This window comes from Giraffa tippelskirchi, chromosome 9 (assembly GCF_054371585.1).
Source record: "Giraffa tippelskirchi isolate mGirTip1 chromosome 9, T2T-mGirTip1v1.2.pri, whole genome shotgun sequence".
Classification (NCBI taxonomy): Eukaryota; Metazoa; Chordata; class Mammalia; order Artiodactyla; family Giraffidae; genus Giraffa; species Giraffa tippelskirchi.
In genome coordinates this window covers 166572754-166642423 of record NC_137283.1, presented here as the reverse complement: position 1 = coordinate 166642423, position 69670 = coordinate 166572754, and the positions used below count along the sequence as shown (strand labels likewise).

General features: G+C 46.5%; 1 protein-coding gene and 1 long non-coding RNA gene across 2 annotated transcripts; one reads left to right on the top strand and one right to left on the bottom strand.

The window, feature by feature from the left end:
* Positions 1-22102: 22102 nt before the first annotated feature.
* Positions 22103-35786, top strand: LOC145521948 (histone-lysine N-methyltransferase PRDM9-like). Its single transcript, XM_081530893.1, has 6 exons — positions 22103-22187; positions 23011-23063; positions 28166-28372; positions 31787-31854; positions 33298-33491; positions 35170-35786. The coding sequence occupies exons 1-6, from the start codon at positions 22103-22105 to the stop codon at positions 35784-35786; spliced, it is 1224 nt and encodes a 407-aa protein (XP_081387019.1).
* Positions 35787-45160: 9374 nt separating this feature from the next.
* On the bottom strand, positions 45161-46590 carry LOC145521348 (uncharacterized). The gene is made up of 2 exons (XR_014065331.1): positions 45584-46590; positions 45161-45258 (listed from the first exon to the last, which is right to left on the bottom strand). It is a non-coding gene; the product is annotated as an uncharacterized LOC145521348 (long non-coding RNA).
* Positions 46591-69670: the final 23080 nt, after the last annotated feature.

Below are 69670 nucleotides of genomic sequence, written 5' to 3'. Positions count from 1 at the left end.
CTAACCCTAACCCTAACCCTAACCCTAACCCTAACCCTAACCCTAACCCTAACCCTAACCCTAACCCTAACCCTAACCCTAACCCTAACCCTAACCCTAACCCTAACCCTAACCCTAACCCTAACCCTAACCCTAACCCTAACCCTAACCCTAACCCTAACCCTAACCCTAACCCTAACCCTAACCCTAACCCTAACCCTAACCCTAACCCTAACCCTAACCCTAACCCTAACCCTAACCCTAACCCTAACCCTAACCCTAACCCTAACCCTAACCCTAACCCTAACCCTAACCCTAACCCTAACCCTAACCCTAACCCTAACCCTAACCCTAACCCTAACCCTAACCCTAACCCTAACCCTAACCCTAACCCTAACCCTAACCCTAACCCTAACCCTAACCCTAACCCTAACCCTAACCCTAACCCTAACCCTAACCCTAACCCTAACCCTAACCCTAACCCTAACCCTAACCCTAACCCTAACCCTAACCCTAACCCTAACCCTAACCCTAACCCTAACCCTAACCCTAACCCTAACCCTAACCCTAACCCTAACCCTAACCCTAACCCTAACCCTAACCCTAACCCTAACCCTAACCCACCCTAACCCTAACCCTAACCCTAACCCTAACCCTAACCCTAACCCTAACCCTAACCCTAACCCTAACCCTAACCCTAACCCTAACCCTAACCCTAACCCTAACCCTAACCCTAACCCTAACCCTAACCCTAACCCTAACCCTAACCCTAACCCTAACCCTAACCCTAACCCTAACCCTAACCCTAACCCTAACCCTAACCCTAACCCTAACCCTAACCCTAACCCTAACCCTAACCCTAACCCTAACCCTAACCCTAACCCTAACCCTAACCCTAACCCTAACCCTAACCCTAACCCTAACCCTAACCCTAACCCTAACCCTAACCCTAACCCTAACCCTAACCCTAACCCTAACCCTAACCCTAACCCTAACCCTAACCCTAACCCTAACCCTAACCCTAACCCTAACCCTAACCCTAACCCTAACCCTAACCCTAACCCTAACCCTAACCCTAACCCTAACCCTAACCCTAACCCTAACCCTAACCCTAACCCTAACCCTAACCCTAACCCTAACCCTAACCCTAACCCTAACCCTAACCCTAACCCTAACCCTAACCCTAACCCTAACCCTAACCCTAACCCTAACCCTAACCCTAACCCTAACCCTAACCCTAACCCTAACCCTAACCCTAACCCTAACCCTAACCCTAACCCTAACCCTAACCCTAACCCTAACCCTAACCCTAACCCTAACCCTAACCCTAACCCTAACCCTAACCCTAACCCTAACCCTAACCCTAACCCTAACCCTAACCCTAACCCTAACCCTAACCCTAACCCTAACCCTAACCCTAACCCTAACCCTAACCCTAACCCTAACCCTAACCCTAACCCTAACCCTAACCCTAACCCTAACCCTAACCCTAACCCTAACCCTAACCCTAACCCTAACCCTAACCCTAACCCTAACCCTAACCCTAACCCTAACCCTAACCCTAACCCTAACCCTAACCCTAACCCTAACCCTAACCCTAACCCTAACCCTAACCCTAACCCTAACCCTAACCCTAACCCTAACCCTAACCCTAACCCTAACCCTAACCCTAACCCTAACCCTAACCCTAACCCTAACCCTAACCCTAACCCTAACCCTAACCCTAACCCTAACCCTAACCCTAACCCTAACCCTAACCCTAACCCTAACCCTAACCCTAACCCTAACCCTAACCCTAACCCTAACCCTAACCCTAACCCTAACCCTAACCCTAACCCTAACCCTAACCCTAACCCTAACCCTAACCCTAACCCTAACCCTAACCCTAACCCTAACCCTAACCCTAACCCTAACCCTAACCCTAACCCTAACCCTAACCCTAACCCTAACCCTAACCCTAACCCTAACCCTAACCCTAACCCTAACCCTAACCCTAACCCTAACCCTAACCCTAACCCTAACCCTAACCCTAACCCTAACCCTAACCCTAACCCTAACCCTACCCTAACCCTAACCCTAACCCTAACCCTAACCCTAACCCTAACCCTAACCCTAACCCTAACCCTAACCCTAACCCTAACCCTAACCCTAACCCTAACCCTAACCCTAACCCTAACCCTAACCCTAACCCTAACCCTAACCCTAACCCTAACCCTAACCCTAACCCTAACCCTAACCCTAACCCTAACCCTAACCCTAACCCTAACCCTAACCCTAACCCTAACCCTAACCCTAACCCTAACCCTAACCCTAACCCTAACCCTAACCCTAACCCTAACCCTAACCCTAACCCTAACCCTAACCCTAACCCTAACCCTAACCCTAACCCTAACCCTAACCCTAACCCTAACCCTAACCCTAACCCTAACCCTAACCCTAACCCTAACCCTAACCCTAACCCTAACCCTAACCCTAACCCTAACCCTAACCCTAACCCTAACCCTAACCCTAACCCTAACCCTAACCCTAACCCTAACCCACCCTAACCCTAACCCTAACCCTAACCCTAACCCTAACCCTAACCCTAACCCTAACCTAACCCTAACCCTAACCCTAACCCTAACCCTAACCCTAACCCTAACCCTAACCCTAACCCTAACCCTAACCCTAACCCTAACCCTAACCCTAACCCTAACCCTAACCCTAACCCTAACCCTAACCCTAACCCTAACCCTAACCCTAACCCTAACCCTAACCCTAACCCTAACCCTAACCCTAACCCTAACCCTAACCCTAACCCTAACCCTAACCCTAACCCTAACCCTAACCCTAACCCTAACCCTAACCCTAACCCTAACCCTAACCCTAACCCTAACCCTAACCCTAACCCTAACCCTAACCCTAACCCTAACCCTAACCCTAACCCTAACCCTAACCCTAACCCTAACCCTAACCCTAACCCTAACCCTAACCCTAACCCTAACCCTAACCCTAACCCTAACCCTAACCCTAACCCTAACCCTAACCCTAACCCTAACCCTAACCCTAACCCTAACCCTAACCCTAACCCTAACCCTAACCCTAACCCTAACCCTAACCCTAACCCTAACCCTAACCCTAACCCTAACCCTAACCCTAACCCTAACCCTAACCCTAACCCTAACCCTAACCCTAACCCTAACCCTAACCCTAACCCTAACCCTAACCCTAACCCTAACCCTAACCCTAACCCTAACCCTAACCCTAACCCTAACCCTAACCCTAACCCTAACCCTAACCCTAACCCTAACCCTAACCCTAACCCTAACCCTAACCCTAACCCTAACCCTAACCCTAACCCTAACCCTAACCCTAACCCTAACCCTAACCCTAACCCTAACCCTAACCCTAACCCTACCCTAACCCTAACCCTAACCCTAACCCTAACCCTAACCCTAACCCTAACCCTAACCCTAACCCTAACCCTAACCCTAACCCTAACCCTAACCCTAACCCTAACCCTAACCCTAACCCTAACCCTAACCCTAACCCTAACCCTAACCCTAACCCTAACCCTAACCCTAACCCTAACCCTAACCCTAACCCTAACCCTAACCCTAACCCTAACCCTAACCCTAACCCTAACCCTAACCCTAACCCTAACCCTAACCCTAACCCTAACCCTAACCCTAACCCTAACCCTAACCCTAACCCTAACCCTAACCCTAACCCTAACCCTAACCCTAACCCTAACCCTAACCCTAACCCTAACCCTAACCCTAACCCTAACCCTAACCCTAACCCTAACCCTAACCCTAACCCTAACCCTAACCCTAACCCTAACCCTAACCCTAACCCTAACCCTAACCCTAACCCTAACCCTAACCCTAACCCTAACCCTAACCCTAACCCTAACCCTAACCCTAACCCTAACCCTAACCCTAACCCTAACCCTAACCCTAACCCTAACCCTAACCCTAACCCTAACCCTAACCCTAACCCTAACCCTAACCCTAACCCTAACCCTAACCCTAACCCTAACCCTAACCCTAACCCTAACCCTAACCCTAACCCTAACCCTAACCCTAACCCTAACCCTAACCCTAACCCTAACCCTAACCCTAACCCTAACCCTAACCCTAACCCTAACCCTAACCCTAACCCTAACCCTAACCCTAACCCTAACCCTAACCCTAACCCTAACCCTAACCCTAACCCTAACCCTAACCCTAACCCTAACCCTAACCCTAACCCTAACCCTAACCCTAACCCTAACCCTAACCCTAACCCTAACCCTAACCCTAACCCTAACCCTAACCCTAACCCTAACCCTAACCCTAACCCTAACCCTAACCCTAACCCTAACCCTAACCCTAACCCTAACCCTAACCCTAACCCTAACCCTAACCCTAACCCTAACCCTAACCCTAACCCTAACCCTAACCCTAACCCTAACCCTAACCCTAACCCTAACCCTAACCCTAACCCTAACCCTAACCCTAACCCTAACCCTAACCCTAACCCTAACCCTAACCCTAACCCTAACCCTAACCCTAACCCTAACCCTAACCCTAACCCTAACCCTAACCCTAACCCTAACCCTAACCCTAACCCTAACCCTAACCCTAACCCTAACCCTAACCCTAACCCTAACCCTAACCCTAACCCTAACCCTAACCCTAACCCTAACCCTAACCCTAACCCTAACCCTAACCCTAACCCTAACCCTAACCCTAACCCTAACCCTAACCCTAACCCTAACCCTAACCCTAACCCTAACCCTAACCCTAACCCTAACCCTAACCCTAACCCTAACCCTAACCCTAACCCTAACCCTAACCCTAACCCTAACCCTAACCCTAACCCTAACCCTAACCCTAACCCTAACCCTAACCCTAACCCTAACCCTAACCCTAACCCTAACCCTAACCCTAACCCTAACCCTAACCCTAACCCTAACCCTAACCCTAACCCTAACCCTAACCCTAACCCTAACCCTAACCCTAACCCTAACCCTAACCCTAACCCTAACCCTAACCCTAACCCTAACCCTAACCCTAACCCTAACCCTAACCCTAACCCTAACCCTAACCCTAACCCTAACCCTAACCCTAACCCTAACCCTAACCCTAACCCTAACCCTAACCCTAACCCTAACCCTAACCCTAACCCTAACCCTAACCCTAACCCTAACCCTAACCCTAACCCTAACCCTAACCCTAACCCTAACCCTAACCCTAACCCTAACCCTAACCCTAACCCTAACCCTAACCCTAACCCTAACCCTAACCCTAACCCTAACCCTAACCCTAACCCTAACCCTAACCCTAACCCTAACCCTAACCCTAACCCTAACCCTAACCCTAACCCTAACCCTAACCCTAACCCTAACCCTAACCCTAACCCTAACCCTAACCCTAACCCTAACCCTAACCCTAACCCTAACCCTAACCCTAACCCTAACCCTAACCCTAACCCTAACCCTAACCCTAACCCTAACCCTAACCCTAACCCTAACCCTAACCCTAACCCTAACCCTAACCCTAACCCTAACCCTAACCCTAACCCTAACCCTAACCCTAACCCTAACCCTAACCCTAACCCTAACCCTAACCCTAACCCTAACCCTAACCCTAACCCTAACCCTAACCCTAACCCTAACCCTAACCCTAACCCTAACCCTAACCCTAACCCTAACCCTAACCCTAACCCTAACCCTAACCCTAACCCTAACCCTAACCCTAACCCTAACCCTAACCCTAACCCTAACCCTAACCCTAACCCTAACCCTAACCCTAACCCTAACCCTAACCCTAACCCTAACCCTAACCCTAACCCTAACCCTAACCCTAACCCTAACCCTAACCCTAACCCTAACCCTAACCCTAACCCTAACCCTAACCCTAACCCTAACCCTAACCCTAACCCTAACCCTAACCCTAACCCTAACCCTAACCCTAACCCTAACCCTAACCCTAACCCTAACCCTAACCCTAACCCTAACCCTAACCCTAACCCTAACCCTAACCCTAACCCTAACCCTAACCCTAACCCTAACCCTAACCCTAACCCTAACCCTAACCCTAACCCTAACCCTAACCCTAACCCTAACCCTAACCCTAACCCTAACCCTAACCCTAACCCTAACCCTAACCCTAACCCTAACCCTAACCCTAACCCTAACCCTAACCCTAACCCTAACCCTAACCCTAACCCTAACCCTAACCCTAACCCTAACCCTAACCCTAACCCTAACCCTAACCCTAACCCTAACCCTAACCCTAACCCTAACCCTAACCCTAACCCTAACCCTAACCCTAACCCTAACCCTAACCCTAACCCTAACCCTAACCCTAACCCTAACCCTAACCCTAACCCTAACCCTAACCCTAACCCTAACCCTAACCCTAACCCTAACCCTAACCCTAACCCTAACCCTAACCCTAACCCTAACCCTAACCCTAACCCTAACCCTAACCCTAACCCTAACCCTAACCCTAACCCTAACCCTAACCCTAACCCTAACCCTAACCCTAACCCTAACCCTAACCCTAACCCTAACCCTAACCCTAACCCTAACCCTAACCCTAACCCTAACCCTAACCCTAACCCTAACCCTAACCCTAACCCTAACCCTAACCCTAACCCTAACCCTAACCCTAACCCTAACCCTAACCCTAACCCTAACCCTAACCCTAACCCTAACCCTAACCCTAACCCTAACCCTAACCCTAACCCTAACCCTAACCCTAACCCTAACCCTAACCCTAACCCTAACCCTAACCCTAACCCTAACCCTAACCCTAACCCTAACCCTAACCCTAACCCTAACCCTAACCCTAACCCTAACCCTAACCCTAACCCTAACCCTAACCCTAACCCTAACCCTAACCCTAACCCTAACCCTAACCCTAACCCTAACCCTAACCCTAACCCTAACCCTAACCCTAACCCTAACCCTAACCCTAACCCTAACCCTAACCCTAACCCTAACCCTAACCCTAACCCTAACCCTAACCCTAACCCTAACCCTAACCCTAACCCTAACCCTAACCCTAACCCTAACCCTAACCCTAACCCTAACCCTAACCCTAACCCTAACCCTAACCCTAACCCTAACCCTAACCCTAACCCTAACCCTAACCCTAACCCTAACCCTAACCCTAACCCTAACCCTAACCCTAACCCTAACCCTAACCCTAACCCTAACCCTAACCCTAACCCTAACCCTAACCCTAACCCTAACCCTAACCCTAACCCTAACCCTAACCCTAACCCTAACCCTAACCCTAACCCTAACCCTAACCCTAACCCTAACCCTAACCCTAACCCTAACCCTAACCCTAACCCTAACCCTAACCCTAACCCTAACCCTAACCCTAACCCTAACCCTAACCCTAACCCTAACCCTAACCCTAACCCTAACCCTAACCCTAACCCTAACCCTAACCCTAACCCTAACCCTAACCCTAACCCTAACCCTAACCCTAACCCTAACCCTAACCCTAACCCTAACCCTAACCCTAACCCTAACCCTAACCCTAACCCTAACCCTAACCCTAACCCTAACCCTAACCCTAACCCTAACCCTAACCCTAACCCTAACCCTAACCCTAACCCTAACCCTAACCCTAACCCTAACCCTAACCCTAACCCTAACCCTAACCCTAACCCTAACCCTAACCCTAACCCTAACCCTAACCCTAACCCTAACCCTAACCCTAACCCTAACCCTAACCCTAACCCTAACCCTAACCCTAACCCTAACCCTAACCCTAACCCTAACCCTAACCCTAACCCTAACCCTAACCCTAACCCTAACCCTAACCCTAACCCTAACCCTAACCCTAACCCTAACCCTAACCCTAACCCTAACCCTAACCCTAACCCTAACCCTAACCCTAACCCTAACCCTAACCCTAACCCTAACCCTAACCCTAACCCTAACCCTAACCCTAACCCTAACCCTAACCCTAACCCTAACCCTAACCCTAACCCTAACCCTAACCCTAACCCTAACCCTAACCCTAACCCTAACCCTAACCCTAACCCTAACCCTAACCCTAACCCTAACCCTAACCCTAACCCTAACCCTAACCCTAACCCTAACCCTAACCCTAACCCTAACCCTAACCCTAACCCTAACCCTAACCCTAACCCTAACCCTAACCCTAACCCTAACCCTAACCCTAACCCTAACCCTAACCCTAACCCTAACCCTAACCCTAACCCTAACCCTAACCCTAACCCTAACCCTAACCCTAACCCTAACCCTAACCCTAACCCTAACCCTAACCCTAACCCTAACCCTAACCCTAACCCTAACCCTAACCCTAACCCTAACCCTAACCCTAACCCTAACCCTAACCCTAACCCTAACCCTAACCCTAACCCTAACCCTAACCCTAACCCTAACCCTAACCCTAACCCTAACCCTAACCCTAACCCTAACCCTAACCCTAACCCTAACCCTAACCCTAACCCTAACCCTAACCCTAACCCTAACCCTAACCCTAACCCTAACCCTAACCCTAACCCTAACCCTAACCCTAACCCTAACCCTAACCCTAACCCTAACCCTAACCCTAACCCTAACCCTAACCCTAACCCTAACCCTAACCCTAACCCTAACCCTAACCCTAACCCTAACCCTAACCCTAACCCTAACCCTAACCCTAACCCTAACCCTAACCCTAACCCTAACCCTAACCCTAACCCTAACCCTAACCCTAACCCTAACCCTAACCCTAACCCTAACCCTAACCCTAACCCTAACCCTAACCCTAACCCTAACCCTAACCCTAACCCTAACCCTAACCCTAACCCTAACCCTAACCCTAACCCTAACCCTAACCCTAACCCTAACCCTAACCCTAACCCTAACCCTAACCCTAACCCTAACCCTAACCCTAACCCTAACCCTAACCCTAACCCTAACCCTAACCCTAACCCTAACCCTAACCCTAACCCTAACCCTAACCCTAACCCTAACCCTAACCCTAACCCTAACCCTAACCCTAACCCTAACCCTAACCCTAACCCTAACCCTAACCCTAACCCTAACCCTAACCCTAACCCTAACCCTAACCCTAACCCTAACCCTAACCCTAACCCTAACCCTAACCCTAACCCTAACCCTAACCCTAACCCTAACCCTAACCCTAACCCTAACCCTAACCCTAACCCTAACCCTAACCCTAACCCTAACCCTAACCCTAACCCTAACCCTAACCCTAACCCTAACCCTAACCCTAACCCTAACCCTAACCCTAACCCTAACCCTAACCCTAACCCTAACCCTAACCCTAACCCTAACCCTAACCCTAACCCTAACCCTAACCCTAACCCTAACCCTAACCCTAACCCTAACCCTAACCCTAACCCTAACCCTAACCCTAACCCTAACCCTAACCCTAACCCTAACCCTAACCCTAACCCTAACCCTAACCCTAACCCTAACCCTAACCCTAACCCTAACCCTAACCCTAACCCTAACCCTAACCCTAACCCTAACCCTAACCCTAACCCTAACCCTAACCCTAACCCTAACCCTAACCCTAACCCTAACCCTAACCCTAACCCTAACCCTAACCCTAACCCTAACCCTAACCCTAACCCTAACCCTAACCCTAACCCTAACCCTAACCCTAACCCTAACCCTAACCCTAACCCTAACCCTAACCCTAACCCTAACCCTAACCCTAACCCTAACCCTAACCCTAACCCTAACCCTAACCCTAACCCTAACCCTAACCCTAACCCTAACCCTAACCCTAACCCTAACCCTAACCCTAACCCTAACCCTAACCCTAACCCTAACCCTAACCCTAACCCTAACCCTAACCCTAACCCTAACCCTAACCCTAACCCTAACCCTAACCCTAACCCTAACCCTAACCCTAACCCTAACCCTAACCCTAACCCTAACCCTAACCCTAACCCTAACCCTAACCCTAACCCTAACCCTAACCCTAACCCTAACCCTAACCCTAACCCTAACCCTAACCCTAACCCTAACCCTAACCCTAACCCTAACCCTAACCCTAACCCTAACCCTAACCCTAACCCTAACCCTAACCCTAACCCTAACCCTAACCCTAACCCTAACCCTAACCCTAACCCTAACCCTAACCCTAACCCTAACCCTAACCCTAACCCTAACCCTAACCCTAACCCTAACCCTAACCCTAACCCTAACCCTAACCCTAACCCTAACCCTAACCCTAACCCTAACCCTAACCCTAACCCTAACCCTAACCCTAACCCTAACCCTAACCCTAACCCTAACCCTAACCCTAACCCTAACCCTAACCCTAACCCTAACCCTAACCCTAACCCTAACCCTAACCCTAACCCTAACCCTAACCCTAACCCTAACCCTAACCCTAACCCTAACCCTAACCCTAACCCTAACCCTAACCCTAACCCTAACCCTAACCCTAACCCTAACCCTAACCCTAACCCTAACCCTAACCCTAACCCTAACCCTAACCCTAACCCTAACCCTAACCCTAACCCTAACCCTAACCCTAACCCTAACCCTAACCCTAACCCTAACCCTAACCCTAACCCTAACCCTAACCCTAACCCTAACCCTAACCCTAACCCTAACCCTAACCCTAACCCTAACCCTAACCCTAACCCTAACCCTAACCCTAACCCTAACCCTAACCCTAACCCTAACCCTAACCCTAACCCTAACCCTAACCCTAACCCTAACCCTAACCCTAACCCTAACCCTAACCCTAACCCTAACCCTAACCCTAACCCTAACCCTAACCCTAACCCTAACCCTAACCCTAACCCTAACCCTAACCCTAACCCTAACCCTAACCCTAACCCTAACCCTAACCCTAACCCTAACCCTAACCCTAACCCTAACCCTAACCCTAACCCTAACCCTAACCCTAACCCTAACCCTAACCCTAACCCTAACCCTAACCCTAACCCTAACCCTAACCCTAACCCTAACCCTAACCCTAACCCTAACCCTAACCCTAACCCTAACCCTAACCCTAACCCTAACCCTAACCCTAACCCTAACCCTAACCCTAACCCTAACCCTAACCCTAACCCTAACCCTAACCCTAACCCTAACCCTAACCCTAACCCTAACCCTAACCCTAACCGACACCCTAACCCTAACCCTAACCCTAACCCTAACCCTAACCCTAACCCTAACCCTAACCCTAACCCTAACCCTAACCGACACCCTAACCCTAACCCGACACCCGACACCCTAACCCTAACCCGACACCCGACACCCTAACCCTAACCCGACACCCTAACCCGACACCCTAACCCTAACCCTAACCCTAACCCTAACCCTAACCCGACACCCTAACCCTAACCCTAACCCGACACCCTAACCCTAACCCTAACCCTAACCCTAACCCTAACCCTAACCCGACACCCTAACCCGACACCCTAACCCTAACCCTAACCCTAACCCGACACCCTAACCCTAACCCTAACCCTAACCCTAACCCTAACCCGACACCCTAACCCTAACCCGACACCCTAACCCTAACCCGACACCCTAACCCTAACCCGACACCCTAACCCTAACCCTAACCCGACACCCTAACCCTAACCCTAACCCTAACCCTAACCCGACACCCTAACCCTAACCCTAACCCGACACCCTAACCCTAACCCGACACCCTAACCCTAACCCGACACCCTAACCCTAACCCGACACCCTAACCCGACACCCTAACCCGACACCCTAACCCGACACCCTAACCCTAACCCTAACCCGACACCCTAACCCTAACCCTAACCCTAACCCTAACCCGACACCCTAACCCTAACCCTAACCCTAACCCGACACCCTAACCCTAACCCTAACCCTAACCCTAACCCGACACCCTAACCCTAACCCTAACCCTAACCCTAACCCTAACCCGACACCCTAACCCTAACCCTAACCCGACACCCTAACCCTAACCCTAACCCTAACCCTAACCCGACACCCTAACCCGACACCCTAACCCTAACCCTAACCCGACACCCTAACCCGACACCCTAACCCTAACCCTAACCCGACACCCTAACCCGACACCCTAACCCTAACCCGACACCCTAACCCGACACCCTAACCCTAACCCGACACCCTAACCCTAACCCGACACCCTAACCCGACACCCTAACCCGACACCCTAACCCTAACCCTAACCCTAACCCTAACCCGACACCCTAACCCTAACCCTAACCCTAACCCTAACCCTAACCCGACACCCTAACCCTAACCCTAACCCGACACCCTAACCCTAACCCTAACCCGACACCCTAACCCGACACCCTAACCCGACACCCTAACCCTAACCCTAACCCGACACCCTAACCCTAACCCTAACCCTAACCCGACACCCTAACCCTAACCCGACACCCTAACCCTAACCCTAACCCGACACCCTAACCCTAACCCGACACCCTAACCCTAACCCTAACCCTAACCCGACACCCTAACCCTAACCCGACACCCTAACCCTAACCCGACACCCTAACCCTAACCCGACACCCTAACCCTAACCCTAACCCTAACCCTAACCCTAACCCTAACCCTAACCCTAACCCTAACCCTAACCCTAACCCGACACCCTAACCCGACACCCTAACCCGACACCCTAACCCGACACCCTAACCCTAACCCGACACCCTAACCCTAACCCTAACCCGACACCCTAACCCGACACCCTAACCCTAACCCTAACCCGACACCCTAACCCTAACCCGACACCCTAACCCGACACCCTAACCCGACACCCTAACCCGACACCCTAACCCGACACCCTAACCCGACACCCTAACCCTAACCCGACACCCTAACCCTAACCCTAACCCTAACCCGACACCCTAACCCTAACCCTAACCCTAACCCTATCCCTAACCCTAACCCTAACCCTAACCCTAACCCTAACCCTAACCCTAACCCGACACCCTAACCCGACACCCTAACCCGACACCCTAACCCTAACCCTAACCCGACACCCTAACCCTAACCCGACACCCTAACCCTAACCCTAACCCTAACCCGACACCCTAACCCTAACCCTAACCCTAACCCGACACCCTAACCCTAACCCGACACCCTAACCCTAACCCGACACCCTAACCCTAACCCGACACCCTAACCCGACACCCTAACCCTAACCCGACACCCTAACCCTAACCCGACACCCTAACCCTAACCCGACACCCTAACCCGACACCCTAACCCCACACCCTAACCCGACACCCTAACCCTAACCCTAACCCGACACCCTAACCCGACACCCTAACCCGACACCCTAACCCGACACCCTAACCCTAACCCGACACCCTAACCCTAACCCTAACCCTAACCCGACACCCTAACCCTAACCCGACACCCTAACCCGACACCCTAACCCTAACCCGACACCCTAACCCTAACCCTAACCCTAACCCTAACCCTAACCCTAACCCTAACCCGACACCCTAACCCTAACCCGACACCCTAACCCGACACCCTAACCCGACACCCTAACCCTAACCCTAACCCTAACCCTAACCCTAACCCTAACCCGACACCCTAACCCTAACCCTTAACCCTAACCCGACACCCTAACCCTAACCCGACACCCTAACCCTAACCCGACACCCTAACCCTAACCCGACACCCTAACCCTAACCCTAACCCAACACCCTAACCCTAACCCTAACCCTAACCCGACACCCTAACCCGACACCCGACACCCTAACCCGACACCCGACACCCTAACCCGACACCCTAACCCGACACCCTAACCCTAACCCGACACCCTAACCCTAACCCGACACCCTAACACCCTAACCCGACACCCTAACCCGACACCCTAACCCGACACCCTAACCCGACACCCTAACCCGACACCCTAACCCTAACCCGACACCCTAACCCGACACCCTAACCCTAACCCGACACCCTAACCCGACACCCTAACCCGACACCCTAACCCGACACCCTAACCCTAACCCTAACCCTAACCCTAACCCTAACCCGACACCCTAACCCGACACCCTAACCCGACACCCTAACCCGACACCCTAACCCTAACCCGACACCCTAACCCGACACCCTAACCCGACACCCTAACCCGACACCCTAACCCGACACCCTAACCCGACACCCTAACCCGACACCCTAACCCTAACCCGACACCCTAACCCTAACCCGACACCCTAACCCTAACCCGACACCCTAACCCTAACCCGACACCCTAACCCTAACCCTAACCCGACACCCTAACCCTAACCCTAACCCGACACCCTAACCCTAACCCTAACCCTAACCCTAACCCGACACCCTAACCCTAACCCTAACCCTAACCCGACACCCTAACCCTAACCCTAACCCGACACCCTAACCCGACACCCTAACCCGACACCCTAACCCTAACCCTAACCCGACACCCTAACCCGACACCCTAACCCGACACCCTAACCCTAACCCTAACCCTAACCCGACACCCTAACCCGACACCCTAACCCGACACCCTAACCCTAACCCGACACCCTAACCCGACACCCTAACCCGACACCCTAACCCGACACCCTAACCCGACACCCTAACCCGACACCCTAACCCTAACCCGACACCCTAACCCGACACCCTAACCCGACACCCTAACCCGACACCCTAACCCGACACCCTAACCCTAACCCGACACCCTAACCCTAACCCGACACCCTAACCCTAACCCGACACCCTAACCCGACACCCTAACCCTAACCCGACACCCTAACCCTAACCCGACACCCTAACCCGACACCCTAACCCGACACCCTAACCCGACACCCTAACCCTAACCCGACACCCTAACCCGACACCCTAACCCGACACCCTAACCCGACACCCTAACCCGACACCCTAACCCGACACCCTAACCCTAACCCGACACCCTAACCCGACACCCTAACCCGACACCCTAACCCGACACCCTAACCCGACACCCTAACCCGACACCCTAACCCGACACCCTAACCCGACACCCTAACCCGACACCCTAACCCGACACCCTAACCCTAACCCGACACCCTAACCCTAACCCTAACCCGACACCCTAACCCGACACCCTAACCCGACACCCTAACCCTAACCCGACACCCTAACCCTAACCCTAACCCGACACCCTAACCCGACACCCTAACCCGACACCCTAACCCTAACCCTAACCCGACACCCTAACCCTAACCCTAACCCTAACCCGACACCCTAACCCGACACCCTAACCCGACACCCTAACCCTAACCCGACACCCTAACCCTAACCCGACACCCTAACCCTAACCCGACACCCTAACCCTAACCCTAACCCGACACCCTAACCCTAACCCTAACCCGACACCCTAACCCTAACCCGACACCGTAACCCTAACCCGACACCCTAACCCTAACCCTAACCCTAACCCGACACCCTAACCCTAACCCGACACCCTAACCCTAACCCTAACCCTAACCCTAACCCGACACCCTAACCCTAACCCTAACCCTAACCCGACACCCTAACCCTAACCCGACACCCGACACCCTAACCCGACACCCGACACCCTAACCCGACACCCGACACCCTAACCCTAACCCGACACCCTAACCCTAACCCTAACCCGACACCCTAACCCGACACCCGACACCCTAACCCGACACCCTAACCCGACACCTGACACCCTAACCCGACACCCTAACCCGACACCCTAACCCTAACCCGACACCCTAACCCGACACCCTAACCCAACACCCTAACCCGACACCCTAACCCTAACCCGACACCCTAACCCTAACCCGACACCCTATCCCGACACCCTAACCCTAACCCTAACCCTGTACCAACACCCTATCCCACACCCTAAACCTAACCCACACTCTTCACACCCTCAACCCTACACTTACCTTTTGAGGTACATACCTGCATCATCTTCAATTTCGGCTCTTCACATGCATAACAAAAGACAGGGGAGTAATATTTAAACATGGGACCAAGACCCATTACCTGTATAACAGGAATATAAACACTCTGAACACATTATTTAAATGACTCGCATCACCAAAATATCTCTCCACCACATTTCCAATGGATAAGAGTGGAAGACACGTTTGTGATACATATTGTAACATAGTAGTCTAATACCGAACAGTAATCTGGCTAATTATATACACAAGATATATTTAAACCACAAATAGTTCTACAAATTCCAGTTTCTACAATCGTTTCAATCTTCACAAAGGTAGGATTAACAGCACATTTTTCCGTAGGATCCGAGGCATGGCGCAAAATGACAGTACAAATGTCATGCTCATCATTGACAATGAAAATCTTAATTATGACTGTCGGAAGAAAGGTCAGCATGGTTGCTCTAACAGATTTTTCAGTGTTCCAATACAAGTTCTACCCAAATCCATAAAGAAAGACATACGCATAGGAAACTACACATTGAAAGCAAGTCTATTCAGATAAATATTGGACATCATCTGTATCAATATTTAAGGCATAAACAACTTCAAACATTCTTCAAATTCACAGAATGACAACAAGAAAGTATGGCTACACACAGTCCGTTCAGTTTTATAAACTGCCAATGAATAACCTCCCATGGAATTTAAAGGCTGGTGACCATTTCAAATGTCATTTTCAATTTTTAATAGCTTTGATCTATGAGCAAAACTGTAAGACAGAAAATTAAACAAGTATGACCGAAATAAATGAAGTAAATCCTCAATAGATATGAAAACATTCCATGGTAGTGAAATCAATTCACATAGTTATTAGGACTTTAATGCACAGACATATCTCCAGATTCAATGTGATCAGAATTCATATCTGGCAAAGATACAAAAGCTGATTTTAACACTCATATTATTTTTCTTTGTACCCCTAAAAAGAAAAACAACCTTCAAAAGCAAAATCGAACTTGGAGACTCACATTTCCCTATGTCATATGTCAGTATACAAAGCAACAGCATATCAAACTTTGCAATACTACCATGAACATACGCATTTAACTGAAATTGGCTGAAATACCCCAAAATAAACACATACTTCTAGACTCAGTGTTTCACAGGGCAGATAACATTCAATTAATGAAACTGAGAGGGTAACAGACAGGAAGGCCAGGGGTCTCCAAAGGGAGGAATTAGGCTGCAAATGTCAGACATTTTTTCTCTCTCTCTCTTAAGAGGCAGGAGGAAACAAGCTAGTGCTATCTTTTTTCCCCTTCTCTACACAAATTTAAAAAGAGGTTTTCTCTAAAAAATCTGTGTTCCTATAATGACACCTGGTTCCACCTGAACTTAACTTTTCTCAAACCATGAGCGAACCAATGCATTTTTCTTTTGGAAATGTTTGCTTTAAGCTATGTGAATGTACTATGTATTTACCCTAGACTCTATCTTCAAGTAGGTTCTGCCTAAAGGCTCAAAACTGACTTGACAAACCAATATGCTTTATTCATACACTGTCCTCCTAATCTATGGGAATGAAGCTATATATTTGCTCATGTCAAATGTTTTATGGCCCAGGATGACTCACCCGGTGCCAGGGTTATCTCCATGTAGCTTGTGGGTGAGGGGCCTGCTGCCATTCCTTTCTCTAATTAGTAGACTGCTAGTAGCTATATAACATCTAGCTAAAGACGAGCAGGGGGAGTACTCTCTTGCATTGGCAGGTGGGTTCTTTACCACTAGCACCACCTGGGAAGCACCAAGACACATGAACATCAGTGGATTTTGGGATCCACGGGGCATATACAGAACCATTCCTCAGAGAAAACTGAAGAAGGACTTTAACATCTCAAACAAAACATAAGTAGACGTGTTCACAACCTTGATGTAGCAAGGGTTTCTTCAATCTGACAAGTGCCATGGACCGATGAAGCACTATGTGAAGAATACTTCAAAGTCTATTCGGCAAACACAGCATAAGTTGGCTATATTTAGTCCTCAAGTGAATGAAAATGTCATTAATAGTGGTCATTTCAAATAGGTAGCGTGGGAAGCTGTTTACACTTATTCTGATTCGCGGTATACCACATTCACAAATTTCAGTGGCACTGGTGCAAAATCTATACATTTCTCAGTGGAAGCTTCTACATGGACTGTTGGGATCAGAGCTCTAACTCATACAGGCATACTTTTACTTGTAAAATGATCCTGCATGATAATCAAACAAAACACTGGATGAACACCTAGACAGTGTTTGAGCTCTGCACTAAATGATTTTAAAGCTAGTTGATGGAATGTACTGATGAGGAAGACTATGAACGAGTCACGTTCTTCAACTTGGTCAAACTGCTGATAGTCATACAAGTTAATGAAAAGTTAAGCCTGTTGTCATTAAATCGGTTCAAAAGAAATAGAATAATAAAACAAAGTAGTAAATCTTGTTTTCTTAATAAACATTGTATTATTTCTGGACAGCTTTGTTACTGGCATTAATAGAATACCTTAAATAATAACTTGACACAGTGAAACGGATCCACATCTTTAATTGATGCCATTGCTGTTTGATACTATTGCTTGAATGAACAGCATGATTCACACTGGCCAACAAACAGAAGCAATCTAAGTGTTCATGGCAGCCAATTCCATAAACAAACTGTGGTATACACACAATGCAATATGATTCATCCCTTCAAAGTCGGTCATTCTGACAATGCTACAATGTGGACGAACCTTATGGTCATTATATTAAGTGAAATAAACCAGACCAAAACGGGACAAACGTTCTGTGATTCCACTAGTATGAGATAGCCAAACAAGTCAAATCCAAAGCCAGAAAAAGCAGAAAGTGATTCCCAGGGATGGAAGACAGTTCATGTTTCATGGACCCCACCCAGTTTCCCTTGGGGAAACTGACTTCCCATGACATCGCCAAAACCAATTATACAAATAACTGAAAGCCATATCCAATCAAATGAATGTAGACATAATTTTACAGTGTACACCAACCTCACTCAAACTTCTCGATAGACAAAAGCCAAAACTGTATCTATGGTACCTCAGCTTTGCTTAAAACTGTATCTACAGTACCTCAGTTTTGCTTATGAAATTTAACAACAAAAAAAACCACTAAAGTCTATCCAAAAAAGGATATAAAACATATATAACATGAACTTTAAAAAATTAGAAGTTTAAACTGTGAAAAACCTTATTCACAAAACTTAAACACAAACCACATAAAAATACATTTACAAAATACATATCTGATCAAGGATTGTACTCCAACTATAACAAAAAATCTGGAACAAACAACCTCATTAAAAATGTATAAATCTGAACACCTGGCCAAAGAAAATATAGAGATAGTAAATAAGCATGTTAAAAATACTCAAAATCATATATCATTAGGAAATTACAAACTAAAACAACAGTGAAGTAGCACTGCACATCTGTTAGATCCAGTAAACTCAAAAAAGGGCTGGGGGGGCACTTCTCTGGTGGCTCAGTGGTAAGGAATCTGCCTGACAATGCAAGAGACTCAAGTTCGATCCCTTACCCAGGAAGATCCCACAGGCCACAGAGAAACATAGCTGGATTTTTCCACAGCTAAACAAGGCTCACCTGTGACCCGAACACTACACATCTAGTACTTAGCAAACAGCTTTGAAAAAGTGTCCAGGCAAAAACTATCACACAATTATACACAACAGCTCTACTTGTAATAGCTAAAAACTTTCAAATATCACGATGTCTTCAGTAGATGACTGTGTCAACAAATGGGGATACTTCCAAAGTGAAGGGGGGCAAATGCTACCCCAAAATATACCGCTTCAGCATGAGAATTAGTTGGACCTAATTAACTTTTTTTTTTAAGAGGACACATGATCATCTCTGAAACCGAAGTTCAAGACGGCTCTTCTGTGAGTCACATTTACCAGAGAAATCTCATTTCAAAGAAATCTTCTGTATATACCAGATAGAAGGATGACAGTCTGTGAAACTATTTTTTATCAATAGGGAAAGCTAAGACGTAAATCTGTACAACAACCAAACCCTTCCTTTCCTTTGGTTTTATTTTTTTAATATTTATTTGTTTTTTATTTGGCTGTGCCAGGTCGACCTTCGTTGAGGCAAGCCAGATATTTAGCTACAGCATGCAAACTCTTCGTTGTGGCATGGGAGATCTAGTTCCCTGATCAGGGATTGAACCTGGGCCTCCTTCTTTGGGAGTGTCCAGTCTTAACCACTGGACCACCAGGAAGCCCCGGTTTTGTTTTTAGATGAAGATAGTACCTAAGGTGATATCTTGGGCCACTTCAGTCACTGGCTCAGTTTCCTTAGTTTCTCCAAAGCACACACAAGGTACACATTATTAAACTGGTTGGCAAAACAAGTAAAGGTAGTTCATACTACAACACTGTATGCTTACAAAGATCTAAATGGTAAATGGCATGTTATTTATTTTTATTTACTATGGGGAAAAAAGAATGCAGTATTCGTACATGTCACAACATGAATAAACGTTAAAACCATCTTTAGTGGAAAAAATCCATATAGAAAAGACCACCCAGATCCCATATTCACCATGTCTGCTTTAAATCCATCAAGTTTGTCCAAATACCTGAAAATCTCAGTAACACTCTAAAGAAAGAAAAAAGGATGAGGATGGAAAAAAAGATATAGTCATACAATTGAACAATTGCTGAAAGTGGAAGTGGGGTTGTGGATTACATTATAATGGAGAAACCATATGATTTCCTGACTTTGAAGGTTATGTGCTGGTTCTGCAAGAGAATGCACCCATTTTGGATAAAACACATAGAGCATTTCAGATGATGCGGCAAATGTGAGTACTTTTTCCCATTGCTAGGAGTTTTCTGTACATTTTAAATTACCAGAAAGTAAATTATGTTTCAAAACAACCATGTCAACACCACAAAAGAAAATTAGATCAGACAGGCATGAAACTTTCTTATACAGACCAACACTTACCCAGACGAGGTTCAAGGGAAGCAGTGATGCTCACTGCCATTGTAGGAGTCCACATGGAATGAAGAAGCACTGTGGAAAGTCTATTAGTAACCACCATGTCTTGGGTCCTCTGCATGACCTACTGCAGGAGAAACAGATTTTACAAATAAACTTTTCCACATAACTTCACAAAAAGTTGTTAGACTATATTCAGTAAAGCTGAATAATTTTGCATCAATTTACAATCATATAAAATATTATAATTTACAATCCCAATCAATATGCAAAAATCAGTTGCGTTTCTGTACACTAATAACAATCAGAAACAAAATAAAGAAAATCCCACTTATATTTGCATCAAACAGAATAAAACATCTAGCAACAAACTTAATCAAGGACATAAAAGACCAGTAGTCAGAAAACTAGAAAGCACTAATAAAGAAACCAAGAAAACATAAATACACAGAAAACTCTTCCACGCTCATGCACTGGAACAATGAGGAATTAAAGTGTTCATTCCAGCCAAAGCCATCAACAAATACACTGACTGCAATCACAAAATAATATTCAATGGCATTTTTCACAGAAATAGAAATATGCCTAATATTAGGCTGCTAATAATATTGAACAGGAGTTTAAACAGCCAACAAGACTGAGAAAAAAGAACACAGCTGGAGGTATCTTCCTCTCTGACTTCAAACTACATCACAGAGCTGTAGTAACCACCACAGTGAGGAACTGGCACGAACACAGACACACGGACTCGAGGAAAGAACAGAGAGCCCAGGAGTGAACCCACATGTACTGGTCAGTTCATGAAAATCAAACCAGGAACGAGTGAAGAGGAAAGGACAGTCTTCTCGAGAGACAGTGACAGGAAAACTGGCCACCTACACTGAAGAACATCACTGGTCACCCTCTAGATCATCTAACAGAAATCTAACTAAAAATCCACCATTTTGCACATGGAGCTCTTTCCCCCCTGAGTCCTCTGAGATGGACCTCCGCTCAGCGCTCAGCTGGACACAGGAAATGTCTACTTCACCCTCATTTTTCCCTCTTGCAGCACCTCCCTGCTGGCGGGCACTGAGACGACCCCGCTCCTCTCAGCCTGGACGCAGCCCCGTTATCCAGAAGCCAGAGCCCTGACGGCCCTGAGGAGACAAACCTCCCGCCAGTTGGTCACCAATCCGAGTCTGAAGGCAAAGTGTCCTGTGCCCGCGGGTCAGAGGAGCGTATGGTGCCCACTGTGGGCCGCCAGAGAAGATCGGGCAGCCCCGCGCTCACAGAGCCCAGAGGGCTCAGCCAGAAGCAGCTGTGCTGTGAGCACTCAGACTGGAAGCCCAAACTGAAATGGAGCAGAATATCTCCATGACCCTCCTCAAAACAAGTCTAAGGAACAATTAGAGCCTAAGGAACACATTTGAGTCAGTTCTAATGAAGTGGATGGATCTAGAGCGTATTAAACAGGGAAGTCAGTCAGAAAGAGAAAAATATGGAATCTAGAAGGACGGTACTGACGAATCTGTTCACACAGCAGCAATGGAGATACGGACATAGAGAACAGACTTACAGACAAGGGTGGGGAACAAGAGGGAGAGGGTGGGATGGATGGAGAGAGTGGCATGGATGCATGTGCACCAACATCTGTAAACAGACAACCAATGGGAATTTGCGGTATGACTCGGGGAACTCAAACTGGCGCTCTGTAATAACCTAGAGAGGTGGGAATGGGTGGGACGTGGGACGGAGATTCAAGAGCAAGGGGACACACATACACCTACGGTTAATTCATGTTGATGTACGACAAATGAAACCAATATTGTAAAACAACGATCAATCAACTAAAAATAAATAACTTAAAAAAACATATGGAATGAAATGAACATAAACACAAACTTTACAACACTGTAATTCAATTTTACAAACTATAAAAATTTTAGAAAACAACAAAAGACCTACATGACCTTTGGTCTGGTAATGAGTTCTAACACACAACAAAAAAGCCAACTTACCAAATTATTAACATAAATTACTTAAAACATTGACTTTTACAATTTTATACAATTACTCTGTGAAGGACCTTACTCGAGAGAACCAAAAGACAAACTGTTAAACGAACCACTGACCACCCGCCCTTGACAGGCCACAGAGAAGAGGAAATGCTTGCAGGAGTCGTCTTACAACAGGAGTTCCTGGTAAGGAGCCAGGAACTAACCAGCTACCACCAACCAGGATTCTGGAGAGGTCAAAAGGAGATGGGAGACTCCAGTCCAGAGGTCCTACCAACCTCCCAGGATCCTCCTCGCTGGAATCCATCTCAGCTGAGGGACGCGTATGCCCCCAGGAAGGATCCCAATTCAGAATGACGGGCAACAGACAAACCAGAAACTAACCCAATGACCATAAAACCTGAGACTGTGAGCCGCGTGGCAGAGCAGTTGTCTCCGTTTCCCTCGCCCTCCCGCCCTCCGCCCCGGCAGCCCTTCCCAATAAAGCCTCTCACTTGGACAGCACTCCGGCCTCGGACAACTCACTTCCAAGTGTCAGACAAGAACCCACTCTCAAGCCCCGGAAGGGATCCCCTTTCCTTCATCAAAACCAATATCCAAGAGAAAATATCTTCAAAATGCTGTCTTGTGGAGAAGGAAATGGCAACCCCTCCAGTATTCCGGCCTCAGAAATCCCGGGGACAGAGGAGCTTGGTGGCTACAGTCCAACAGCAGGGCATTTCTGAGGGGAGGAAACAGCCCCAGGAAAGCTGAGGCGCTCGCCAAAGGCCCCAGAGCTTTTGATAGCACAGCCAGAACTGTGGCTGAGGATTCCCAGCTGCCAGGCCTCTTGATCCTGGCCTCTTTCACCACATACATGTGTGGAAAACTAGAATCTAAAATATGCCCTGGTGGCTCCGTGGTCAAGAATCCGCCTGCCAGTGCTGGAGATGCAGGTGTGATCCCTGGTATGGGACAATCCCACATGCTATGGAGCAACTAAGCCCGTGTGCCACAACTGCTGAGCCTGTGCTCTAGATCCTGGAAGCCACAGCGCAGAGCTCACATACTGCAACTACTGAACCCGTGAGCCTGTGCCCCACAACAAGAGGAGCCACTGCAGTGAGAAGCCCGCACACCACTAACTATGGCCCATGCTCACCAAAACTAGAGAAAAGCCCACACACAAAGACCCAACTCAGCCAAAAATAAATAAAATCATTTTCCTAAAAAATGAATATCTGACAAAGAATCTGTACTCAAATTGTCCAAGAACGCTAGAGCAAACAAGCCCAATCATAGTTGATAAAGACTGAAATAGACACCTGGCCACGGAGGGTATACTGATAGTAAACGATCAGACAAAAACACACTCAAGACACTGGTGGGATGCATGCACAGCCCCCTTTGGAAGACAGTCTTGACAGTTTTTTCAGCAACCCCATCGGACAAGCACTGAATTCTATACATAACAAGTGGTGGAAGTCAGGTATCTTACCATTGGAATGTGACATTACAGATACACAAAAGGAAAGGTTACAACATCCATGTCATGGTGGATCAGGTTGGAGACATCATCACAAATTACCTTTAACTGAATATGTTCAAAGGTAAGCTGGAATACATGTATATATTTCCATGTATTGTCAGCTGAGTATATGTAGCTCCTACATGTATGTTTTAAATATCATTCTGTAATAAAAAGGAACAGGAAACATCCCTGGTGGCCGGGTGGTAAAGAATGTGCCTACCAATGCAGGGAACACGGGTTCAATCCCTGGTCCTAGAAGATTCCACAGGCCCAGGGACAACTAAGCTCCCGTACAACTATTGAAGCTCGCATGCTCCAGAGCCCAAGTTCTGCAACCAGAGAAAGCACTGCAATGAGAAGCCATGGGACGGCAACTAGAGGGTAGCCTCTGCTCACTACAACTAGACACCTAGCAACAAAGACCCAGCATAGTCAAAAATAATTTAATGTTAAAAAAAAAAAAAAAGGACAGAAGTTCTTTAAAGAAACGACTGAAGACTAGGGGTGAGACAGTAAATATATAAGCCAGGCTAATCTTAAATTATGAGAAAGTAAAGAATGTAAAGACAACTATCAAGCTGTCCAAACTGATAAAAATGAATGATTACACAGTTGTATCTGTATACACTAGCAAATAACAATCTGAAAAGGAATTTAAAAAAACAATTCCCTTTCAATAATGCCAGCATTAATAAAATACTTTGCCACGGATGTAATGAGGATGACAAGACTGGCACACTGGAAATTATACAATCCAGGGCCAGTGACAAAGCTTGATTGCTCAGGGCTTTTGTGTCATAAAGTTTTATTAAAGTATAAAAGAGATAGAGAAAGCTGCTGACATAGACATCAGAAGGGGGCAGAAAGAGTACCCCCTGCTAGTCTTTAGCCAGATGTTATACAGCCACTAGCAGTCTGCTAATTAAATAAAGACAACGTATCAGAAAATAGCACCAGGCCCCTCACCCACAACATGCATGAGATAACATTGGCAGCAGGTGAGCCATCCCAGGCCATAAAATGATTGACATGAATCTTGAAGAAAGGCAGATTTCCAAGCAAATATATAGTTTCATTAACGTAGATTAGGAGAACAAGGTATGAGTAAAACATACTGGTTTGTCAAGTCAGTTCTGAGCCTTTAGGAGGAACCGACTTGAAGACAGAGTCTAGGGTAAATACATAGCACATTAACATAGCTTAAGACAAACATTTCCATAAGAAAAATGCATTGCTTAGCTCAAGGTTTGAGAAAAGTTAAGTTCAGGTGGAGCCAGGAGTCGTCATGGCAACACAGGTTTTTAAGAGAAACCTCCTTTTAAATTTGTATCAAGAAGGGGAAAAAATGTAACCCTAGTTTGTTTCCTCCTGCCTCTTAAGAGAGAGGTAAAAACGTCTGACACTTGCAGCCTATTCCCTCTGTCTGGAGACCCCTGGCCTTCCTGCCTGTTACCCTCTGAGGCCTTTAGGAAGCAATACACAAGCTGACCCTAACATACACGTGGAGTGACAAGGGACTCCAAGGAGCCAAAACAATCACGAGTCTGCAGTTCAAAGGGCCTCCGGTGTGCTGTGTTAAGTCGCTTCAGTCATGTCTGACTGTCCGAGCCCGCCAGGCTCCTCTGTCCATGGGAATTTTCCAGGCAAGGATACTGGAGTGGGTTGTCGTGCCCTCCTCCAGGGGATCTTCCCAACCCAGGGATCGAATTCCTGCATTGGCAGGTAGGTTCTTTGCCACTAGCACCACCTGGGGCTGCTGCTGCTGCTGCTGCTAAGTCGCTTCAGTCGTGTCCGACTCTGTGCGACCCCATAGACGGCAGCCCACCAGGCTCCACCGTCCCTGGGATTCTCCAGGCAAGAATACTGGAGTGGGTTGCCATTTCCTTCTCCAGTGCATGAAAGGGAAAAGTGAAAGCGAAGTCGCTCAGTCGTGTCCGACTCTTAGTGACTCCATGGACTATAGCCTACAAGGCTCCTCCGTCCATGGGATTTTCCAGGCAAGAGTACTGGAGTGGGGTGCCATTGCCTTCTCCGCCACCTGGGGCAAAAGTGCCTAAATGGAGATCAGGGAAACCCAGCTAGGAGATGAGAGGAGGCTCAGAGAAAAGGAAGTGAGGGAAGGAGACTCCTAGTCACATTCAGAGAAGCCCAGCAGGTAGTTCTCCAGGAGGTACAGGAGGGGGAAGCAGGCTGGACCTACGTAGAAGATGAAAGAGGAAACTAAAGCAGGGGCCCCCAACCTCTAGGATCTGATGCCTGATGATCTGAGGTGGCGCTGATGAAATAATAATAGAAAAAAGTGTTCGCTCACTCAGCCAACCCTTTGTGACCCTATGGACTGTAGCCCACAAGACTCCTCAGTCCATTGAATTCTTCAGCCAATTCTGGAGTGGGCTGTCATTTCCTTCCCCAGGACATCTTCCCGACCCAGGGATTGAACTCGGGTCTCCGCATTGCAGGCAGACTCTTTACCAACTGAGCCACCAGGGAACAGAAATAGAAACAGAGCGCACGGGAAACGGACGGCACTTGACACATGCTGGGGAGGAGGCTCCTTACAAACCCCGGAGCCAGGGTTCCCGGAAGGATATCCCATTCTCCCCTGGACCGTCCACCCTCTCTGGGTCTCAGTTTCCTCATCTGTAAAATCACGGACAACTGACTATAATTCATTCCTGGAACCCAAGCCCATTGAGAGGGATGGGAAATATTACTCCAAGGCCTGGATGATAGACCAGATTTAAAGAAAAATATGGCATTGCTGCTTTTCAGTCAAACAGACAAATACAACCAAGGAAGGAGTCCCTGGCCCTGCGGGATTTGCCTAGGGGTCTAGTCTGGGAAATTCTTACACATCAGGAGATGGCTCCGAGCTGGATTTCCACAAACAAGAATATCCATGCGAAGGACAAGCCTGTAGAGCTCTGTGCCCATCAGCCACAGGAAGAGACTGCCTCCCGACAGCCAGCAGCATTTACGAGTGACCTCCTAAGGCCTTCACCAAACTACAGGGGCACCTCTGGGTTTTCTGTTTCCCTCACTTTTCTGACTCTTTTCTTAAAAACACGCACATTTCTTCATAGAATGCCACAGTGGAAGGAAAATAGGCCTTCAATTTTTAGACCTCAATTTGCAAAAAACTTGGAGCTTTTTTGTTTTTTTTTAATTAAAGCACCACATAATTTAAAAATTTTACACGTTCTAATTATTCAGTTCCAAAACACCACACTTATTGTACAGGGTCCCCATGGAAAGGCCCCCTCTCAGCAGCAGGACAGCCACAGATGCCACCATGAAAGGGCAGCCAGGTGCCCTCCTCCCTTCTTTTCCGCCTGGGTGGCCGCCAGGTTTTTAAATCCACGCACCCTACTAAGTTTCTAGGGTGCAATACGTGGACCCCTCCCTTTCCCATCCCAGAAGGTGGTCAAGGGCCCGCTGGGCTGCAAACTGCCGGAAGCAGGGCTGGGCCAGCCGGCCAGAGGAAGGGTTGTGGAGCCCCAGCAGGTGAAATCACCAGGCAGGATAAATCCCTTGGACTTCCTGGGGACCTCGCTGCGGGCACTAGGCTGCTTGGGAAAACCGCGCGGGTCTGAGCTTTAGGCGACGGGGTAAAGTGGTAAAGGCCCTAACCCTAACCCTAACCCTAACCCCAACGGCGAGGCCTTTCTGCGACCGCCAGGTTAGGGGGCTCCGAGACTGTGCCAACAGAGAGGGCGGAATACGTGGTTCCCTGCTCCACCCTGCGCCAGAGCCGCAGTTCCTTACCTGTGGTCCGCAGCCCTCCGCTGCGCTCACTGGATGCCAATCCATGCGGACCCAGGAGCCCACGAAATGGGCGTTCCCAGCCGCAATGGAGACCCCTGAGACCCGGGACCCACTACCTAGGAGCTCGGAGGAGGCGCGCTCCGCCCCCGACGCGGCCAGGTGTGCTCCGCCCACACGCCCGCTCCCAGGAGAGGCCCGCGGGCCTCACTACTGCCGCCAGGTGACATCCATCCACGGGCAAATCCACCCCACCGAGACGACCCGAGCTTTCTATCCGCTGATCTGTCTATAATTCAGGGATAAAACTGTGACTACAGAAAGGAAAGATGACCTGACCTAGGATGGCCATGATATTCTATAGAACCAGAGAAAATTGGTTAAAAAAAAAAAATTTCTTGGAAATTGTAAAGCTGGTTGTTTTGCATATGCAATTAAGAACAATTAGCTTGTTAAAAGGCCTGCCTAGGGCAAAGCTTGAAGTTAACCCTTTCCTTGAAAAACACTGCCCACTTTGCCTGAGATCTCAGCCTTGGGCAAATGAGAACTTCAAGCCCCCCTCCCCCCCAAAAAAGGAGGTCAAAGAGATATTTTAAATCTTAGGCGGAAAACTACAAGATCTGTCTGTCTGTCTGTGTGGATTTATGTATGTCTCAGTGTGAGTCTTCTGTTTTTTGATAATATTGCTGAAGTTGTGAGTTCTTATTTAAATAATCTAAAGAAAAGGAAGCCCTTACAAATCAAACAGTTCTAAATACAGCAAAAAATTGACCTAAATGAATTTTAGATTCATGTGAACTGGGAAATAGTCAATATTAAATATCTAGTATTTTTTTTTTGCTACTCTAGTATAGACATATCTAAGAGTCATTAACATTAAGCATAAAATTTTTATAGTGTCTAGGATTATTATAAGTTAAATATTGCTATATTGTTATATCTGTCACAAGCTTGTCAACAAAGAAAGTACCTCTAAAAACAAACAAACAAAAAACTCCTAAAAAATGTAAATGCGATATGAGCTTTTAGATAAACTATTAAAAATAATTATGCTTTAAAATATCTGTCTATAATAGTCTTGATTGAAGGCAGAGGAGAAGGGGAGGACAGAGGATAAGATGGTTGGATGGCGTCACTGACTCGATGGACATGAGTTTCAGCAAGCCCAGGGAGTTGGTGATGGACAGGGAAGCCTGTTATCTTGCAGTCCGTGGGGTCGCAAAGAGTCAGACACGACTGAGCAACTGAACTGAACTGAATTTACAATAGTTTCTCCAGATTTTGGTTACCTGAATTTCTATCGTTGTGCTAAACTAAGTGATGACAGTGTATTGAATAGCTAGGTCATTTCCAAATAAATTAAGGTTCTGAAACATTCACTACTTGACAGGACCTTCCTCTTACGCAGAAACTAAAGAGATGTTTGACTATCCATGAACAGCGTCTGGTGCCATCCTGAGATGTTCACTATAAGAAAGCAAAATTTTTTTTAGATAGTATCACTGATATGTATGTTCACCAATCTATAGAATGCCAATATAAAAGTCAGTTCTTGGTTGCTTAAGGAAAATGTATGTCTTGTTATTAAAGAAGGTATGAGGAATGAAATCACATTTTATGAAGGAAAAAGAAGTAGTTCTGACTTACAGGTGGCAGTTTCAGGATGGGAGAAGCAAAGGAATGTGTACACAAAAGGATAAGGAAGTTTTATGGAAGGTGGACCCCCAGAAAAGAGCTTTGTGTGTAGTATAAGTTTTCCTGAGATGTTGAACTGCCTTTGCTGATGGATTTTAAGTTTCTTTACCTCTTAAGTGATCTGTTCTAGGTTTACCTTTGAAATCTTTTGTTTACTTTGGCTAAGTGGCTAAGTATTGTTTCACAGTGACTTATGTGATTCCTACCTGACTGTTATAAACCCTTTGGATATTTATGAACAAGCCGTCCTAAATAATTGACTTCTAGCTAACTTTGGGATGCTTCAAAGGGCCCCTGAGACCTCCCAAAGAGATATATTAAACAAGCTGAGTTCATTTAACATGTTAAACTACATGGGAAGTGTTGTCAGAAGGAGTGATGAATCTTCTCAAATTACATTGTATGGTTGATGATACTAATATAGATATCCTAGAAATTATGTGACATTCATGAAAATCTGATATGTTCTGGTAAAATGCTGTCAGTTATAATTCTAGTTATCATATTAAAGTGTTTCAAGTCACAGCAATGACGAGATTACTTTGTCAATTTCAATTTAATCAGGTTTTAAACATGCCTTCTATGATTTCGCATGGATGCCTTTGCAAAAATACTGCTACTTCAAGATATATGGAAAAGACTTTTCTAAGCTTACCCGTAAACAACTTTTTTGTTTGTTATCTGGTAAGCTGGTACCAGACTGGAATTTAGCCTAGTCTCTAGGTTAAGAGAACACAGTTTTCTTAGAATGCAGCTTTCGATCACAGATTATGACTTTCTTTACCTTTCAGTGATTTATATTTGTTTTTATCATCTTTTTTTTTACTTCTGTAAAGTAAATAAGCATTATTTTAAGATTATGGTACATGTAGGATGGACCAAGCTTTCCCCACTCCTGCAAATTCCCTTAAGCCCTCAGATTCTTCTGATGGGACCAAGGTCTCACTTCCCTCCAGAGGGACAATCTAAGCTTTTTATCAGCTGACCTGCCCCTGATAGCAGAGTCAATTTGAGCACTATTTGGTCTATAATTTAGGCATGAAACTATGACTACATAAAGGAAAGATGACTTTTTGATGCAGGATGGCCATGATATTCTTTGGACTTAAGAGAAAATTGGTTAAATTGACACTTTTTCTCTTGGAAACTGCAAAGCTGGTTCTTTTAGCATATGCAATTGAAAACATCTAGGTGGTGTGGTCAGTTTTCATTCCAGTCCCAAAGAAAGGCAATGACAAAGAAGGTTCAAACTGCCGCACGATTGCACTCATCTCATACGCTAGTAAAGTAATGCTCAAAATTCTCCAAGCCAGGCTTCAACAATACATGAACTGTGAACTTCCAGATATTCAAGCTGGATTTAGAAAAGGCAGAAGAACCAGAGACCAAATTGCCAACATCCACTAGATCAAGGAAAAAGCAAGAGAGTTCCAGAAAAATATCTATTTCTGCTTTATTGACTATGCCAAAGCCTTTGACTGTGTGGATCACAATAAACTGGGGAAAATTCTGAAAGAGATAGGAATACCACACCACCTGACCTGCCTCTTGAGAAATCTGTATGCACGTCAGGAAGCAACAGTTAGAACTGGACATGGAACGACAGACTGGTTCCAAATAGGACAAGGAATATGTCAAGGCTGTTTATTGTCACCCTGCTTATTTAACTTTTATGCAGAGTACATCCCGAGAAACACTGGGCTGGATGAAGCACAAGCTGGAATCAAAATTGCCGGGAGAAATATCAATAACCTCAGATATGCAGATGACACCAGCCTTATGGCAGAAAGGGAGGAAGAACTAAAGAGCCTCTTGATGAAAGCAGTTGAATCCATGCAGGCTGAAGAGCACCAATGACAGCAGAGAGAAATAGTTCTTGTATTGCTTCCTACCAAAAAAAAAAAGAGAGAAGAAAACTTGTAACTCTTTTTCTGACACTCAGATCACAAAAGGGAGAAACTGCTATGAGTATGTGGATGGAAAGGACACCTCTTTGGCCAACTGGATGAGGTGAGTGCTGTGAGTCTGTAGTTTGTAGATGTCGGTCTTCCCTCAAGCCCACACCCCTTTATTTCTCAACCTATCTCCCTCAATAGCTTTCACATCTTCTTTCCTCTTTTCCCTCCATATCACACTCTCTCATTTCAAACGACATTAGAAAGAAAGAACTAAAAATATAGCATGTGCCCTCAAAACACAAGTCTATATGCTGGGGGACTTGAAAACAACTTGAGGAGTCTAGATTCACCAGGGACAGTTTAACTCACTTAATTGACACTTACCAAGCACTTTATGTTTCAGTTTAGACAGTGAACTTCATTACTGAAGCATATCACACAACCCATGTCCTTTTGGAGAACATACTGCAGAGAGACATTAGCCAATTGATTTTAGGAACTGCAAGAAGATCCAACCAGTCCATCCTAAAGGAGATCAGTCCTGGTTGTTCATTGGAAACACTGATGTTGAAGCTGAAACTCCAATACTTTGGCCACCTCATGCGAACAGTTGACTCATTGGAAAAGACCCTGATGCTGGGAAGGATTGGGGACAGGAGGAGAAGGGGACAACAGAGGATGAGATGGTTGGATGGCATCACCGACTCGATGGACATGGGTTTGGGTAAACTCTAGGAGTTAGTGGTGGACGGGGAGGCCTGGCGTGCCGCAATTCATGGGGTCGCAAGGAGTCGGACACGACTGAGCAACTGAAATGAACTGAACTGAACTTTAATTTTTCTATCTTTGAGTAACTGCACAGCACCAGGATAACCTAACATGGGAGACCTTGAGCCTATGTGGGCAACAAGCTCCCCAGGCTCGGTTCCAGTGAGAAGTGAGCCCTGAGGCCTGGGAAGGAATGAGGGGCAGGATGGCCATGAGCATGGCCATTCTCTGCGGGCCTCTCCTTTCATCAGGGCAGGCAGAAAGTGAATAAACTATTACTGTTCTGGGTCTCAAGCTATGTCAGAGCACTCTCCAAGTTTCAATGGGAGAGGGTGGGCAAGTAAATAGGACCCTGGATACACGTGGGGAGATTGAAGAAAAGCCTCGAGAGAGAAGGCAGGCTGGGGTGAGCGCTGAGGGCTGTGTGTTAGCCTAGAAGCACCAAGTCCTGTGGAATGAAAGAGAACTTAATTTAGAGTTTAGGGGAGCTGGAGGTCACTAGCCTCATGGACAGTCCAGGTGGAGACGAGTCTGGAACTGGGCTCTGGAAAATGGCTAATTAGGTAAGGAGAGAAAAGCATTCCAGCCAGGAAGAGGACCAGAAACAGGATCTGGAAATAGGAATTCATACGGCCTGGTCGAAGGTGTGAACAGAAGGTCCCCATGAGGGGCGGTGGGAGAGGCCCACGGCGGCCTCAGAGCCTGAAGGCAAGGAGCTGGGCATGGCCCGACCGTGGAGGGCACTCGTCACCTGAGGTTTCTTTCCCTCTCCCGGCCTCGACCCCAGGTATGTGAACTGTGCCCGGGACGACAAGGAGCAGAACCTGGTGGCCTTCCAGTATCACAGGCAGATCTTCTACCGAACCTGCCAGGTGGTCAGGCCAGGCTGTGAGCTGCTGGTCTGGTATGGGGACGAGTACGGCCAGGACCTCGGCATCAAGCGGGACAGCGGGGGGAAGAGCGAGCTCGCGGCCGGGAGAGGTGAGCGCCACCCCTCTTCCAGCGCCCCAGCCCATCCTGGGGAGCCTCCCTGGTCCGATTCCGAAGCAGAGTACAATTCAGTCTACAGTCAGTCAAGTCGCAATTAAAATGCCTCAGAATTTGATTCATTTCATATGACTGTTAGGAAAGATTTCTATATTAAAAATGTTAGTTCTACTTTTCAATATTTCACGCAAAAACTATGCCACATCACCTTCTGCTGAAAGGCTCAGAGACAAACAGCAAGTTTCCCAGCACCGACCCGCCCCCTCACCTCTCCCTGTTTCTCCCTCATTTCCTCCCATTTCTAAGCAACACGTGGACAGTGATTTGCATTCAGTCACTGTTTCAGTTTGTGGTCATGTGAGCTCATACTCTGTGCCAGACAGGGCTCCACGCACCGAAACAGACAGAACCACTGCCCTGGGGCAGCACGGGCTTCATACCAGACAGGGGCTGGTGCTCTGAGGAAAGCAGCGCAGGAAAAGTGCCTCGGATCAGCGTGAGCAGAGGGTGGGGTGTGGCGCAGGACGGTGGGGCAGGGTCTCTGCAGAGATAACACCCCTGGGAAAGGATTCAGGCAGGGGAGCAGCCAGTGCCGCAGCCCCAGGGCCGGGAAAAGAGCCCATGCCAGTGGTCGCAGGAGGAAGCACAGAGGGCGAGGAAGGAGCTGGATGGGACACGGAAACCTCAGGGCCCGTGTCCACGTGCAGGCCCCAGGGCTCTTCCTGGGTGACACAGAACAACCGTGCGGCTTTCAGCTGCAAGCGGCATGGTCTCTGTTCTGTGACGATGCTTTGGTTTGCTTTTGGGAAGAGACAGCAGCAGGGAGTCCCCCCAGAAGTCAGTTCACTCCCAGACATGAAGGGAGAGTGGGCTGGCTGAAGATGCACGGGAGTGAGGGTGTGAGGAGTCTGGCTGGAGGTGTATTTTTAAACAGGAATTCCTAGTGCATGTTAAATGGACTAAGACTGAATGAAATAAATGAGGTATGAATACAGGTGAGGCTTGAGAAAGGATATGCCTTTATTTTCTGATTTGTGGAAAACTCAGAGAGGAGCAATTTGTGAACCAGTTGGGGCAGCAAGAGCCAGAGATCTGTAGTCAGTGGGAACTGGGCCACTCGGTCTCATCCAGTCTGAAACCCACTTCCTGAAGAGATCGGCACAATGGCTGCTCTTTGAACCAGGAGCTGCAAAGTCACCTTTATTCACACCTGCTGAAACCACCCCCTGTGCTGCCTCCCATATGCAGAGAGCTTCAGGCCAGGCGCCCCTAACTTAATAGACCCTTTCCCCTCACAGGGAGCCACTCAGGAAGATTCTACCTAAGTCATCAAGAGTCTTATCTCTCAGTAGGGTAAAATACCTGTGGCCACGGTGACATGACTTTTCAGATACTTACACGCAGGGAAAGGTCCCTGCAGATCCACCTCTCTCAGGAAAGACGCTGCCTCTGATGCTGTTGGAAGGTCCCTAGTCTGAGTGATATGTAGAAAAGGCTGTTGACACAGGCTTCCTGGATTTCTGTAGATGTAGAGAATAAGAATAGAATGGAAAAGTGGACTGTAAAGACACACTTGATGGGAGACAAATCGTGCGCTGTCAACACTAAGATGATTAGTGGGCAGGCCTTACCATGGCAAACCAGCTACCTGACCAAAAGCTTCCTCTTTCAGCAAAACCGGAGCCCAATATCCACTCATGTGCCTCCTGCTCTCTGGCCTTCTCCAGTCAGAAATTCTTCAGCGAACACGTCCAACACAGTCACCCCTCTCAGACACTCCTGAGATCATCTGAAAGAGACCATCTCCAAGCAGAGGATCTCTGCCCAGGGAATCAAAATCAGCAGCAGCGATATTCCGATCCACACAGCCCGAGTGACAAACCTGAGGGTCACGAGGCAAAAAAAAGGCCCCAACCTTTGCTGAAAAGCATAAGGCTGAAGAGGATTTCAAGGGCCTCTTCCTACTCACCCAGAGGGCAAGTGGGGGGTTCTGGGGTGCATGAGAGAATGACAGAAGAGCCCAGCACAAGCCAGAAACTGAATCCAGAGGACACAGGCAAATTATTCATGGGGGCAGGAGTCTCAAGGATTATAAAAGCCAAGCACGGAGAGTGTGGGCAAGTCTCCAAGGATAGGTCAAGTCTCATCACAAACCAGAGGACATACACAGGGGAGAAGCCCTATGTTTGCAGGGAGTGTGGGCAAAGCTTCAGTCGTAAGTCCCATCTCATCACACACCAGAAGACACACACAGGGGAGAAGCCCTATGTGTGCAGGGAGTGTGAGTGAGTCATGACCAACAAACCACATCTTAGCCACAGGAAGATTACTGCAGCCACCCCATGCCTCAGCTCTAAGGGGCCTCAGAGGAGGTCTATGACCCGTTACTGTCCCCAAGAGTATGAGGAGAGACTTCCCAGGTGGTCTAGTGGCCAAGATTCCAATGCAGAGACCCATGTTCAATACCTGATTGGGGAACTAACTCCCACATGCTACAACTAAGACGTAGTGCAGCCGAATAAATAAATACATAAATAAACATTTTAAAGAAAGAGTGTGATAAACACAGAATTGATTAAATAGACCTTCCACTTTCATGACAGGAGAGGAAGTAGATAAACAGCAGAGGGTTTCTTAAGTGTCAATTGCCTTCATGGTTTTTTGTACTCCTAATAAATTTTGTCTCCAAACAAATCTGAAGCCCAGACTACGTACTTATTCCCCACTTATTACTGAGAGCAGTGGGCTCCAGTGGTAGCTGAACCCCTGGGAAGGCATAATTCTGGAGCCAACTCAGTTAGGTCATGGGACAGTCGGTTCCTGGGTCCAGGGAGAGGAATCTAGGGTTTGAGACAGACTCACCAGGGAAGAGAATTCCTCGGCCTCCTGGGAAGTGTGGTCTCTCCTCCTTATAGACCTCGACTCTCCTTTGGCCTCTCCTGGTTGTCCTCTGGTTTCCTCTGACTTCTGTGGCCTCAAAGGTGAAGGCCTCATGCATGTGTGTGTGTGTGTGTGTGTGTGTGTCTGTGTGTGTGTGTGTGTGTGTGTGTGCCTTGCTCAGCCTGGACCATCTGGTCTTTGCCACTCCCTCAGGGTCATCACAGCATCTGGACTCCAGATTCAACCACAGGGATCCAGTTCTCAGCCCTGCCCTCAGCAGCTCTGTGACCTGGGGCAAGATGCTCAGCCTCTCTGTGTCTCTATTCTTATCTGTGATACGCGGTGGAGTCAGCAGCATTTTAGTCTGATGCATGAGCACAAGGAGAATCTGGCAGAGGCTGGCTGAGAATGCAAACCCCACCTTTGCTGTTCTTTGTGTTTTTTTCTTTAACTTTTTCTAATTTTTTAATAGAAGGATAATTGCTTTACAGAATTTTGTTTTCTGCATGTCCTTCAGCCCCCACACCTTCCAGGTCTTCAGAGCTAGATGAGGAAGGGGCCGTTTAGGCACTTGGCTGCCCTGATGAGTGGGTGTGAAGTCAGGGCTGCTAAGGGAGGGTGACCTCCCTTCCCACCACTGCCGTTCCTGCTGAGCTGGGCAGCCCCAGAGCCCCTCCACAGACAGGCAGTGCCGACAGTCGTCCGCCTGCCAAGAACAGAGCCTGGAGCCGCGTGTGTCCGACCCCCATCCCACCCCCACACGAAGGGTCCTCAAAGCCCACACAGCGGCTTCTCTATGCACGGGCCTCGTACCTGTGTCCACATGCTCTGGCCAACGGTGTCATGACCTTGAAATTCTTAACTATGGAATAGTTCATCCTTACACGTCCCTTTTATGAGTGAAGTCTGATGGACCCCGGGGTGTGCTGTGAGCAGAGCAGATACGCACAGCACGGGTCCCAGGGGTGACCAGGCTGCACGAAGGGACAAGGTGGACACAAAGGCCCCCCGGTGAGTGAAGGTGGGGACCGCATCAGGAAGCCACTCTTGCTTAGACCCAGAACTGAGCTCCGACACAGAGTGGAGACAATGGCGATCTAAAGAGTCGACCACACCCTCCCCTCTGTGAATGACCTCTGCCCTGGCCTCATCCTTCCAGGATGTGTTTAGGAGGCTGAGGTCCGCCCAGTCACCAGAAGACACCAAGGGGAGAGTGGGCCACAGGGCAGGGGGCGGAGGGTGCAAACTCCAGGACTGGGGGCGACGGCCCTCAGTTCCCTCCCTGTGCCAGGCTTCTGAAGCGTCTCTACATGAACCATGTCAGTAATAACCACCCATTATTATTTTCTCGTTTCTTTCATGCTTTCTCAAAGGAACACGTTTGTCTGTGGCTTGGTTTCCCTACAGGAAGGGAAGCCATATAGACTCCCCATCTTCTGCGGCTTTAGGCAGGGGCCACGGGAGGGAGAGTTAAGGGTGGTGCAGGCAGAGGGGCTTCAACTGAAATACGGTGGGGACCGAGCAACTTGCAGGGGCTTCTCACCTGCACCTCCCACCGGAGCTGAGCCTGGAATCCCCTGGGAGCCTGAGCAATTCATAGCTTCTCCCTCCCCTCTGCTCCCCTCTCTTCCCCTCAAAAAGCTGACTCCTGGGCCAGCCCACAACACCCCCAAATCCCCCATCACCCACAGCCCCGCACAGGCCCTCCCTCACAGAAGTGGGACGACCTGCATGGTGGTGGGGACGGTGTGTGACCCCAGAGCTTTGGGTCTCAGCTGACCTTGAGCAATGGGACTGGTGCTTTACACAGCCTCCCAGCCCAGGGAGCTGCCAGCAGCCACAAGCCACGACCTGAAGCAGGGGTGGGGTGGGGTGGGGATGTGAGCTGTCTGAGGTCCCATCCTGTCCCCACGACAGCGGCCAGGCCTCACCTGACACCGTGACTGCCCTGCACGGGCACACAGAACAGCAGCAGTCACGGGGACGGACAGCCAGCTGCCTCCGCCGCAGGCTCCACTCTGACTGCAGCGGTCCCACGGCTGTACCAGCCCCGCCTGCGCGCCGCTCTGCTTGGCTGCCAGGGCTCAGGGACCCTGCGTGAGTCGGTGAGGGCAGAGGTCCAGAAGCCAAGCCTGTCTTCAGCCACCAGACCCACCATGGTTGCCAGACTCATGAGCCCAACCGGGATCTGAAGCCTTTGGGAGAATGACACCACAGACTCTGACCTCAGAGCTCAGACCCCTGAAAACTTACTAAACAGGTAGCTTTTAGTCTTTTTTTAAAGGAGGAGGTTGGCAGGAAGGAGGGAGGGGAATGACTTCCTTGGTGGTTAAGAATCCACCTGCCAATGTAGGAGACATGGGTCCAATCCCTGATCTGGGAAGATCCCACCTACCATGGAGCAACTAAGCCCATGCACAACTACTGCAGCCATGAAATTAAGATGCTTTCTCCTTAGAAGAAAAGTTATGACCAACCTAGCATATTAAAAAGCAGAGATATTACTTTGCCAACGAAGGTCCATCTAGTCAAGGCTATGGTTTTTCCACTAGTCATGTATGGATGTGAGAGTTGGACTATAAGGAAAGCTGAGCACCAAAGAATTGATGCTTTTCAACTGTGGTGTTGGAGAAGGCTCTTGAGAGTCCAGTAGTCTTCAAGGAGCATGAACCAGTCCATCCGAAAGGAAATCAGTCCTGACATATTTATTGGAAGGACTGATGCTGAAGCTGAAACTCCAATACTTTGGCCACCTGATGCCAAGAGCTGACTCATTTGAAAAGACCTTGATGCTGGGAAAGATTGGAGGTGGGAGGAGAAGGGGATGACAGAGGATGAGATGGTTGGATGGCATCACTGACTCAATGGACATGAGTTTGAGTAAACTCCGGGAGTTGGTGATGGACAAGGAGGCCTGGTGTGCTGCAGTCCATGGGGCCACAAAGAGTCGGACAAGATTGAGCAACTGAACTGAACTGAACTGATTCTTAAAGATCTTATTCAGAAAATCAAAAGACAAGCCACAATCTGGGAGAGAAGTATTTGCAAAACTCATATCTGATGAAGGATTTGGACTCAAAATAGACAAAGACCTCTTGAACAGCCCCATAAAAAACGAATAAAGATCTGAACAGACACCCAGCCAAAAAAAGATATACAGATAGTCAAAAACAAAAACATGCTCAACATCATACACCATTAGGGAATTATAAATTAAAATCATGAGATATCACATCACACATATTACTAGGACTGTAAATTCTAAATATATGACAATATCAATTACTGGAGGCTGAGGAACAGCAGGAATGCCCCCTCACTGCTGGTAGGATGCATGCATAGCCACTTTGTAACACAGTTGGGCAGTTTTCTCCGAAGCTAAACAAACCTCACCTTGGGATCCAACAATCATTATTTCCAGTATTTAAGAAACTGCTTTGAAAAATCCATGCCCAAATGCAAACAAAGATGAACTTAGGTACAGCAGCGCTATTCATAATAGTCAAAAACTTGAAGGCAAGTAGAGTAGGCCACCCCAAAATAAGCCTCTCTGGTGTGAGGATTATTTACATCGGCTTCAAGGGGAAAAAAAGAGGACTCCCAGTAAACTAAGTAGCAATTGCCTTTTGTGAAGGACATTTACAACAGAGAAATCTCTGCATTTAAGGGTTGCCCCTGTTTGCACCAGAAATAGAAGGATAATTAACTCAAGTAACTTATCAATGGAAAGGTCCTATCTTAAATCTACCAACAATCATCCTTCTTTACTGTGTCTTGATGATAACCTTCCATAACTGGCTTCTCTCATTCCCCAAGGTCTTACTTCTGTTTTCAGCTGAAGATGGTATTTAAGGTGATGACTTAGGACATTTCAGGGACTGACTCAGTTTTCTTTGGTAGCTCCCCTGTATACAGTAGGCATTTGTTGTTTTAGTCACTAAGTCATGTTCAACTCTGGGATCCCATGGACTGTAGCCCCCCAGGCTCCTCTGTCTATGGGATTCCTCAGGCAAGAATACTGGAGTGGGTTGCCAACTTCTCCAGGGGATCTTCACAACCCAGAAATCAAACCCATCTCCCCTGTTTTGCAAGCCATCAGGGAAACATAGAGGAGGTATGCTTCTGTTTTTTCTCCTGGTGATTTGTCTTTTATTATGGAAGGGCAGAATGAAAATTGTTTTTCTTCCCATACACATGCAATGGAGTATTACTCATCAGTAGAAAGGAATGAACCACCAACCCTCAAAAGGCATGGTTAAATCTCACGTGCATATTACTCAGTGAAAGAACGCAGTCTGAAGAGACAGCGTGAAGCCTGACCTCATTGATGAGGGATGGGCTGGGTTTGGTGGGTCCTCCTGTTTCCTGGATCTCAGAGGGAGCAGGCTCCAGGGGGCCATGGAGCAGATATGTGCAGTTCTGCTGCAGATAAGAAATTCAAACTGAAATAGAGATGAATATCTTATGATTTCTCCAAAATAGTTACAGAACAATCAACTGGAAACCATATGAAATGAAATGACTGTAAACACAAACTGTAAAACTTACACCAAATTCACTCAGATTCATTAACAGACATGTAAAATGCAAAACAATCAAAATTACTTGTATATATAAGAAAATATACATGACCTTGGCTTTGGTCTGCAGATCATGAGCTTTGAGTTGTAACACAGAAAACACCAATATACAAAAGAAAAAAATATGTGGACTTTATAAAATAAAAGATTTCTCCTCTGAAAGACCTTATTCAGAAAGTCTAAAGACAAGCAACAAACTGGGAGAATAATATTTGCAAACACATATCTAATAAAGGATTTGGACCTAAAATAGACAAAGACCTCTAAAATAGCCCCAGTTTAAATTAAAAAAAAAATGGGTAAGGATCTAAACAGAAACACCTGGCCAAAGGAGATATGCAGATGCTCAATATCATAGAAAAATTATACAAAAGTATCATACTACTAGGGAATAACAATTAAAATCATGAGTAAACACACTGCACCTATTAGCACTGCTGAGCTCCGAATATATGACAGTAGCGATTGCTGGAGTGTGAGGAACAACAAAAGCTCTCCTTCATTGCTGGTGGTGTTGAAGGAAGGGGGACCCCTTCCAGGCCCCGAAATTGGGCTCTTGTCTAACACTCGGAAATGAACTGTCCGAGGACACACACGTGCTGACAAAGAAAGGGATTTTATTGGGAAGGGCGCCCGGGTGGAGAGCAGTAGGGGAAGGGAACCCAGGTTTTATGGTGATGGGATTAGTTTCCAGGTTGTCTTTAGCCAATCATTCTGACTCAGAGTCCTGCCTGGTAGTGCTGAAGGAGGAAAGTAGGCCAAACAGATTCCATCTTGAAAATCAGTCTCCATCATGAAACCACTGTGAAATTTGGACTATATGCCTGGGTGCTCACCCGATGGACACTAAATTATATGCCCAGTATCCATGGAGACGACGTATCAATTGGAAAACTGACCCCCGGATAAAAGGCCTTCAGGACTGTCACCAAGGGAGTGTACTAATTTACCCCAAAGCAAAACAAATTATCTGTACAATATCTATTAATATATGTTACCCTGTTTATCCAACTAAGACTTACTGCATATAAATCACAGCTAGCCTTGATTATATCTCTCCTTTACACTATCCAGACTAGTTTCAAGGAATCTGGGGATGTGGGTTTAGACACGTACACTTATGGTATATAAGGTTGTCACACAAACTGGTCAGGGTCCTTGGCTAAGAGGAGACTCTGTAATAAATTGCACTCCACTATTTGCGTTGTCCTTCTGAGTGAGTTTGCTTCCCGGAGAACATGGCTACAACAGTGCACACCCTGTTCAGCCAAGATGGATGCCAGCGAGGATTCTAGGAGGTGGTTGGACATATGGTGTCTCCTTTTGACCTTTCCCGAACTCTTTCGGTTGGTGGTGGCTTATGAGTTCCATGTTCCTTACCAGGACCTCCAGTCATAAAACAACTCATGCAAATGGTTACCATGGTGCCTGGGCAGGGTGGGCGGTCTCAGTCAGTGTGCTTCCCCTAACAGTGGGATGCCAGTACAGCCACTTTGTAAGACAGCTGGGCATTTTGTTCCAAAGCTAAACAAGTCTCACCTTGGGATGCTCAGTATTTACTCAACTGCTTTGAAAACCTATCTCCAAATTCAAACAAGGAGGAAATTATGCACAGCAGCACTATTAATAATAGCTAAAAACTTGAACAAATAAGGATGTCCTTGAATGCACAAGCAAAGTGGGATACATCCATGTCAAGGCAAACAGAATACGCCGCCCCAAGAAATGCCTTTCTGGCATAAGGAATATTTCAGTCTCATTAAAAAAAAAAACAAACAGGAATCTCAGAAAACTGTATGGAGATGAAGTACATTTACAATAGAAAAATTTCCATATATAAGGGCTATCCCTCTTTGCACCAGAAATGGAAGGATGATTAAACCTCAAGTAGCTCTTTTCAATGATGGAGCCCTGACTTAAATCTGCAAACAATCATACATTTCTTTACTGTGTTTTGCGTGATAACCTCCCCCAAGGACTTTCTCCTATTGTTTTTATCTGAAGATAGTATTTTAAATAATGGCCTTGGACGTTACAGGGAGTACCTCACTTTTTCTGGGTAGCTCTTGTATATACAGGAGGTAGGTGCTTAGTCGCTCAGTCATGTCCGACTCTTTGCGACTCCATGGACTGTAACCCGCCAGTCTCCTCTGTCCAGGGGGGTTCTCCAGGCAAGAATACTGAAGTGAGTTGCTGTGCCCTCCTCCAGGGGATCTTCCCAACCCAGGGATCGAACCCAGGTCTCCCACATTGCAGGTGGATTCTTTACCATCTGAGCTGCCAGGAAAACCCATACAGGAGGTATACAGGTTATTAAACTTCTGTTTTTCTCCTGGTAATCTGTTTTTTCTTTTTTACAAGGGAAGTCTCTACCAAAAATCTGGAAGGGTAAAAGGAAAATTGTTTTTCTTTACAAGCATAAGCAATGCAACACCACTTAGCAATAGAACGGAATGAACCATCAGCTCATACACTGTTAGTGAAAGAATCCAGTGTAAAGAAGCTGCACACACTATTGAACTCAACGAGGCAGCAGTTGTAACCAGGGAGGGTTAATTTTAAATTTACACTGGCTCTGCTTCTATGACTGTAACTCTTTTTTGTTATAATAAATATACATAATGGCCTGCCTCTGGGAGATAATCTGAGCCCCCTATGAAGGACTGTAAGCAAGTGAGACTAACACATCCCCCTGCCTGAGGCTTGCCATTCTAGGAGACATCTGCAAGGATTGAAAAGTCTTCTTGCTGTGTTTCCTCACCTGCCCCCATTTCTGATCCATAAAAGAGCCTGGCTACCAGGCCCTGACAAGATGGATATTTTGAGGCACTAGCCTGCCGTCTTCTCAGTCAGCTGGCTCCCCAATTAAAGTCTCTTCATTGCCTCGACACCTTGTCTCTTGGATTCATTGGCCTGTTGTGCGACGAGCAGAGTGAGCTTGGACTTGGTAACACAGTGAGCAGGGCATGAAGCAGGATCTTAATTCCCTGCCTAGGAACTGACCCCGGCCAGCCTGGATGAAACCCAGGAATCCTAGACACCAGAGCAGCAAGGGCTACAGGCTAGAAGATGTTTTCCCTTGACTCTTTGTCCCAGGGGAAAATGCATTTATCCTGGAGGCAGAGACTGTAAATGCAAGTATAAAATTCATTATCATAGACATAGCGTACCAACAAGTGGTAGAGCACATAGAGAAACCATTTGTTTAGTTGAGACAGAAGCAAGGCACAGACGCGCATCCGGAGAGAAAGTGTGTGGGCAGGCCCCCCCCCCCCCCCCACCGGGGAGGAGCAGCGCAGTAAAGAGACGGTTAAGTCATTCATACAGGTCGGATCTTCCGGTTCTTTGTCTTCCTTCAGCCAGTTATCTGGTTTCTTTTTCAACCTGATCTATGCTGGGACCCTCCCCTTGGTGTGCACACACCCCTCAGCCAAGATGGACCTCAAAGTGAGGGGAGGCGCAAGACTCATTATGGCCTGGCACTGTCCCCAGACTTTCAACCCACAAAGAGCCTTCCTGTGCATGTGGAGTATCTCCTTTGTCCCAAAAGACGGGGAGCAGCAATTCCTGAATCCTTTTCTCACACAGGGTTTTGCCCCTCTTTGTCCTTGCCTTGACTATTACCTTGACTATTGCCATAACTGTTACTTGAACGTGTTTCCAAGAGACAAACCCTGGCTATTTACCCTGTTTCTGTTGTTACTTCCATTTCAGAAGGCAAAAGAGGCTGATTGTAAATGCCTTAACTGGCGTCCAGCTATCTCTTGTCTCAGGAAATGCTAACCGTTGTGAGTATCCAGCTGAAGCCCACTTCTTCATGCCCTGTGAAATGCAAACAGGAGGCCAGTTGCTAGTGTCTAACCTGGAGCCCAGCTATCTCCTACATCACTGTGACCCCATTTATGACATCCTGGATGAGGCAAAGCTACACAGATAATAAGCAGATCATGGGGTGGGGGTTTAAAGGAGTCCATGTGATACTTTCGAATGGATACCTGTCACTATGCATTTGTCTGAGCCTGCAGATGTGTATAGCCCAAGGGGTCGATTATAATCTATTTGATTTTAGTTATTTTGGGTGTAGGAGTGGAACACACAATGGGACACCGCATCTGACTGTAATAGAACTACATAGAAAAACCTCACCGTGCGGGATGAGGCAAAAGGCGCTGACAGCTTTGGAAATGAGCAGAATCTGTAGACTAAAGGCAAAATGGAGCTTTCATAAACAGTGGGCTTGATTTTACAGAGGTCTCTCCAGGGTGTGGCAGCTGAGAATGCTCAAACCTCTGAACTGTCATCTGGAAAGGAGCAGCACACAGAGAAACGGCGGAGGGTGGGCACCGGGTTCCTCACTGTGGGACTGACAGCTACACATAAAGGGAGAGAGGGCCCCTGCCCTGGTGACCCTGGGTCTGGGCTTCCTGGGAGGATGACGTGGGGAGCTGACTGGCCGGGGAAACGCACAGACCTCTGCACTGGGAAGGCCCTGCACACGCAGGAACCTCACGCCCCATGGTTTCCCCATACCCGCTGGAAACACTCAGCCCTCCATGATATGCGAGGTGCAGATTTTAAGACATTCTTGACCCCAGGCAGGTACAGGAGTGTGAGGGTCTTCCTTACCCTTAAACTATCACAGAAGCCAGGCGCTGGAGCCTGGAGCCAGGATGGGGATGCCTGGGCCTCTAACCAGCAGCTGGTTGGAAGGAGGAGCCAGTCCTGAGGGCAAGAGCTCCCTGTCGTCTGTGAGCCTCGGGGCCCTGATGGGGCTCATCGCCAGTGAGGACACGGGCAGGGCCGGCAGTGGTTCTGTTTTCCCAGGGACCCTTTGATGAAAAGGCTTCCCGGGTGGCTCAGTGGTAAAGAACCCACCCGCCAATGCAGGAGACACAGGAGAAGGGGATTCGATCCCTGGGTTGGGAAGATTCTCTGGAGGAGGAAATGGCAGTCCACTCCAGCATTCTTGCCTGAAAAATTCCAAGGGCAGAGGAGCCTGGCAGGCTACAGTCCCCAGGGTCAGACATGACTGAGCATGGTCACATGCCCTTTGATGAAACCATGCAACACTGGGCTCAGAAGTCTCCTGACAGGGTTTCAGACTGACATGGGGGTTTTATAGGAACAGAGAAAGAAGCTGAGCTCCTGACAGGCAGCCCTTTCTGGCTGTGAGTTGATTCCACCAGGACTGCACCACAGTCACCCGCGTGGAGTCTGCTATGACCCACATGCGCCTGCCCGGCCTCTCCTCTTCCTGCAACGATTCCAGTGATATTTCCAGCCTGGACCCTCTCCCAGACCAGGTGCATCTGTCCAGCCACCGCATCCCCGTCTCACCTTGAGGGCCAAGAGGCCTCACAGAGGACTGTGACCCTGCTGCACCCACACCCAGGAGGCAGCCTGACCTCCCCTGGTTGCTGAGCCCAGACGCCCAGGGCCTCCCAGTCTTCCACTTCCTTGTGCCCCAGCGACTGCCAGTTCCCCCTCCAGAGCCTATGGCCAGTCCCCACACTGATTTCCCTCTAGGGCCATAACCTTGGCTCAAGCCTGATCCCTCCATCAGGCCCTAACAAAGCTCCCTGCCCCCACGGTGAATCTTACACCCCATCTCAACATGGTCTTTCTAAAGCATAAACTATGGAACCACATGCTGGGGTCATAGGGCAATATTTCCAGAATTAGCTAAGCTCCATGGCAACCACTGTCATGGGCCATTCTATTTGTCATTCGTCATTCTGGCCCTTGGACTTCCCTGGTGGCTCAGAAGGTAAACTGTCTGCTTACAATGTAGGAGACCCAGGTTCAATCCCTGGGTCAGGAAGATCTTCTGGAGAAGGAAATGGCAACCCACTCCAGTTTTCTCGCCTGGAAAATCCCATGGACAGAGGAGCCTGGTAGGCTACAGTCTATGGGGTCGCGAAGAGTCAGACACGACTGAGCGACTTCACTTCACTTTTCACTTCACATTCTGTCCCTAAATAGCAAGTTCCAACCTCCATATTAGGCAAGGTGGACAATCAAAAGACCCCCAACCAATGAGAACACCATCCCATTTCATAGGAACTTTCTTTGTCCTGAGACTATAAAAATTAGCTCAAGCCCATGAAAGAGATCAGCTCTTCCTGGTCGGTCAGGAAGTCTGCCCGCTGTCTCATCAGTGGCCCTCCCTACCTCAGTCCTCTGTTCTCAGCAAATTCTCTCTAAAAGACTGTCTGCTCTGCCTGTGTTTCTCTCTGTCTCTCTCCCTGCCCTGTAAGGACACAGTGTTGCACATCTTATCCTTTGCTTATACTCACAACACTCCCTTTCCCTTGTAGTTACATATCAGAAAGGCCATAGAGTCACTTAACTGCTAGACTCAATTACTGGGCTATTGACACCAGCCCAGGACTGTTTTTGACAAGATCCTAACACCTCTGTTCCCCATCTCTAAGTCCTGACTGCAAGCCCTCGTCTTATATAAGCCCCTGGACTCCTCATGGGAGGGGGTGCAGTTCTCAAAGCATGACCCTACAGGGTTTCCCTCTTCATTGGCTGGAAATTTCTTTTAGGAAGTTCTATGTTCTGTAACTTCAGAGTTAAATTTTTATGCCTTCAAAGATTGTATAAGGTATTCAGCACAGACCTTTTTCAATTTATAAATCGAGCCAAAGCAAAATTCCTATTTTTAAATAAGAGGTTCTGGGATCACCAGAGTAGGGTAAAGCTGAGGAAGTCAGGCCCTTTTTGCCTCAGTTTCGTTCAGTTCAGTCACTCAGTCATGTCCGACTCTGCAACCCCATGGACTGCAGCACATCAGGCCTCCCTGTCTATCACCAACACCTGGAGCTAACTCAAACTCAAGTCCATTGAGTCGGTGATGCCATCCAACCATCTCATCCTCTGTCATCCCCTTCTCCTCCTGCCTTCAATCCTTCCCAGCATCAGGGTCTTTCTCAGTGAGTCAGGATTCGCATCAGGTGGCCAAAGTATTGGAGCTTCAACTTCAGCATCAGTCCTTCCAATGAATATTCAGAGCTGATTTCCTTTAGGATGGACTGGTTGGATCTCCTTCCAGTCCAAGAGACTCTGAAGAGTCTTCTCCAACACCACAGTTCAAAAGCATCAATTCCACAGCGCTCAGTTTTTTTAAGGTCCAACTCTCATGTCCATACATGACTACTGGAAAAACCATAGCTCTGACTAGACAGACCTTTGTCAGCAAAGTATGTCTCTTCTTTTTAATGTGCTGTCTAGGTTGGTCATAGCTTTTCTTCCAAGGAGGAAGCGTCTTTTAATTTCATGGCTGCAGTCACCAACTGCAGTGATTTTGGAGCTCAAGGGAAAAAAAAAAAAAACACTCTCACTGCTTCCACTGATTCCGCATCTATTTGCCATGAAGTGATGGGACTGAATGCCAAGATCTTCGTTTTTTCAATGTTGAATTTTAAGCTAGCTTTTTCACTCCTCTTTCACTTTCATCAAGACGCTATTTAGTTCTTCGCTTTCTGCCATAAGGGTGCTGTCATCTGTGTAACTGGGGTTATTCAGGCAGCCTCTCCCTCTCGGTGCTGGGAAACCCAGTTCCAGCCTCCTGCCTGAGAATGCAGCCTTCTAACTCCTGAGAACCCCCAGCAGTGCACTGTGGACCCTGAAGGGACTCGTCTAGAAGGGCTGTTTGTGAGATGCTGTAGGGGGAAAGGGGTGAGACTCAGGCCAATCTTCTTTGCTCAGGCACATCCCACTCATTTATTACACAGCCAGGAAGCCAGCTGGCCCTAAGGCTCCGCTTGCCCCCAGGATCCAAAGGTGGGCATGGGAAAGTGCTACCACCTTGTGGCCATTTTCTGTAACTACAACATGACAACAGGAACCTCAGCTCAATCCACAAGGCCTGGGCTTCCCTTCCAGCCAGCTGCCCCCACGGAATGGCAGCTGATGTTTAGAAAGCCAACTGCCAAAGGAAAATCGCCCTGACACCCTTAAAGGAGAAGAAAGAAAGAAAAAACCAGAAAGCACAGACGCACTCAACCTCCCCCACCAAACAAGGCGCTCATCATCCCTGATTAACGCAGGAATGCCAATGGAAAGGACAATGGGAAGTCACATTGCAACACTCACAAATGCCAACATGGCAAGGCTATAGGCAATCAACATGGCAGAGAGTCTGGAGGAAGAAGAACCACCCTGGACTGTGGCTGGGAGCACCCATTGACAGCAGCCGCTAGAAGGGAGACAGCAGACTCTGAACGCCTGAAAGAAACACTCTCAAGTCAGGCCTTATGTCATTCCCACACCTTGGCCTGTATCCTGAGAGCTCCATCGATCAAAAGGCACATGCACCCCAACAGACCGCCACCACTGCTTCCTTCAGGAGCCTAGATGTGCAACCTGCAAAATCCCCAACGAGAGACTGAAGCTTAAAGAAAACGTTGTACACAGTTCCTGTAGACGGTTTCTCACTCACAGAAAAAAAAAGATATGGAAAGTAGGGAACTCCAACCCTGGGAGACACGGATGGATGGCCCATGAAGGATCAGAGGCCAAGAGTAGTCAGGCAGGCAGAGGAAGAACTGGGTATATGAGGTGTAGTCTAGGCCAAGTGAGGACAGAGAGAGAAGGCGACAAACTGACATCCCAGGAAGAGATGCTGAGAATTTGAAGTCAAAAAAAGGGTTTTGGAAAGAAAGAAAGAGCACGGCCTGGAACAAATTAGCAAGTAAGTACCCAAAGCGAAAGCAGATCTGTACCTGTAATGAATCACCCACGTGGGCTGTACCCTTTCCTCCTCCCTTCCAACCACACAGACATACAACTCTGTAGCTCTAAGAGATGATCCATACCAGTTATCTGTTATCTTCCTGCTTTCCATTGGCAAAAAAAAAAGAAAGAGTACCTGAAGTATAAAAGGCATGAAGACCTGATGCTCACCACTAAGCTCGACCTCCTAAGGCAGATAGTCTCCCCAACACCATAGAGAAAACCCATAGATGATTTCATACCTGAATCAGGCGACTGTGCAGTGACAACCGTCACAGCAAGTCAATTGGACTATGCTGCGGGTAGTATTGGTAAGATGTTAAAGAAAGGGGAAGGAAAGCAGTGTCTACTGTATGACGTTGGACCTCCCTAAGTTGGGACGCTACCGCATCCCTGGAGGCCGAGAAGGCTTGAGTCCCACTGCTAAACTGGGGTGGGGTCAAAACAGTCTGGCAGTGAACAATTTTTAAAGGTTTAGTGTGTGCTGTGTCAGGCTGGGACAAAATTACATTGTGGGATCGAGGCCGCTAGAAATTTCAAGGCAAAATTTAGCCAGTCTTCACCTCTGCTGGTCCTGGGGATCTTAGCTCAAGCCTCCTTCCTGACAACGCTGCCTCCTGGCATAGAAGCACCCTCAGTAGTGTACTGTGGACCCTAAAATGATGAGTCTGGATTGGGTGTTTGTGTGATGCTTTATGGGGAAATAGTAGCGAGACTCAAGGCCTTTTCTGTTTATTCAGGTAGAATCCAGATAGATAGTTCAGGTAGAATCCAAAACACAGAAAACTAATTAAACTGATCACAACAACCACAGCCTTGTCTAACTCAAAGAAATTATGAGCCATGCCATGTAGGGCCACCCGAGACAGACAGGTCATGGTGGAGAGTTCTGACAAAATGTAGTCCACTGGACAAGGGAATGGTAAACCACTTCAGTATTCTTGCCTTGAGAATCCCATGAATGGTACAAAAAGGCAAAAAGATAGGACACTGAAACATAAACTCCCCAGGTCAGTAGGTGCCCAACATGCTGCTGGAGAAGAGGAGAGAAATAGCTCCAGGAAGAATGAAGAGATGGAGCCAAAGTGAAAACAATGCCCAGTTGTGGATGTGACTGGTGATGGAAGTAAAGTCCCATACTATAAAGAGCAATACTGAATAGGAACCTGGAATGTTAGGTCCATGAATCAAGGTAAATTAGAAGTGGTCAAACAGGGGATGGCAAGAGTGAACATCAACATTTTAGGAATCAGTGAACTAAAATGGACTCTAATGGGTGAATTTCACTCAGATGACCATTATATCTACTACTGTGGGCAAGAACCCCTTAGAAGAAATGAAGTAGCCCTCATAGTCAATGGAAGAGTTGGAAATGCAGTACTTGGGTGCAGTCTCAAAAATGACAGAATGATTTCTGTTCGTTTCCAAGACAAACCATTCAATATCACAGTTCCATGTCTAGGCCCCAACCAATAATGCTGAAGAAGCTGAAATTGAATTATTCTATGAAGACCTACAAGATGTTCTAGAATTCACACCCAAAAAAGATGTCCTTTTCATCATACGGGACTGGAATGCAAAAGTAGGAAGTCAAGAGATACCCGGAGAAACAGGCAAAATTGACCTGGGAGTACAAAATGAAACAGGGCAAAGGCTAACAGAGTTTTGCCAAGAGAACGCACTGGTCATAGCAAACACCCTCTTCCAACAACACAAGAGAAGACTCTACACATGGACATCACCAGATGGTCAATACCGAAATCAGATTGATTATATTCTTTGAGCCGAAGGTGGAGAAGCTCTATACAGTCAGCAAAAAACAAGACCGGGAGCTGACTGTGGCTCTGATCATGAACTCCTTATTGCCAAATTCAGACTTAAATGGAAGAAAGTAAGGAAAACCATTAGACCATTCAGGTATAACCTAAATCAAATCCCTTACGATTCCACAGTGGAAGTGAGAAATAGATTCAAGGGATTAGATCTGATAGACAGAGTGTCTGAAAAACTATGGATGGAGATTTGTGACGTTGTACAGGAGACAGGGATCAAGACCTTCCCCAAGAAAAAGAAATGCAAAAAGGCAAAATGGTTGTCTGAGGAGGCCTTACAAATAGCTGTGAAAAGAAGAAAAGCGAAAGGAAAAAGAGAAAAGGAAAGATATACCCATTTGAATGCAGAGTTCCAAAGAAGAGCAAGGAGAGATAAGAAAGCCTTCCTCAGGGATCAATGCAAAGAAATAGAAGAAAACAATAGAATGGGAAAGACTAGAGATCTCTTCAAGAAAATTAGAGATACCAAGGGAATATGTCATGCAAAGATGGGCTCAATAAAGGACCAAAACGGTATGGACCTCAGAGAAGCAGAAGATATTAAGAAGAGGTGGCAAGAACACACAGAAGAACTATACAAAAAAGATCTTCATGACCCAGATAACCACAATGGTGTGGTCACTCACCTAGAGCCAGACATTCTGGAATGTGAAGTCAACTGGGCCTTAGGAAGCATTGCTACAAAAAGCTAGTGGAGGTGATAGAATTCCAGTTGAGCTATTTCAAATCCTAAAAGATGATGCTTTGAAACTGCTGCACTCTATATGCCAGCAAATTTGGAAAACGCTGCAGTGGCCACAAGACTGGAAAAGGTCAATTTTCATTCCAATCCCAAATAAGGGCAATGCCAAAGAATGCTCAAACTACCACACAATTGCACTCATCTCACATGCTATCAAAGTAATGCTCAAAATTCTCCAAGCCAGGCTTCAACACTACATGAACTTTCAGATGTTCAAGCTGGATTTAGAAAGGCAGAGGAACCAGAGATGAAAGTGCCAACATCCATTGGATCATAGAAAAATCAAGAGAATTTCAGAAAAACATCTCCTTTATTGATTACGCCAAAGCCTTTGACTGTACAGATCACACCAAAATGTGGAAAATTCTTCAAGAGATGGGAATCCCAGACCATCTGAACAGTCTCCTGAGAAATCTGTATGCAGGTCAAGAAGCAACAGTTAGAACCAGACATGGAACAATGGACTGGCTTCAAATGGGGAAAGGAGTACATCAAGGCTGTACATTATCAACCTGCTTATTTAACTATATGCAGAGTACATCGTGTGAAATGCTGGGCTGGATGAAGCACAAGCTGGAATCAACATTGTCAGGAGAAATATCAATAACCTCAGATATACAGATGACACCACCCTTTTGGCAGACAGTGAGGAGGAACTAAAGAGCCTCCTGATGAAAGTGAAAGAGGAGAGTGAAAAAGCTGTCTTAAAACTCAACATTCAATTAACAAAGATGATGGCATCTGGTCCCATCACTTCATGGCAAATAGATGAGCAAACAATGGAAAACTAACAGATTTTATTTGGGGGGGCTCCAAAAATCACTGCAGATGGTGACTGCAGCCATGAAATTATAAGATGCTTGATCCTTGAAAGAAAAGTTACGAGCAACCTAGACAGTGTATTAAAAAGCAGAGACAATATTTTGCCGACAAAGGTCCATCTAGTCAAAGCTATAGTTTTTCCAGTAGTCATGTATGGATGTGAGAGTTGGACCATAAAGAAAGCTGAATGCCAAAGAACTGATGCTTTTGAACTGTGCTGTTGGAGAAGACTCTTGAGAGTCCTTTGGAATGCAAGGAGACCAAACAAATCAATGCTAAAGGAAATCAGTCCTCAATATTCTTTAGAAGGACTGATGCTGAAGCTGAAACTCCAATCCTTTGGTAACATGATTCAAAGAACTGACTCATTGGGAAAGACCCTGATGCTGGGAGAGATTGAAGGCAGGAGGAGAAGGGGACGACAGAGGGTGAGATGGTTGGATGGCATCACCAACTCAATGGACATGAGTTTGAGCAAGCTCTGGGCATTGGTGATGGACAAGGAAACCTGGCATGCTGCAGTCCATGGAGTCACAAAGATTCGGACACGACTGAGCAACTGAATAACAAGATGTGCTGCATGTATACGGTAGACTATTTCTCACTCATATAAAACTGCTGCTGAAGTTAGGGAATTATGACACTGGTAGTCACAGGGATGGCGTTTGAAGGATCATACACTAAGGCAGAGGTAGAACATGGTGTATGAGGTATTGTCCAGGTAAACTAAAAAATAGATGTGCAAGTCAACAAATTTCCAATTCTAAAAGAGACTCTGAGAATTCAAATCAAACAAATGGTTCCAGAAAAAAATTAAAGTGAAGGGATGGGATGCATTACGAGGTCCATACCTAAATTGACAAGAAATCAATATATGTAACAAGTAATCCACAAGGAAAATCCTCTGCCTGCCTTCCTTCATTCCTTCCTTCAACATATGCACAGAAATCTTTGTCTCTAAGAGATAATTCATAAAATTTATCCCCTATCTTCCTGTTTATATTCACAGAAAAGTGTATCTGATATAAATAACTCACATGGACCTGATACTCACCACTCTGCTCTACCTTCTAAGGCATAAAGTTGGGGGCAAAAAAGTAGAGATTTCATAGAAAACTTGCATTCCAGTCCCTATGATGAAAAGGACATCTTTTTTTGGTGTTAGTTCTGGGAGGTCTTGTAGGTCTTCATAGACTCGGTATTTCAGCTTCTTCAGTATTAGAGGTTGGGGCATAGACTTGGACTACTTTGATATTGAATGAATTGCCTTGGAAATGAACAGAGATCATTCTGTTGTTTTTGAGACTGTAGCCAAGTACTGCATTTCACATTCTTTTGTTGACTATCAGGGCTACTCCATTTCTTCTAAGGGATTCTTGCCCACAGTAGTGGATACAATGGTCATCTGAATTAAATTCACTCATTCCTATCCATCTTAGTTCACTTATTCTTCAAATGTTAATGTTCACTCTTGCCATCTCCTTCTTGACCACATAAAATTTACCTGGATTCATAGACCTAACATTCCAGGTTCCTATGCAATATTGCTCTTTACAGCATCGGCCTTTACTTCCACCCCCAGACACACCCACAACTGCTTCCGTTTTGACTTAGCCTTTTCATTCCTTCTGGATTTATTTCTTCACTCTTCTCCAGTAGCATATTGGGCACCTACCAACCAGGGGAGTTTATTTTTCAGTGTGATATCTTTTTGTCTTTTAATACTGTGCAGCTGAATATTAAATGCCAGCTGAATTGCTAGGCAGTTAATATTCGGGAAGATCCAGGTTTTTGTAATTGTTCAGTTGCTAAGTCATGTCTGACTCTTTGTGACCCCATGGACTGCAGCACACTAGGCTTCCCTGTCCCTCACTGTCTCTGGGAGTTTTCTCAAACTCATGTCTGTCGAGTGGGTAAAGCCATCCAACCATCTCATCCTCTGCTGCCCCTTCTCTTCCCATCCTCAATCTTTTCTAGCATCAGGGTCTTTTCCAATGAGTCGACTCTTCACCTCAGGTGGCCAAAAGATTGGAGCTTCGGCTTCAGTCCTTCCACTTCCAATGAATATTCAGGGTTGATTCCACAAGAACTTTCTCTCCAACACATACAAATTATTAGTACACCTCAGCTAAAGAAAAAAAAACTCAACAAAAATATCAGCCAAAGGTCTAAATGCATGTTTCTCTAAAGAAGTCATAGAGACGGTCATAAAGCACATGAAAAGATGCTCAGCATCACTAGGTCTTTGAGAAAGGCAAATCAAATGTACAGTGAGGCATCACCTCACATTGGTCAGAATGGCCACATCAAAAACCTACAACAATAAATTTTGTAGAGGGTGTGGAGAGAAAGAAACCCTCCAACACTGTTGGTGGGAATGTAAATTGGTACACCAATCAGGGAGAACGTTATGGCGGTTCTTTTAAAAACTAAACATAGAAGTACCTGGTGACCCAGAAATCCAACACCTAGAAGGAGATCAAGGGAAAAAAGCAACATTTTAAAAGACACTGCACTCCACAGATCACGCCAGTGCTGGGTCAACAGTCAAGACAGTGGAGCGACTTCAGTGAGCAAGGACAGACAGATGGACACAGAGATGAGGTACATATACACCGGGTACAACAGTCAAGACAGGGGAGCGACTTCAGTGAGCAAGGACAGACAGACGGACACAGAGAATGAGGTACATACACACTTGGTACAACAGTCAGGACAGGGGAGCGACTTTAGCAAGCAAGGGCAGACAGACGGACACAAAGAATGAGGTACATATACACCGAGTACAACAGTCAAGACAGGGGAGTGACTTCAGTGAGCAAGGACAGACAGACAGACACAGAGAATGAGGTACATATACACCGGGTACAACAGTCAAGACAGGGGAGCAACTTCAGTGAGCAAGGACAGACAGACAGACACAGAGAATGAGGCACTTATACACTGTGTACAACAGACAAGACAGGGGAGAGACTTCAGTGAGCAAGGACAGACAGACGGACACAAAGAGTGAGGTACATACACACTGGGTACAACAGACAAGACAGGGGAGCAACTTCAATGAGCAAGGACAGACAGACGGATACAGAGAACGAGGTACATACACAGTCAAGATGGGAGCAACTTCAGTGAGCAAGGACAGACAGATGGACACAGAGAATGAGGCACACCCACAGCCAAGACAGGGGCAACTTAAGTGAGCAAGGACAGACAGATGGACACAGAAAATGAGGTACATATACACTGGATACAACAGACAAGACAGGGGGGCGAATTCAGTGAGCAAGGACAGACAGACAGACACAGAGAATGAGGTACATACACAGCCAAGACAAGGGAGTAAATTCTGTGAACAAGGACAGACAGATGGATCCAGAAAATGAGGTACATACACAGTCAAGACAGGAGAGCGACTTCAGTGAGCAAGGACAGACAGACGGACACAGAGAAACAGCCAAGACATGGGAGCAACTTAAGTTTATATGTGTATATGAGGCACATATACACAATGCAATATTGCTCAGACATAAAGAAGAATGAAATAACGCCATTTCCAGTTACAGGGAAGAAACTAGAGGAGATCAAACTAAGTGAAATAACTGAGAAAGGGAAAGACAGATGATAGAGTATCACTTCTGTGGAATCTGAAAATGGATACAAATGAATGTCATTACAAAAGGCAAACAGATTCACAGACTCAGAAACTTATGGAAAGGTGGCCAAATGGAAAGGTGGCAGGGGGTGGGGGAGTAATTAGCTGGTACGGATCAAAATTTACATGTCAAAACTGGTGCAGTTGTTGTTCTCTAGTTGCTCAGTCGTGTCTGACTCTTCGCAACCCCACGGACTGTAGCCGGCCAGGCTCCTTTGTCCATGGGAGTCTCTAGGCAAGAATACTAGAGTGGTTTGCCATTTCCTTCTCCAGGGGATCTTCCCAACCCAGGGATTGAGCCCAGTTCTCCTGAAAGTCTCCTACACTGCAGGTGGATTCTTTTACCACTGAGTGAGCAGGGAAGCCAGAAAACAGGTGCTGAAGGGCTCTAAATAGTCACAAGTTTGACAGGGCTTTAAATGACATCTGCCCTCAAGAAATGTCCCGGGTATTTCATCAGAAAAGAATTCTAAACAGCGCCTAGATTCAAGAAGCCATTTTCAAGAGGTAAATTGTACTCACAAAGTACAAAATAACAAAAGCACATGGAAAGATACTCCACACCAATAATTAATTATTAAATCAATGCCAATCAAAACTACCATAAGGTATCACCTCACGCTGGTCACAATGGCCATCATCAAAATGATCTACAAAGAATAAAGATAAAATAAATAAATAAAATAAAAGATTTGCTAAGAATATACAGAAAATGAAATCCTCCTACAATCTTTTTGAGTATGTAAATGGTGAAGCCACTATGGAAAACAGCATGGAGCCTCCACAAAACACAAGACATAGAGGTATCATATGACCCTGCAATCCCACTCATGGGCATAGGTCCAGAGAAAGTGAAGGGAAATTAGCTCCGTCGTGTCTGACCTTTTGCAACCCCATGGACTATACAGTCCATGGAATTCACTAGGCCAGAACACTGGAGTGGGTAGCCTTTCCCTTCTCCAGGGGGTCTTCCCAACCCAGGGATCAAACCCAAATCTCCCTCACTGCAGGCGGATTCTTTACCAGCTGAGCCACAAGGGAAGCGCAGGTCCACAGAAAATCACCATCCAAAATGACACATGCCCCTTGATTTTCAGGGCAGCATTATTTCAATAAGCAAGACATGGAATCCACCAAAAGGTCCACTGACAGAATAATGAAGACTAGAGGGTACATCTATACACTGGAATACTACTCAACCATAAAATAGAATGAAATAAGGATGCTGTCAGCAGCATGGATGGACTAAGAAATTATCACAGTAAGTGAGGGAACTCAGAGAGAAAGATAAATATCATGAGATATCGCTTACAGGTGCAATCTATAAATTCATACCAATGACTTAATGTACAAAACAGACTTCACAGCCTGAGAAAATCAAACTATGATTATCAAAAGAAAGTTAGAAAGAAAGGATAATTAAGAGTTTAGGATTAACTATACACACTAATATCTAACAAATTAATAATCAAATAGGACCTAGTGAATAGAACAGGGAACTCTATTGAACAGACTGTAATAATCTATACGAGGTAAAAAATGGAAAAAGAATAGATACACTTCTATGTAAAATCAAATTAAGTTTCTGTACCGCTAAAACTAACAAAACAATGAAAATCAACTTGACTCCAATAGAAAATAAAAATTAAATTACCTGAAATCCATCTAGGGGACCCCAGACAGTGGTGACCCTATAGATTAGATATGTGACATGCTATGACATTAATATGACACCACCAAAGGTTTTCACTCAGCAGAACACAGAGCAGCAACCCATTCGAAGGTGCCTGACCTCATGTGAATGTCCCAAGATAAAGAGATGAAAAAGGACCACAGGTTAATCAGGGCAACACCCTCAATTCAGATGTTGGGAATCTCCGAGGGGCAAGAGCAGACACAGGGTCTCCGAGTAGGGGATCCGGACCCACGTGGATGGGGTGAGACCCACACAATCCCCGGACCCTGCATCTGGGGTCGCGTGACTCTTGGTTAGGACACCAGGTCTCTGCTGGCTGGGCCCCTAAGGCGGAAACGAGTGGGTTCTTGGAACCTACTAGGATGGTAGAAAGAAGCGTAGGGTCTCCTCTCCCCACACTTGTCCCAGGGAATTCCTCCCCTCCTGCCCTTGGGTTCTGTCTGATACTGTTTCTACAGCTGTCACGATAATGTTGAACACACTACCTTGGTTCCAGCAGGCTCGGTCCCTCATTTTCCCACTGGGGTGTTGAGAAAACACACCAGGCGCGGGGCTAGGAGACGAGGGGCAGGTCTGGTCTCTGCTGAGCAAGGACGGCCAACCGGAAGGCGATCACTGGAGCAACCTCACCTGCTGCCCGTTGGTTTTCTGCCTCATCCCAGTACCCTGGAATCAATTTACCAGGTGACCCTGCCTTCCTACTCAAACTGAATGTGCTGGAAAATGGGACTAATTACCACGTAGCCCACCTGAGGTGTCTCTGTGAGCCCCAGAGCAGGTGAACCTGGCAGGAGGAAAGACTAAGAGCCCTACTGCAGCCCTGACCCCTGCGAGGGCCACGGAACCCCACTCAGAGGAGGGCACGTTACCCAGAGGAGCCCACCTCAGCTCCAGACCCCAGGCCTCTGAGCACTGACATTCAGACACAGGCACGGAGTTTTCCAGGACAGAGGACAGGCCCAGTCTGCACCCAGCTCTCCACATCCTAGTGCACACAGAACATGGTCAGTGTCAATATTCTCACACTATTTCAATAGGCAAGACATGGACTCATTGTAGAAAGCACGCAGTCTTATCTAAACATAATCAGTGAAGACGGGATTGACAAGTCAAAGTGTTCATCATTCAGACATATCTGACTGTTTGTGACCACATGGACTGTAGCTCTCCAGCCTCCTCTGTCCATGGGACTCTCCAGGCTAGAATACTGGAGTCTGTTACCATTCCCTTCTCCAGGGGATCTTCCCGATCCAGAGATGAAACCCAGGTCTCCTGCACTGCATGCAGATTCTTTACCATATCAGCCACCAGGGAAGCCCCTAGAAAAGACTTGCTGCTGACTTAGCGAGGTCTAAATCTACCATGTAGACAGAACGTGGTCAGGTTTAAACTAGCATAAGGTTGCTCTCCCTGGAGGCACAGGTCACACACATGCAGGGTCTCTCATCATTGGACAGGGGCCTCACCCTCATGTGGGAACTAGCAACTAAGTTTCTTAAAGAAAAAATCATCACTGGGCTCCGCATGTCACCCACATCAGGAGACTGGAAGAATCTTTGTCATTAAACACTTCAACAGGAAAACCAAACCGTTACCAGTGTCTTTGGGCACATGGTGGTCAGGATCCAGGGGAGATCCAGGGGAGATCCAGGGGGTTCTTAGAGTTGAGCCCAGGGTCCTGTACAGAGAGACAGAAAGTGCCCTGATTTCATCATCCAAGGCTTCCAGGAGGAAGCAGCCACACTGGAAGCCTTCTAGAAAAGGATATTCTTTATCAGAATAAAAATTGTTGAAATTGAAAGCATATTAGTTAGTACTTGCCAACCTAAAATATTCTTGAAAGCCTGGCCCCCAGATCCTTGCAGTTCCCACTGGTTCCTTTGTGTTCAGATTGTCAGGGTAGAAACAATCCATCCTTTCAAATTAGTTTCTTCAAATTCTGTTATTTGCTATTATATGAAGGAAAGGTCACACTTGAAAAAATACATAGGAAAATTCCTGCAAAAAGATTGAGTCAAGGACCCCATAAGCTGCATGAACTCTGCCTTCTAACAATTTCAGTTTCAAAGACCGAGGGCAGAAGAAGAGGGGACGACAGAGGACGAGATGGTTGGATGGCATCACCGACCTAATGGACATGAATTTGAGCAAGCTCTGGGAGATGGTGAAAGACAGGGAAGCCCAGTGTGCTGAAATCTATGGAGTCACAAAGAGTTAGACACGACTGAGTGATGGAACAGCAACAAGCTTCAATTTTCTGCCTGGAGAAATCTGATAAAATAGGCATCCTGATTTTTTCAATTCTCTGTTCAAACTCTGCTAAAATGAAATTGATATTCATATAAACATGTAAGAATTTCTGAGTTTTGAGATGTCACACCAAGGTAAGAGGTGCTGGTGAAAATAGAATGCTACTGGTAGGCAAAACATTCTTAAAGTTTTGTTTCAAATTGGATTTAAATACAACACTACATGGTTATATGAAGTATGAACTAAGAGTCTAAATATAGCAGGCAATATGTAAAAGCAAATTTGATATCCCATGTGTGAGAGTAAAAGCTACTGGTTTTTGCAGTAGTCATGTATGAATATTAGAGTAGGACCACAAAGAAGGCAGAGCATCAAAGAACTGATGCTTTCGAACTGTGGTGCTGGAGAAGACTCTTGAGAATCTCTTGGACTGCAAGGATATCAAACCAGTCAATCCTAAAGGAAATCAGTCCTGAATATTCATAGGAAGGACTGATGCTGAAACCAAAGCTCCCATCCTTTGGCCACCTGATGTGAAGAGCCGACCCACTGGGAAAGACTCTGATGCTGGGAAAGATTGAAGGCAAATGGAGAAGGGGATGACAGAGGAAGAGATGGTTGGATGGCATCGCCAATTCAATGGACAGCAGTTTGAGCAATCTCCAGGAGATGGTGAAGGACAGGGATTCCTGTCGTGCTGCAGTCCATGGAGTCACAAAGAGTCAGACACAACTTAACAACTGAACAGCAACAACCACGTGAGAGTAAATGTTTCTTGTCAGATCTGCAGCTGGTATGTGCAAATTGGTTTAGAACACTCTCCAACATAGATTGTCTCTAGGTCTGATTAAGTGTGTAACAAGGGCATGAATCAAAATGTGATGTATTCATTCCAGGATGGAATAGAATGTTACTTTGAACAGTCTGTAAAACTTACACAGAGTCTGTAATCCACTCAAGATTTCAAATAATAAAACATTTACCTGAAATTTAAAGCCTCTTGGAAAGTTGTGTTCTAAACATTTCATAGACTTCTTTTCATAATCATTTTTCACAGTGATAACACTTTAACTCCTCAGTTGCTGATGTTGGTACCAAGATAAACTTGTCCTCATGGGTGTGGGAGATAAAGTTGATCCATTGTGATTGTTCTCTGATCAAATGACTCTCACAATTTCTAATTATGTGCTACATTCACAATATTTCTTTTTATATCCATCAAAGTCTACTTCTCAGATCTTCATGTACACCAAATAATAGATACCTGGTGAGTTCAGATTACATTAAACACTCTTTACATAGCTTTTCCCATGTCAATTGAATCAGAACAAGGTGAAGCATGGAGAAGAGTTGAAATTTTCAATGATTTCTAAGGCCTCTAAAAAAAACATTAGACAGAAATCCTACCCTTTACTGGTCTATACGAAAGAATCACAATGTGCCTTTTTCATGAAATTGCAACAATTGACTAACTAGAGTTGCAATAAATTGGAATTATGCTTGGAATGATTTGAGTTGAAACAGTTTGGATGTGGCCATGTGAGGATATATATAGGATGATACATACTTAAGGAGGTATCAACAAGTATGAATCCATAAATTGATGAGGTATACTTTGTAAACAAAGATGAAACATTGAACTTGGTTTCACTATCTGACCCTTCCAGAATTTGCCATCATCTACTGACTCCCCTGTGGACTTGGTTTATTGCCACCAGATTAAAACTAGTTACAGGAATCGTGGTTAGCTTTGTTCTCTTTGTTTGAAATTGTTTATGTTTCTCTCTCCTAGGATGCTCTTATAAATGCCACTATCTGTATCACTTATTTTGTCTATAAGGTTGTCTCTTGCATTTTCCACTGTGTAACCATCTTCCATGTATACAGATATTTATATGTCTATGTATATAAATATCTATGTCTATATGTATCTATAACAGATATTTATATCTGTATGTTGCGTGCTGTGATTCATGGGGTCGCAAAGAGTTACACGACTCAGCGACTGAACTGAACATAGATATTTATGTCTATATGCACATAGATATTTATATGTCTATGTATATAGATATTTATGTTTCTGTGTATCTATATCTATATAGATAATATCTATTTCTAATATCTATTTCTAGGTATTTATATATCTATATATCTATGCATATAGACATTTATATATCTATGTACCTAGACATATCACTATCAGTCTGGACATTTATATATATATGTACCTAGATATTTATAACTATGTACACTTATGTATACACAAATAGATGTTTTACCAGTGTAACAGGGCCTGGCAAAAAGGGAACGCTGCTACAAAAAGAGTCAGACATGACTAGGCGACTGAACAACAAAATAGAAAATGCACTCGGTTCACCTGCCACCAACAACACATAGTATATCAGTGTTACTACAATATAAAATAAAGGTTCATTTAAAAAAAGAATACCCAAGGGGACGTCCCTGCAGTTCAGTGGTTAAGATTCTGTGCTTCCAATGCAGAGGGCGAAGGTTCGATCCTTGGGCGGGGAACTAAAGATCCCACAAGCCGCATGGCATGGCCAATAAATAAATAAAGTTATTACAATAAATAAATAAGAATGTTCAGGAAGAACACAAAAGCTTTTGGGTGTTTCTTCAGGTACATTCCGTATTAAATTACAGTCCTGAGTTAAAACGCGAAAGCTTTCATTTCCAAGGTAATCACAACTGGCCATGAAAGAATCCTGCCGCCTTGTGGCCATTCCCTGCAATAGCAACCTTAAGAATTTTGCTTAGGAACAACATTCAGTCCCCAAGTTGTGACCCACGCTTTCCTCTCTAGGACGTGACGCCACCTCTCACTGATCCCTGACGTCTTTCCTCTCTAGGACCTGACGCCGCCTCTCAATGTTCCATGACGTCTTTCTGGGACGTCTTTCCTCTCTAGGACCTGACACCGCCTCTCAATGCTCCATGACGTCTTTCTGGGACGTCTTTCCTCTCTAGGACCTGACGCGGCCTCTCAATGATCCCTGAAGTCGTCCTCTCTAGGACCTGTGGCCTCTTCTCACTGCTCTCTGACGTCTTTCCTCTCTAGGACCTGACGCCGCTTCTCAATGCTCCATGACGTCTTTCTGTGACGTCTTTCCTCTCTAGGACTTGACGCCCCCTGTCACTGATCCCTGAGGTTCTCCTCTCTAGGACCAGACGCCGCCTCTCACTGATCACTGACGCCTTTCCTCTCTAGGACCTGACGCCGCCTCTCACTGATCCCTGACGCCGTTCCTCTCTAGGATCTGATACCGCTTCTCAATGCTCCATGATGTCTTTCTGTGACGTCTTTCCTCTCTAGGACTTGACGCCGCCTCTCACTGATCCCTGTGGTCGTCCTCTCTAGGACCTCACGCCGTCTCTCAATGATCCTTTAGGTCGTCCCCTCTGGGACCTGACGCTCCGTCTCAAGGCTCCCTGACGTCTTTCCTCTCTAGGACCTGACGCTGCCTGTGACCGGCCCTGACTCTTTTCCTCTCTCTATGCCCTGAGACGGCCCACTTCAGGTCCTCTCCACAGACCCCGTGCACTGCCACTCGTCCACTTACGACCCTCCACCCCAGGTCCGCTTGACTGTTCCCCTCAGGGTCCTCTCCGCGGACCACCCCCCACCCCCAGGTTCTCTCCGTGGGTCCTCCCGCACCAGGTCGTCTCATCGGCCAGAATCGGGTCCCCAGCTCCTCTCGACGGCCCGCCGCTAGTCCCCTCTCGTCACCTGCCAATGGTCCTCTCATTGGCCGGCTGCTGGCCCTCACTACTCCCTGACATCGGTCATCACTATGGCACGTCTCTGGACCTCACTACGACCTGGCTCTGGTCCTCGCAATGCCCTTACTCTGGACCTGACTACACTTTGATTCTGGTTGTGTGTCCTGACACTTCTCCATTCAGTTCCTTACTCTGCTGCTCACTTTGCGGTGACTCTGGTCACTACATCCTGACTTAGTTTACTCTACATCCAGACTTATTCCTTGGAGTAGGACATTTGGAACAGTCCAGACAGGATGAAGAGAGGATCGTCCTCAAGGCAGAGTTGGTCTTGGCAGCGGCTAAGGCAGTCCCTCTTCGCTGTCTGCTCCTGCCCTGGAGTTCTAATTGCCAGATGGGGTATGACTCGGTCTCGGCCTTTCCAGGCAAGAATGCCAGGTGATCTGCCCTCTAATGGAATTCTCCAACCTTCCACTCTCTTGAAAGAGGCTGTCATGGAGAAAATCTTGGAGCATCTGATCAAGTCAGAGGACCCACAGGGGCCATCCCCAAGTCAGCCCGACAATGAGCATCAAATCTGATTCCAAAACACCACCTTTGTACACCTGTGCTAAACTGAGTCTCAGAGATAGTTTCAGGTGAAGTAGAAAAGCATAGCTATACTGCTTTGCTAGCAAAGAGGGACACAGAAAACTCATGCCCTCAAAAACTGCCCCAAGGCAGGAGGATTTGCTTAGTAGGAGTTTTATACCTATGGGCTTCCCTGGTAGCTCAGCTGGTTAATAATCTGCGTGTAACGCAGGAGACCCTGGTTCAATTCTTGGGTTGGGAAGACTCCCTGGAGAAGGGGTAGGCTACCCACTTTATTATTCTTGGGCTTCCCTGGTGGCTCAGCTGGTACAGAATCCGCCTGCAATGCGGGAGACCTGGGTTTAATCTCTGGTTGAGAAGATGCCCTGAAGAAGGGAATGGCTACCCACTCCACTATTCTGGTCTGGAGAATTCCATGGATTGTATAGTCCATGGGATCACAAAGAGTCAGACTGAGTGACTTTCACTTTATAGCAATGGTTAAAGGGCAGAGTTGTTGTAAGGATTAGGGTGTGTACAGGGCCTGAACTCCCTTCACCTGACCTCAGGTGGTCTCTTGGTGAGCTTCTCTGGAATGAAGAATGCTACAATTTTCCATTTTGCTGGAGAGGATGTTTACTTCGGTAAAAAGTTTAGAGATATTTTTGTGTATCCCTTTTGACAGAAACAAGGACCCTGACCCAAGACAAAATACTCTTTATTGAGTGCTCTTTCCGTCTCTCTGCATCCCCTCCCTCCCCTAATTAGCACCTCTTCCAATCTGCCCTTTGGAGCTCAGGGTAGGTCATGGAGCTGGGAGTCTATTCCCAACAAAGAAACAGGGAACATGGGAAAGGCTTCTGGGCCCAGGAGCCCCACAGGGTCCTGCTCGATTTCACTACCAGGCCCTGACCCTACACTAACTATGGCCCTGAGCTGTCCATGATGGCCTGAGCTTTCCCAAACTGTCCTTTTAACTCCCTAACTAAGGCCCTGATGCTGGTTTTAACAAACACCCTGACAATATCCCTTGGACAAATGGTCTAAAGTGTCTTTTACTAAGGTCTTCAAGTTTTCTCTGAGGCCCTGACATTCTCCCTAATTAAGCCCTTAACTCTGTATTTAAGTGACAACCTGATGCACTCCCTCTCTCAGGCACTGAAGATGCACCCCTGATGCACTCCCACACTTCAGGGCACTAAGGCCTTGAAGAAGTCTCTACCTGAGGGGCTGGTACTATCTGTAACCAATTTTCTGACTCTTTCCCTAACTAACATCCTCATTTTGCCTCTAAATAACACCCTGAGACTCATCCTAATGCCCTGATGGTGTCCCTAATAGCCTTCAATATCCCTACTTTTGCCATGATCCTGTCCTTAACTAAGGCCCTGAATATGTACTGAAGTAGGTCTCTGATGCTGTCCCTAACACCCTGACACTGGTCACAACTATGAACCTGACGCTAGCCCTATTAAGGTCCTGAGGTGCTGCTAACTAACAGCCAGAACTTCTTTAAGGCCCTCAAGTTATCTCTAACTGAAGCCTTGAAACTGTCTTTAAGCCCCAGACACTGTCCCTAGCTAAGGCCCGAACTATACTTTATGAAGGCCCTAAGCCTGTCCCTAACTCTGACACTGCCCCTAATTGAGGCTATGATACTGCCCCTTATAGCCTAAGCTGTCACAAAATAACACCCTGATCCTATTACTAAGGCCCTGACTATGTCCCTAAGAAAGTCACTAAAGTGCATCTAACAGCCTGAACTATCTCTTACTTAGGCCATGAAGTTATCTCTGAGGTCCTAACAAGGTCCCTAATTAAGGCCCTGTTGCTGGCCCTAACTAATGTCCTGCTGCTGAATCTGAGTCCCTGCTGCTCCACCTGTTATCCTTTGCCCTACCAACAGAGTTTTGCCAAGAGAACACACTGGTCATAGCAAACACCCTCTTCCAACAAAACAAGAGGAGACTCTACATAGGGACATTACCAGATGGTCAATACTGAAATCAGATTGATTATATCCCTTGCAGCCAAAGATGGAGAAGCTCTATACAGTCAGCAAAAACAAGAATGGGAGCTCAGATCATAAACTGAGACATAAGACTGTGGCTCAGATCATAAACTCCTTATTGCCAAATTCAGACTTAAATTTAAGAAAGTAGGGAAAATCACTAGACCATTCAGGTCAGCAGTGACCACAGGACTAGGAAATGCCAAAGAATGTTCAAGTTTAGTTCAGTTCAGTCACTCAGTCATGTCTGACTCTTTGCGGTAGTTTGAGCATTCTTTGGCATTGCCTTTCTTTGGGATTGGAATGAAAACTGACCTTTTCCAGTCCTGTGGCCACTGCTGAGTTTTCCAAATTTGCTGACATATTGAGTGCAGCACTTTCACAGCATCATCTTTTAGGGTTTGAAATAACTCAACTGGAATTCTATCACAATTTCACTCATCTCACATGCTAGCAAAGTAATGCTCAAAATTCTCTAAGCCAGGCTTCAACAGTATGTGAACTATGAATGTCCAGATGTTCAAGCTGAATTTGGAAAAGGTAGAGGAACCAGAGATCAAATTGCCAACATCTGTGGGATCATCAAAGAAGCAAGAGAGTTCCAGAAAAATATCTACTTCTGCTTTATTGACTACACCAAAGCCTTTGACTGTGTGGATCCCAACAAACTGTGGGAAATTCTTAAACAGATGGGAATACCAGACCACCTGACCTGCCTCCTGAGAAGTCTGTATGCAGGTCAAGAATCAACAGTTAGAACTGCACATGGAACAACAGACTGGTTCCAAATCAGGAAAGGAGTATGTCAAGGCTGTATATCATCACCCTTCTTATAACTTCTATGCAGAGTACATCATGCAAAATGCCAGGCTGGATGAAGCACAACCTGGAATCAAGATTGCTGGGAGAAATAACAATAACCTCAGATATACAATGACACCAGCCTTATTGCAGAAAGCAAAGAAGAACTAAAGAGCCTCTTGATGAATGTGAAAGAGGAGAGTGAAAAAATTGGTTTAAAACTCAACATTCAGAAAAATAAGATCATGGCATCGGGTACCATCACTTCATGGCAAATAGATGGGGAAACAATGTAAACAGTGACAGACTTTATTTTGGGGGGCTCCAAAATCACTGCACATGGTGACTGCAGCCATGAAATTCAAATACACTTGCTCCTTGGAAGAAAAGTTATGACCAACCTAGACAGCGTATTAAAAAGTAGAGACGTTACTTTGCCAACAAAGGTCCGTCTAGTCAAAACTATGGTTTTTCCAGTTTTCATGTATGGATGTGAAAGTTGGACCATAAAGAAAGCTGAGCACTGAAAAATTGATGCCTTTGAACTACAGTGTTAGAGAAGACTCTTGAAAGTCCCTTGGACTGCAAGGAGATCCAATCAGTCCATCCTAAAGGAAATCAGTCCTGAGTATTCATTGGAAGGGCAGATGCTAAAGCTGAAACTCCAACACATTAGCCACCGGATGCAAAGAACTGACTCATTTGAAAAAACCCTGATGCTGGGAAAGATTGAAGGCAGGAGAAGGGGACGAGATGACAGAGGATGAGATGGTTGGATGGCATCACTGACTCGATGGACGTTAGTTTGAGCCAGCTCTGGGAGTTGGTGATGGACAGGGAAGCCTGGTGTGCTGCAGTCCATGGGGTTGTAAACAATTGGTCCCGACTGAGTGATTGAACTGAACTGAACTTGCACCATTTCAGGAGGTGACTCAGTTTTCCCAGGTATCTTTCAATTATACACGAATGCATGGCATATATTAAACCTACAATTGTTTTTCTCCAATTGTTCATCTCCCTTTCATTATGAGGATCTCAATGAAGAACATCAAAGGATAGATATAATGCAACACAATAGTATTCAGAGATACAAAGGAATGAACTACCAACCCATTTATTAAAAAGGCATGAATCTAACACTTACATTACTAAGTGAAGGAATCCAGCCTCAAGTGCTACACACTGTACAAACTTATAAGACATTCTAGAAAAGGCAAAACAGACATGATAAAAAGTTTATGGAATATGTGGTTGAAATATTTCATACGGTATTGTAGTGATGAATACCTGCCACTACGCATTTGTCTAAGCACATATATTTTTGTTTTTATAACCCAACAAGTAAATTATTGCCTATTCAAATTTATTTATTTATGCTATGGGAGTGTCAAGGACTGGAATGCAGAATTTAACAAAGAATCTAACTGATTGAGAAATGTATGAAAAACTTCAGGACTTCCCTGGTGGTCCAGTGGTTAAGACTCCATGTTGCCAATGTAGGAAAGGTGGGTTCAATACCTGATCAGGGAACTAAAATCCCACATGCCATATAGCACAGCCAAGAGAATTTTTTTAAAAAAAAGAAGAAAAAGAAAAAACCTACTCTTAGTGGTAGGACAAAATGAGCTGACCTAAGTTCACTGTGGAAATGAATGGAATCTGCAGGCCAAAGGCAAAATGTACCATGCACAAACAATGGACTCTGTAAGTTCTTTTCTATGGGAGGTTGTAGCTAACAGGACTGGAACTACTGTACCAGTCATCGAATGCAACAAGCACTGGACTTGATAAATGACAAGTAGTGGAAGCCAGGTTTCTTACCCCTGGAGTGGGAAGTTACACGCAGACAAAAGGAGA

Excerpts from the sequence above, each read along its gene's own strand:
- LOC145521948 (XM_081530893.1), top strand. The coding sequence starts at position 22,103 with ATGGTGCCCACTGTGGGCCGCCAGAGAAGATCGGGCAGCCCCGCGCTC. Across the intron at positions 28,373-31,786 it reads GGCCTCACTACTGCCGCCAG|ATCACAAAAGGGAGAAACTG; the intron begins GTGACATCCATC and ends TCTGACACTCAG. Across the intron at positions 31,855-33,297 it reads TCTTTGGCCAACTGGATGAG|GTATGTGAACTGTGCCCGGG; the intron begins GTGAGTGCTGTG and ends CCTCGACCCCAG.